This window comes from Bufo bufo, chromosome 6, assembly GCF_905171765.1.
Source record: "Bufo bufo chromosome 6, aBufBuf1.1, whole genome shotgun sequence".
NCBI classification, from domain to species: domain Eukaryota; kingdom Metazoa; phylum Chordata; class Amphibia; order Anura; family Bufonidae; genus Bufo; species Bufo bufo.
In genome coordinates, this window is record NC_053394.1 from 24,082,646 (window position 1) to 24,143,593 (window position 60,948).

Genomic DNA, 60,948 nt, shown 5'->3' on the forward strand with positions numbered 1-60,948 from the left:
CTGTATAACACTATTAGTATGGGCACTGTGTTACACTATTAGTATGGGCACTGTATAACACTATTAGTATGGGCACTGTGTTACACTATTAGTACTGGCACTGTATAACACTATTAGTATGGGCACTGTGTTACACTATTAGTATGGGCACTGTATAACACTATTAGTATGGGCACTGTATAACACTATTAGTACGGGCACTGTGTTACACTATTAGTATGGGCACTGTATAACACTATTAGTACAGGCACTGTGTTACACTATTAGTACAGGCACTTTATAACACTATTAGTACAGGCACTGTATAACACTATTAGTATGGGCACTGTGTTACACTATTAGTATGGGCACTGTATAACACTATTAGTATGGGCACTGTGTTACACTATTAGTACGGGCACTGTATAACACTATTAGTATGGGCACTGTGTTACACTATTAGTATGGGCACTGTATAACACTATTAGTACGGGCACTGTGTTACACTATTAGTATGGGCACTGTGTTACACTATTAGTACGGGCACTGTATAACACTATTAGTATGGGCACTGTATAACACTATTAGTATGGGCACTGTATAACACTATTAGTACAGGCACTGTATAACACTATTAGTATGGGCACTGTATAACACTATTAGTACTGGCACTGTGTTACACTATTAGTACGGGCACTGTATAACACTATTAGTATGGGCACTGTATAACACTATTAGTATGGGCACTGTATAACACTATTAGTACAGGCACTGTATAACACTATTAGTACAGGCACTGTATAACACTATTAGTACTGGCACTGTGTTACACTATTAGTATGGGCACTGTGTTACACTATTAGTACGGGCACTGTATGACACTATTAGTACAGGCACTGTATGACACTATTAGTATGGGCACTGTATAACACTATTAGTATGGGCACTGTATAACACTATTAGTACGAGCACTGTATAACACTATTAGTACGGGCACTGTATAACACTATTAGTATGGGCACTGTATGACACTATTAGTACAGGCACTGTATGACACTATTAGTACGGGCACTGTATAACACTATTAGTACGGGCACTGTGTTACACTATTAGTATGGGCACTGTGTTACACTATTAGTATGGGCACTGTGTTACACTATTAGTATGGGCACTGTATGACACTATTAGTACAGGCACTGTATGAAACTATTAGTACGGGCACTGTATAACACTATTAGTACTGGCACTGTGTTACACTATTAGTATGGGCACTGTGTTACACTATTAGTATGGGCACTGTATGACACTATTAGTACAGGCACTGTATGACACTATTAGTACAGGCACTGTATGACACTATTAGTACTGGCACTGTGTTACCCTATTAGTATGGGCACTGTGTTACACTATTAGTATGGGCACTGTATGACACTATTAGTACAGGCACTGTATGACACTATTAGTACGGGCACTGTGTTACACTATTAGTATGGGCACTGTATGACACTATTAGTACAGGCACTGTATAACACTATTAGTATGGGCACTGTGTTACACTATTAGTACGGGCACTGTATAACACTATTAGTACAGGCACTGTATGACACTATTAGTACGGGCACTGTATAACACTATTAGTACAGGCACTGTGTTACACTATTAGTACAGGCACTTTATAACACTATTAGTACAGGCACTGTATAACACTATTAGTATGGGCACTGTGTTACACTATTAGTATGGGCACTGTATAACACTATTAGTATGGGCACTGTGTTACACTATTAGTATGGGCTCTGTATAACACTATTAGTACGGGCACTGTATAACACTATTAGTATGGGCACTGTGTTACACTATTAGTATGGGCACTGTATAACACTATTAGTACGGGCACTGTGTTACACTATTAGTATGGGCACTGTATAACACTATTAGTACGGGCACTGTGTTACACTATTAGTACAGGCACTGTATAAAACTATTAGTACTGGCACTGTGTTACACTATTAGTATGGGCACTGTATAACACTATTAGTACGGGCACTGTGTTACACTATTAGTATGGGCACTGTGTTACACTATTAGTACGGGCACTGTATAACACTATTAGTATGGGCACTGTATAACACTATTAGTATGGGCACTGTATAACACTATTAGTACAGGCACTGTATAACACTATTAGTACGGGCACTGTATAACACTATTAGTATGGGCACTGTGTTACACTATTAGTATGGGCACTGTATAACACTATTAGTACGGGCACTGTGTTACACTATTAGTATGGGCACTGTATAACACTATTAGTACAGGCACTGTGTTACACTATTAGTATGGGCACTGTGTTACACTATTAGTACAGGCACTGTATAAAACTATTAGTACTGGCACTGTATAACACTATTAGTATGGGCACTGTATAACACTATTAGTACGGGCACTGTGTTACACTATTAGTATGGGCACTGTGTTACACTATTAGTACGGGCACTGTATAACACTATTAGTATGGGCACTGTATAACACTATTAGTACAGGCACTGTATAACACTATTAGTACAGGCACTGTATAACACTATTAGTATGGGCACTGTATAACACTATTAGTATGGGCACTGTGTTACACTATTAGTATGGGCACTGTGTTACACTATTAGTACGGGCACTGTATAACACTATTAGTATGGGCACTGTATAACACTATTAGTATGGGCACTGTATAACACTATTAGTACGGGCACTGTATAACACTATTAGTATGGGCACTGTATAACACTATTAGTACTGGCACTGTGTTACACTATTAGTACGGGCACTGTATAACACTATTAGTACAGGCACTGTGTTACACTATTAGTATGGGCACTGTATAACACTATTAGTATGGGCACTGTATAACACTATTAGTATGGGCACTGTATAACACTATTAGTACAGGCACTGTATAACACTATTAGTACTGGCACTGTGTTACACTATTAGTATGGGCACTGTGTTACACTATTAGTATGGGCACTGTATAACACTATTAGTACGGGCACTGTATGACACTATTAGTACAGGCACTGTATGACACTATTAGTATGGGCACTGTATAACACTATTAGTACGGGCACTGTATGACACTATTAGTACAGGCACTGTATGACACTATTAGTACGGGCACTGTATAACACTATTAGTATGGGCACTGTGTTACACTATTAGTATGGGCACTGTGTTACACTATTAGTATGGGCACTGTATGACACTATTAGTACAGGCACTGTATGAAACTATTAGTACGGGCACTGTATGACACTATTAGTACGAGCACTGTATAACACTATTAGTACAGGCACTGTGTTACACTATTAGTATGGGCACTGTGTTACACTATTAGTACGGGCACTGTATGACACTATTAGTACAGGCACTGTATGACACTATTAGTACAGGCACTGTATGACACTATTAGTACTGGCACTGTGTTACACTATTAGTACAGGCACTGTATGACACTATTAGTACGGGCACTGTATAACACTATTAGTATGGGCACTGTGTTACACTATTAGTATGGGCACTGTATGACACTATTAGTACAGGCACTGTATAACACTATTAGTACAGGCACTGTGTTACACTATTAGTACAGGCACTTTATAACACTATTAGTACGGGCACTGTGTTACACTATTAGTACGGGCACTGTATAACACTATTAGTACAGGCACTGTGTTACACTATTAGTACAGGCACTTTATAACACTATTAGTACAGGCACTGTATAACACTATTAGTATGGGCACTGTGTTACACTATTAGTATGGGCACTGTATAACACTATTAGTACGGGCACTGTATAACACTATTAGTATGGGCACTGTGTTACACTATTAGTATGGGCACTGTATAACACTATTAGTATGGGCACTGTGTTACACTATTAGTATGGGCACTGTGTTACACTATTAGTACGGGCACTGTATAACACTATTAGTATGGGCACTGTATAACACTATTAGTACAGGCACTGTGTTACACTATTAGTACAGGCACTTTATAACACTATTAGTACAGGCACTGTATAACACTATTAGTATGGGCACTGTGTTACACTATTAGTATGGGCACTGTATAACACTATTAGTATGGGCACTGTGTTACACTATTAGTACGGGCACTGTATAACACTATTAGTATGGGCACTGTGTTACACTATTAGTATGGGCACTGTATAACACTATTAGTACGGGCACTGTGTTACACTATTAGTATGGGCACTGTATAACACTATTAGTATGGGCACTGTATAACACTATTAGTACAGGCACTGTATAACACTATTAGTACTGGCACTGTGTTACACTATTAGTACGGGCACTGTATAACACTATTAGTATGGGCACTGTATAACACTATTAGTATGGGCACTGTATAACACTATTAGTACAGGCACTGTATAACACTATTAGTACAGGCACTGTATAACACTATTAGTACTGGCACTGTGTTACACTATTAGTACGGGCACTGTATGACACTATTAGTACAGGCACTGTATGACACTATTAGTATGGGCACTGTATAACACTATTAGTATGGGCACTGTATAACACTATTAGTACTGGCACTGTATGAAACTATTAGTACGGGCACTGTATGACACTATTAGTACGAGCACTGTATAACACTATTAGTACTGGCACTGTGTTACACTATTAGTATGGGCACTGTGTTACACTATTAGTATGGGCACTGTATGACACTATTAGTACAGGCACTGTATGACACTATTAGTACGAGCACTGTATAACACTATTAGTACAGGCACTGTATAACACTATTAGTACTGGCACTGTGTTACACTATTAGTATGGGCACTGTGTTACACTATTAGTATGGGCACTGTATAACACTATTAGTACTGGCACTGTATGACACTATTAGTACAGGCACTGTATGACACTATTAGTACGGGCACTGTATAACACTATTAGTATGGGCACTGTATGACACTATTAGTATGGGCACTGTATAACACTATTAGTACGGGCACTGTGTTACACTATTAGTATGGGCACTGTATAACACTATTAGTATGGGCACTGTGTTACACTATTAGTACGGGCACTGTATAACACTATTAGTATGGGCACTGTGTTACACTATTAGTATGGGCACTGTATGACACTATTAGTACGGGCACTGTATGACACTATTAGTACGGGCACTGTATAACACTATTAGTACAGGCACTGTATAACACTATTAGTATGGGCACTGTGTTACACTATTAGTACGGGCACTGTATGACACTATTAGTACGGGCACTGTATGACACTATTAGTACGGGCACTGTATGACACTATTAGTACGGGCACTGTATGACACTATTAGTATGGGCACTGTATAACACTATTAGTACAGGCACTGTGTTACACTATTAGTATGGGCACTGTATGACACTATTAGTATGGGCACTGTGTTACACTATTAGTACGGGCACTGTATGACACTATTAGTACGGGCACTGTATGACACTATTAGTACGGGCACTGTATGACACTATTAGTACGGGCACTGTGTTACACTATTAGTATGGGCACTGTATGACACTATTAGTATGGGCACTGTGTTACACTATCAGTATGGGCACTGTATGACACTATTAGTACGGGCACTGTATAACACTATTAGTACGGGCACTGTATAACACTATTAGTACAGGCACTGTATAACACTATTAGTATGGGCACTGTGTTACACTATCAGTATGGGCACTGTATAACACTATTAGTACAGGCACTGTATAACACTATTAGTACAGGCACTGTATAACAGTATTAGTACGGGCACTGTGTTACACTATTAGTATGGGCACTGTATGAAACTATTAGTATGGGCACTGTATGACACTATTAGTACGGGCACTGTATAACACTATTAGTATGGGCACTGTATAACACTGTATAACACTATTAGTATGGGCACTGTATAACACTGTATAACACTATTAGTATGGGCACTGTATGACACTACCTTTTGCTGTTACTGTGTGGTTTTCGACATAAATCCCACAGCGCCCCCTGTGTCAGACTGAGGAATTGTCCCTTACTATTTCATTACTGTTGACAGTTGTCTGTTTACAATACAAATTACTAAATCCAGGAAATGTTTACTTTTTGTTTTCTATTTGTAGCAAAACTCTGTGATACCTTTTAGATTGTCTGACCAAATATTTGTTTTTGTCTTTCTTTTTTTTTTTCATGCAGAAAGTCCAGCAGTTACCACTAGATGGTGCACTTGCAACACGAATAGATTCTAAGGTCCCGTTTTCACATGTTTTTTTTTTTTTTTTTGCAGATGGAATTTGGCGTCTAACCCGAAAGATAACGGCTTATAACTGAGACCGCACCGAGAAATGACATCTCCTTCCTTGGCTCGGTGCCCAAACAGACGCTGCTGAAAACCGTCGTGGCTTCCTCTTACGGTTTAGCTCCATTCAACGTCCACTCCATTGTCATTCAACCGTGGCAGTTTATGCCGTGGAATGCATTGTGTGCACTAGACCTAAGGGTTTTAAATCTGCAGGAATGTCAAATTTTGCCACATTTTCTTACGCTCAATTAAAGGGGTTCTCCGGGAATTAAGAAAATGAAAATATTTAAATATTACTTTATTATAAATATAATCCCAAATACCTTTCATTGTCTGGGAAGCAATCATTAGGAGAAATAAAATGGCCGCTGTCCTATTAGTACACAAAATCTGTCTTAGGGCTCATGCACGCGACCGTGTGCTGGCCGGGCCTGTGCTGCAGACCGCAAACTGCGGTCCGCAATGCACGGGCACTGACTGTGGGGCAGCCTCATGCATGCACTACTTTTTTGCGGTACGGAGGCACAGCCAGAAACACAACGGAAGCACTCTGTAGTGTAATACGGCCACGGTGGGGCAAGGGCCGTGTGCATGAGCCCTTAATCACACAGCAGAACAAGTTACTTCATAACACTGAGCTAAATAGCTGCCTCATCCTCCTCTCTGCTCTACTTGTCAGAGATTATGATCCTAAATACAGATGATAAGATCTTCAGCTGAATCTCTGTAGGAATGGAGTCCATGAGGAGACATGAAGTGCAGAGAGGATGGACAGGACAGACTGTGGTAATGATGACTGCATTCAAGAGCTGCTGCCCATTAGTCACATCCCCAGCTCCTCTCTGTACTTCATGTCTCCTCATGAACTCCAGTCATACAGAGATTCAGCTGATGATCTTATCACCTGTATTCATGATCATAATCCCTGACAAGCAGAGCAGAGAGGAGGAAGAGGCAGCTCTTTACCTCAGTGTTCTGAAGTAACTTGTCCTGCTGTGTAATTAGGATAGGTTTTGTGTTTGCAAATAGGACGGTGGCCATTTTATTTCTCCTAATGATTGCTCCCCAGACCAAACAAGCCATTCTAACTAATGAAAGGTATTAGGAATAGAGTTCATGAGGAGACATGAAGGACAGACAGGGCAAAAGTGTGGTAATATGGGGCTGTGGTAATGGAGACTGCATGCAAGAGCTACTGCCCATTATCCCCACCTTCCTCTCTGTACTTAATGTCTTCTCATGGACTCCTTTCCTAAAGAGATTCAGCTGAAGATCTTATCAGCTGTATTCAGGATCATAATCCCTGACAAGCAGAGCAGAGAGGAGGAAGAGGCAGCTCTTTAGCTCATTGTCCTGCTGTGTGATTAGGACAGGTTCTGTGTGTACTAATAGGACAGCGGCCATTTTATTTCTCCTGACGATTGCTCCCTAGATAAAATGAGACATTATAACTAATTAAAGGTAATTGGGAATGTATTTATAATAAAGTAATATATATATTTTTTTTTTGTAATTTTATTTTCTTAATTCCCGGATTAATTTTTTTTTAATTCCCAGATTAATTACCGTCCAGTGTCCGCGTAGCCTTATTGTATATTAGTCTTTGCTTTGTTACTCGCAGCTGTGGCAGGTCAAGTCACAATCTGCAACAAAACCCAGCAGTTGAGGATTTTAGGCCCTGTTCACGCAGTTATTCACACTAAAATCCATGCAGAATCTCGTCTACCATTGTTTTCGATGGGAAATCCGTGCTGTAGTTCATGCGGAGTGCTGTTTTCCTCCCACATGTTTATCCTTAGTGCAGATTCCCCATGGAATTCCCCATTGAAATCAACGTGAGACCTAAAAACCACATCAAAATCTGCACTAAAAACATAAAAACGCAGGAAACTAAACAGAATGGAAAACATGCAATTTAGGCCTCATGGTATATCTTAGTTTCCCTTTAAGGAGGGGCTGCCACCTCTCCTCACATGTCTGTTTTAATAACTGCTTGTATTCCCCATGCAGTAACAATTCTGGAGCACTGCAGTGTCATCCCTCTATTATTCCTGCTAGAACGTATGAATGAATTTTCAGCAGTGTGCAATAAAGGTCCAGATGGGTGTTACCAGTCAGGATTGTTCCTATGCACAGTCTGACACTGGCCACAATGATTGGATAGTATCAGACTGTGAAGGGGCACCCCACCCCCAACGGGTGACACCCATCTGGTCTTCATTGCAAACTGCTAGGAATTCACTCATTACCTCTAGGAGGGATAAGATAGGAATGTATCACAACACAGAGTCATAAGAATAGATGCTCCAGAATTTTTATTACATGGGGAATGCAAGGTGTTGCTAACGCTGATGTGTCAGGAGTCCTCTTTGAGGTTCAGTTCTTTTATTGCGGGGCCTGACTCTGGGCCATATGTTCATGTGTCGACGCTGGTGGTGGGTTAGGATTTCATCTCTCTTCCCGCTCTGCTTTCATTTATTGGAAATCAGCTGTTTTCCGCGAAAGAAAAAAAAATTTGAAAAAAATCCGACTCTTACGAAATCCTGGACTTTCCCCAAATCGATCCACTAAAATTTCCACATCTGAATCCCCCCCCCCCCCCCCCCCCCCCCACGTCTTGTTCTCAGACCCTCGCCAGTATCATAGAGGGTTAAATTCATTTTTGTGCATCTGGGGGAAGGGAAGGGGGGGGGGGACTCCAAAATCCAAGACATAAACAGGACAAGAAGTTCTCCCTCTTTCCCAGTGCAAACGTATTAACGTCTGAAATGCGTTGAGGAGACCTGCTGATCGGTCAGTGTTGATCATCTATATCGGCATGAGGTAAGTCACCACTACTTTCCCTGCCACTCACCTGCAGAGCTAGCAATCTAGTGCACACTTTGCATCCTGCTTTCCCATGATCCTTTGTGCATGTTGCATGTATTCCTGATAATGCATTCTACATAGGTTGGACCACATTACTTCTTTTTTTTGTTGTCCTGTACAGGTGGCTGCTGTTCCTCGCCCTCCTGGGGCGTGCCGGTGCAGGGTCACCCTCTATGTTTGGAGAGATCACATCCCCCAATTACCCTGAGGTTTATCCTAATAATGCAGAGAAAATCTGGCATATTCTGGTGCCGGAGGGGTACGGCGTCCGGCTGTATTTCACACACTTGGACATTGAGCCCTCTGAGAACTGCGAGTATGACTCTCTGCAGGTGAATCAATGCAGTGTATGCTGGGAGTTGTAGCTTTTTAACAGCTGGAGGGCCACAGGTTGGAGAGCCCTGCAATAGAGCGAGGAGATAGGTGGTCAGTAGAAAGGCTTGGTGGCACTGGACCAGACCATGGAGAGGAAGAACCTGCCACTGGTCTAATAAAAACTAGAGTACTTGTGAACGGGGTCAATTGATGGGTCACACAGTCATGTGACAACTAAGCCCCTCCCAGGATTAAATGAAGGTATTCGTGTGACAACTAAGCCTCTCCCAGGATTAAATGAAGTCAGTCATGTGACAACTAAGCCCCTCCCAGGATTAAATGAAGTCAGTCATGTGATAACTAAGCCCCTCCTAGAATTAAACATAGGCAATCATGTGACAGCTAAGTCCCTCCCAGGATTAAATAAAGGTGGACATGTGATAACTATGCCTCTCCCAGTTTTAAATGAAGGCAGTCATGTGATAACTAAGCCCCTCCCAAGATTAAATGAAGGCAGTCATGTGATAACTAAGCCTCTCCCAAGATTAAATGAAGGCAGTCATGTGATAACTAAGCCCCTCCCAAGATTAAATGAGGGCAGTCATGTGATAACTAAGCCTCTCCCAAGATTAAATGAAGGCAGTCATGTGATAACTAAGCCCCTCCCAACATTAAATGAAGACAGTCATGTGATAACTAAGCCCCTCCCAAGATTAAATGAAGGCAGTCATGTGATAACTAAGCCCCTCCCAACATTAAATGAAGACAGTCATGTGATAACTAAGCCCCTCCCAAGATTAAATGAAGGCATTAATGTTGATAACTAAGCCCCTCCCAAGATTAAATGAAGGCAGTCATGTGATAACTAAGCCCCTCCCAGGATTAAGTGAAAGGAGTCATGTGATAATGAAGCCCCTCCCAGGATAAAGTGAAGGCAGTCATGTGATAACTAAGCCCCTCCCAGGATTAAGTTTAGGCTGCTTTCACACGTCAGTTATTTGGTCAGTTATTTCCATCAGTTATTGTGAGCCAAAACCAGTAGTGAAGCCTCCTCAGAGGTAAGGTAAAATGATTTGATTTGCACCTGTACTGTGTTTTTGACCCGCAACTGGTTTTGGCTCACAATAACTGATCAAAATAACTGATCACATAACTGAAGTGTGAACTCAGCCTTAAATGAAAAAAATAAATAAAAAAAACATGAAAGGATTTATATGTTTCCATTTCTTACCCAGCAATGTAGCTATAGAATGACTGGAGTTCCCCTTTAATTCCGGAGAACCTCTTTAAGGATACTATACTAAAATAAGCTAGTAAAAATAGCCAGATTTGCAAGGTAGTACAATATTGACACTCCTGTAATAAAATGTCTATGAGGGCATTTCTGTGATTTTTCAGATTGTCTCTGCTTTTGACTCCCGTTGGTGGTTGGGCTCTCCAGTGATCAGTTCCATGGGTGACCGCTGTCTCTGTCCTGCAGGTTCTCATTGGAGATGAGGTCCAGCAGACGTTCTGTGGCCGCCATGTGCTTGGATCTGCCGGATTCCCAGGAGAGAAGTTCTATCCTACAAGTCACATGAAATTATTGTTCAAGTCTGACTTCTCCAACCAGGAGAGACGTACTGGATTCGCTGCTTATTACATGGCTGCAGGTGCGTAAGGTTCATACGCGCAGTGTCCAAATATCAGTGTAAGTCAATTACTAGCTGAAAAAATGCAATGTTATAATACTGGAGCTTAAAAAACATGGACAAAGCACCTTAGTGGCCGGCAGCAGATTGTTGCAGCAGCAACCTTCCTCCACTGCTCAGTCAGCAATGGAGACCAAGTGAACTAAGCCTCAGCTAATGGTGGAGGGGACCAGGAGCGGGTGGACCCCTATTTTCTCAGTCTCTTCTTCTCTCTCGTACAGATGTGGACGAGTGCGACACAAATGACCCCTGCTCACATTTTTGCAACAATTACATTGGAGGATTTTTCTGCTCCTGTCCTCCAGAATATGAACTGCAAGAAGATCAGAACACGTGTGGGGGTAAGAAGTCCTCTGATCTTATCTAGTAGGTGTAAGTACTGTAGGCCGTGGACAAGTATGTAATCTGAAGCAATTTGAATGTGTAGCCTGGAGGAGTCCCCCTATAACAGCAGTCTGTGAAGTCTGGAGCGCCCCCCATAACAACAGTCTGGTTGTGTAGTCTGGAGCGCCCCCTATAACAGCAGTCTGTATGTGTAGTCTGGAGCGCCCCCTATAACAGCAGTCTGGTTGTATAGTCTGGAGCGCCCCCTATAACAGCAGTCTGGTTGTATAGTCTGGAGCGCCCCCTATAACAGTAGTCTGGATGTGTAGTCTGGAGCGCCCCCTATAACAGCAGTTTGGATGTGTAGTCTGAAGCGCCCCTTATAACAGTAGTCTGGATGTGTAGTCTGGAGCGCCCCCTATAACAGCAATCTGGATGTGTAGTCTGGAGCGCCCCCTATAACAGCAGTCTGGATGTGTACTCCGGAGCCCCCTATAACAGAAGTCTGGATGTATAGTATGGAGTGCCCCTTTTAACAGCAGTCTGGTTGTGTAGTCTGGAGCGCCCCCTATAACAGCAGTCTGGATGTGTAGTCTGGAGCGCCCCCTATAACAGCAGTCTGGATGTGTAGTCTGGAGCGACCCCTATAACAGCAGTCTGGATGTGTAGTCTGGAGCGCCCCCTATAACAGCAGTCTGGATGTGTAGTCTGGAGCGCCTCCTATAATAGCAGTCTGGATGTATACTCTGGAGCCCCCTATAACAGAAGTCTGGTTGTGTAGTCTAGAGCGCCCCCTATAACAGCAGTCTGGATGTGTACTCTGGAGAGCCTCCTATAACAGCAGTCTGGATGTGTAGTCTGGAGCGCCCCCTATAACAGCAGTCTGGTTGTGTAGTCTAGAGCGCCTCCTATAACAGCAGTCTCGATGTGTACTCCGGAGCCCCCTATAACAGAAGTCTGGATGTATAGTATGGAGTGCCCCTTTTAACAGAAGACTGGTTGTGTAGTCTGGAGCGGCTCCTATAACAGCAGTCTGGTTGTGTAGTCTGGAGCGCCCCCTATAACAGCAGTTTGGATGTGTAGTCTGGAGCGCCCCCTATAACAGCAGTCTGGTTGTGTAGTCTGGAGCACCCCCTATAACAGCAGTCTGGATGTGTAGTCTGGAATGGCTCCTATAACAGCAGTCTGGAGGTGTAGTCTGGAGCGCCCCCTATAACAGCAGTCTCGATGTATAGTATGGAGTGCCCCTTTTAACAGAAGACTGGTTGTGTAGTCTGGAGCGGCTCCTATAACAGCAGTCTGGTTCTGTAGTCTGGGGCGGCCCCTATAACAGCAGTCTGGATGTGTAGTCTGGAACGCCCCCTATAACAGTAGTCTGGTTGTGTAGTCTGGAGCGGATCCTATAACAGCAGTCTGGATGTGTAGTCTGGAGCGCCTCCTATAACTGCAGTCTGGAGGTGTAGTCTGGAGCGCCCCCTATAACAGCAGTCTGGTTGTGTAGTCTGGAGCGGATCCTATAACAGCAGACTGGATGTGTACTCTGGAGCCCCCTATAACAGCAGTCTGGATGTGTAGTCTGGAGCGCCCCCTATAACAGCAGTCTGGATGTGCAGTCTGGACCGGCCCCTATAACAGCAGTCTGGATGTGTAATTTGGAGTGCCCCCTATAACAGCAGTCTGGATGTGTAGTCTGGAGTGCCCCCTATAACAGCAGTCTGGATGTGTAGTCTGGAGCGCCCCCTATAACTGCAGTCTGGATGTGTAGTCTGGAGCGCCCCCTATAACAGCAGTCTGGTTGTGTAGTCTGGAGCGGATCCTATAACAGCAGACTGGTTGTGTAGTCTGGAATGGCTCCTATAACAGCAGTCTGGATGTGTAGTCTGGAGCCCCCTATAACAGAAGTCTGGATGTATAGTATGGAGCGCCCCTTTTAACAGAAGACTGGTTGTGTAGTCTGGAGCGGCTCCTATAACAGCAGTCTGGATGTGTAGTCTGGAGCGCCCCCTATAACAGCAGTCTGGATGTGCAGTCTGGAGCGGCTCCTATAACAGCAGTCTGGATGTGCAGTCTGGAGCACCCCCTATAACAGCAGTCTGGAGGTGTAGTCTGGAGCGCCCCCTATAACTGCAGTCTGGATGTGTAGTCTGGAGCGCCCCCTATAACAGCAGTCTGGTTGTGTAGTCTAGAGCGCCCCCCTATAACAGCAGTCTCGATGTGTACTCCGGAGCCCCCTATAACAGAAGTCTGGATGTATAGTATGGAGTGCCCCTTTTAACAGAAGACTGGTTGTGTAGTCTGGAGCGGCTCCCATAACAGCAGTCTGGATGTGTAGTCTGGAGCGCCCCCTATAGCAGCAGTCTGGATGTGTAGTCTGGAGCGCCTCCTATAACTGCAGTCTGGAGGTGTAGTCTGGAGCGCCCCCTATAACAGCAGTCTGGTTGTGTAGTCTGGAGCGGATCCTATAACAGCAGACTGGTTGTGTAGTCTGGAATGGCTCCTATAACAGCAGTCTGGATGTGTAGTCTGGAGCCCCCTATAACAGAAGTCTGGATGTATAGTATGGAGCGCCCCTTTTAACAGAAGACTGGTTGTGTAGTCTGGAGCGGCTCCTATAACAGCAGTCTGGATGTGTAGTCTGGAGCGCCCCCTATAACAGCAGTCTGGATGTGCAGTCTGGAGCGGCCCCTATAACAGCAGTCTGGATGTGTAATTTGGAGTGCCCCCTATAACAGCAGTCTGGATGTGTAGTCTGGAGCGCCCCCTATAACTGCAGTCTGGATGTGTAGTCTGGAGCGCCCCCTATAACAGCAGTCTGGTTGTGTAGTCTAGAGCGCCCCCCTATAACAGCAGTCTCGATGTGTACTCCGGAGCCCCCTATAACAGAAGTCTGGATGTATAGTATGGAGTGCCCCTTTTAACAGAAGACTGGTTGTGTAGTCTGGAGCGGCTCCTATAACAGCAGTCTGGATGTGTAGTCTGGAGCGCCCCCTATAGCTGCAGTCTAGATGTGTAGTCTGGAGCGCCCCCTATAACTGCCGTCTGGATGTGTAGTCTGGAGCGCCCCCTATAACAGCAGTCTGGATGTGTAGTCTGGAGCGACCCCTATAACAGCAGACTGGTTGTGTAGTCTGGAGCGCCCCCTATAACAGCAGTCTAGATGTGTAGTCTGGAGCACCCCCTATAACAGCAGTCTGGATGTGTAGTCTGGAGCGCCCCCTATAACAGCAGTCTGGATGTGTAATCTGGAGCGCCCCCTATAACAGCAGTCTGGATGTGTAGTCTGGAGCGCCCTCTATAACAGCAGTCTGGATGTGTAGTCTGGAGCGCCCCCTATAACAGCAGTCTGGATGTGTAATCTGGAGCCCCCTATAACTGCAGTCTGGATGTGTAGTCTGGAGCGCCCCCTATATCAGCAGTCTGGATGTGTAATCTGGAGCGCCCCCTATAACAGCAGTCTGGTTGTGTAGTCTGGAATAGCTCCTATAACAGCAGTCTGGATGTGTAGTCTGGAGCACCCCCTATAACAGCAGTCTGGATGTGTAATTTGGAGTGCCCCCTATAGCAGGAGTCTGGATGTGTAGTCTGGAGTGTCCCCTATAACAGCAGTCTGGATGTGTAGTCTGGAGCGCCCCCTATAACTGCAGTCTGGATGTGTAGTCTGGAGCGCCCCCTATAACAGCAGTCTGGTTGTGTAGTCTAGAGCGCACCCCTATAACAGCAGTCTCGATGTGTACTCCGGAGCCCCCTATAACAGAAGTCTGGATGTATAGTATGGAGTGCCCCTTTTAACAGAAGACTGGTTGTGTAGTCTGGAGCGGCTCCTATAACAGCAGTCTGGATGTGCAGTCTGGAGCGCCTCCTATAACTGCAGTCTGGATGTGTAGTCTGGAGCGCCCCCTATAACAGCAGTCTGGTTGTGTAGTCTGGAATGGCTCCTATAACAGCAGTCTGGATGTGTAGTCTGGAGCACCCCCTATAACAGCAGTCTGGATGTGTACTCTGGAGTCCCCTATAACAGCAGTCTGGATGTGTACTCTGGAGCCCCCTATAACAGCAGTCTGGATGTATAGTATGGAGCGCCCCTTTTAACAGAAGACTGGTTGTGTAGTCTGGAGCGGCTCCTATAACAGCAGTCTGGATGTGTAGTCTGGAGCGCCCCCTATAACAGCAGTCTGGATGTGCAGTCTGGAGCGGCCCCTATAACAGCAGTCTGGATGTGTAATTTGGAGTGCCCCCTATAACAGCAGTCTGGATGTGTAGTCTGGAGCGCCCCCTATAACTGCAGTCTGGATGTGTAGTCTGGAGCGCCCCCTATAACAGCAGTCTGGTTGTGTAGTCTAGAGCGCCCCCCTATAACAGCAGTCTCGATGTGTACTCCGGAGCCCCCTATAACAGAAGTCTGGATGTATAGTATGGAGTGCCCCTTTTAACAGAAGACTGGTTGTGTAGTCTGGAGCGGCTCCTATAACAGCAGTCTGGATGTGTAGTCTGGAGCGCCCCCTATAGCAGCAGTCTGGATGTGTAGTCTGGAGCGCCCCCTATAACTGCCGTCTGGATGTGTAGTCTGGAGCGCCCCCTATAACAGCAGTCTGGATGTGTAGTCTGGAGCGACCCCTATAACAGCAGACTGGTTGTGTAGTCTGGAGCGCCCCCTATAACAGCAGTCTAGATGTGTAGTCTGGAGCACCCCCTATAACAGCAGTCTGGATGTGTAGTCTGGAGCGCCCTCTATAACAGCAGTCTGGATGTGTAGTCTGGAGCGCCCCCTATAACAGCAGTCTGGATGTGTAATCTGGAGCGCCCCCTATAACAGCAGTCTGGATGTGTAGTCTGGAGCGCCCTCTATAACAGCAGTCTGGATGTGTAGTCTGGAGCGCCCCCTATAACAGCAGTCTGGATGTGTAATCTGGAGCCCCCTATAACTGCAGTCTGGATGTGTAGTCTGGAGCGCCCCCTATATCAGCAGTCTGGATGTGTAATCTGGAGCGCCCCCTATAACAGCAGTCTGGTTGTGTAGTCTGGAATGGCTCCTATAACAGCAGTCTGGATGTGTAGTCTGGAGCACCCCCTATAACAGCAGTCTGGATGTGTAATTTGGAGTGCCCCCTATAGCAGGAGTCTGGATGTGTAGTCTGGAGTGTCCCCTATAACAGCAGTCTGGATGTGTAGTCTGGAGCGCCCCCTATAACTGCAGTCTGGATGTGTAGTCTGGAGCGCCCCCTATAACAGCAGTCTGGTTGTGTAGTCTAGAGCGCACCCCTATAACAGCAGTCTCGATGTGTACTCCGGAGCCCCCTATAACAGAAGTCTGGATGTATAGTATGGAGTGCCCCTTTTAACAGAAGACTGGTTGTGTAGTCTGGAGCGGCTCCTATAACAGCTTTCTGGATGTGTAGTCTGGAGCGCCCCCTATAACAGCAGTCTGGTTGTGTAGTCTGGAATGGCTCCTATAACAGCAGTCTGGATGTGTAGTCTGGAGCACCCCCTATAACAGCAGTCTGGATGTGTACTCTGGAGTCCCCTATAACAGCAGTCTGGATGTGTACTCTGGAGCCCCCTATAACAGCAGTCTGGATGTGCAGTCTGGAGCGGCCCCTATAACAGCAGTCTGGATGTGTAATTTGGAGTGCCCCCTATAACAGCAGTCTGGATGTGTAGTCTGGAGCGCCCCCTATAACTGCAGTCTGGATGTGTAGTCTGGAGCGCCCCCTATAACAGCAGTCTGGTTGTGTAGTCTAGAGCGCCCCCCTATAACAGCAGTCTCGATGTGTACTCCGGAGCCCCCTATAACAGAAGTCTGGATGTATAGTATGGAGTGCCCCTTTTAACAGAAGACTGGTTGTGTAGTCTGGAGCGGCTCCTATAACAGCAGTCTGGATGTGTAGTCTGGAGCGCCCCCTATAGCAGCATTCTGGATGTGTAGTCTGGAGCGCCCCCTATAACTGCAGTCTGGATGTGTAGTCTGGAGCGCCCCCTATAACAGCAGTCTGGATGTGTAGTCTGGAGCGACCCCTATAACAGCAGACTGGTTGTGTAGTCTGGAGCGCCCCCTATAACAGCAGTCTAGATGTGTAGTCTGGAGCACCCCCTATAACAGCAGTCTGGATGTGTAGTCTGGAGCGCCCTCTATAACAGCAGTCTGGATGTGTAGTCTGGAGCGCCCTCTATAACAGCAGTCTGGATGTGTAGTCTGGAGCGCCCCCTACAACAGCAGTCTGGATGTGTAATCTGGAGCGCCCCCTATAACAGCAGTCTGGATGTGTAGTCTGGAGCGCCCTCTATAACAGCAGTCTGGATGTGTAGTCTGGAGCGCCCCCTATAACAGCAGTCTGGATGTGTAATCTAGAGCGCCCCCTATATCAGCAGTCTGGATGTGTAATCTGGAGCGCCCCCTATAACAGCAGTCTGGATGTGTAGTCTGGAATGGCTCCTATAACAGCAGTCTGGATGTGTAGTCTGGAGCACCCCCTATAACAGCAGTCTGGATGTGTAATTTGGAGCGCCCCCTATAACTGCAGTCTGGATGTGTAGTCTGGAGTGCCCCCTATAACAGCAGTCTGGATGTGTAGTCTGGAGCGCCCCCTATAACTGCAGTCTGGATGTGTAGTCTGGAGCGCCCCCTATAACAGCAGTCTGGTTGTGTAGTCTAAAGCACACCCCTATAACAGCAGTCTCGATGTGTACTCCGGAGCCCCCTATAACAGAAGTCTGGATGTATAGTATGGAGTGCCCCTTTTAACAGAAGACTGGTTGTGTAGTCTGGAGCGGCTCCTATAACAGCTTTCTGGATGTGTAGTCTGGAGCGCCTCCTATAACTGCAGTCTGAATGTGTAGTCTGGAGCGCCCCCTATAACAGCAGTCTGGTTGTGTAGTCTGGAATGGCTCCTATAACAGCAGTCTGGATGTGTAGTCTGGAGCACCCCCTATAACAGCAGTCTGGATGTGTACTCTGGAGTCCCCTATAACAGCAGTCTGGATGTGTACTCTGGAGCCCCCTATAACAGCAGTCTGGATGTGCAGTCTGGAGCGGCCCCTATAACAGCAGTCTGGATGTGTAATTTGGAGTGCCCCCTATAACAGCAGTCTGGATGTGTAGTCTGGAGCGCCCCCTATAACTGCAGTCTGGATGTGTAGTCTGGAGCGCCCCCTATAACAGCAGTCTGGTTGTGTAGTCTAGAGCGCCCCCCTATAACAGCAGTCTCGATGTGTACTCCGGAGCCCCCTATAACAGAAGTCTGGATGTATAGTATGGAGTGCCCCTTTTAACAGAAGACTGGTTGTGTAGTCTGGAGCGGCTCCTATAACAGCAGTCTGGATGTGTAGTCTGGAGCGCCCCCTATAGCAGCATTCTGGATGTGTAGTCTGGAGCGCCCCCTATAACTGCAGTCTGGATGTGTAGTCTGGAGCGCCCCCTATAACAGCAGTCTGGATGTGTAGTCTGGAGCGACCCCTATAACAGCAGACTGGTTGTGTAGTCTGGAGCGCCCCCTATAACAGCAGTCTAGATGTGTAGTCTGGAGCACCCCCTATAACAGCAGTCTGGATGTGTAGTCTGGAGCGCCCTCTATAACAGCAGTCTGGATGTGTAGTCTGGAGCGCCCTCTATAACAGCAGTCTGGATGTGTAGTCTGGAGCGCCCCCTACAACAGCAGTCTGGATGTGTAATCTGGAGCGCCCCCTATAACAGCAGTCTGGATGTGTAGTCTGGAGCGCCCTCTATAACAGCAGTCTGGATGTGTAGTCTGGAGCGCCCCCTATAACAGCAGTCTGGATGTGTAATCTAGAGCGCCCCCTATATCAGCAGTCTGGATGTGTAATCTGGAGCGCCCCCTATAACAGCAGTCTGGATGTGTAGTCTGGAATGGCTCCTATAACAGCAGTCTGGATGTGTAGTCTGGAGCACCCCCTATAACAGCAGTCTGGATGTGTAATTTGGAGCGCCCCCTATAACTGCAGTCTGGATGTGTAGTCTGGAGTGCCCCCTATAACAGCAGTCTGGATGTGTAGTCTGGAGCGCCCCCTATAACTGCAGTCTGGATGTGTAGTCTGGAGCGCCCCCTATAACAGCAGTCTGGTTGTGTAGTCTAAAGCACACCCCTATAACAGCAGTCTCGATGTGTACTCCGGAGCCCCCTATAACAGAAGTCTGGATGTATAGTATGGAGTGCCCCTTTTAACAGAAGACTGGTTGTGTAGTCTGGAGCGGCTCCTATAACAGCAGTCTGGATGTGTAGTCTGGAGCGCCCCCTATAGCAGCAGTCTGGATGTGTAGTCTGGAGCGCCCCCTATAACAGCAGTCTGGATGTGTAGTCTGGAGCGCCCCCTATAACAGCAGTATGGATGTGTAGTCTGGAGCGCCCCCTATAGCAGCAGTCTGGATGTGTAGTCTGGAGCGCCCCCTATAACAGCAGTCTGGATGTGTAGTCTGGAACGCCCTTTATAACAGCAGTCTGGATGTGTAGTCTGGAGCGCCCCCTATATCAGCAGTCTGGATGTGTAATCTGGAGCGCCCCCTATAACAGCAGTCTGGTTGTGTAGTCTGGAATGGCTCCTATAACAGCAGTCTGGATGTGTAGTCTGGAGCGCCCCCTATAACAGCAGTCTGGATGTGTACTCTGGAGCCCCCTATAACAGAAGTCTGGATGTATAGTATGGAGCGCCCCTTTTAACAGAAGACTGGTTGTGTAGTCTGGAGCGGCTCCTATAACAGCAGTCTGGTTGTGTAGTCTGGAGCGCCCCCTATAACAGCAGTCTGGATGTGTAGTCTGGAGCGCCCCCTATAACAGCAGTCTGGATGTGTAGTCTGGAGCGCCCCCTATAACAGCAGTCTGGAGGTGTAGTCTGGAGCGCCCCCTATAACTGCAGTCTGGATGTGTAGTCTAGAGCGCCCCCTATAACAGCAGTCTGGTTGTTGTGTAGTCTAGAGTGCCCCCTATAACAGCAGTCTCGATGTGTACTCCGGAGCCCCCTATAACAGAAGTCTGGATGTATAGTATGGAGTGCCCCTTTTAACAGAAGACTGGTTGTGTAGTCTGGAGCGGCTCCTATAACAGCAGTCTGGATGTGTAGTCTGGAGCGGATCCTATAACAGCAGTCTGGATGTGTAGTCTGGAGCGACCCCTATAACAGCAGTCTGGATGTGTAGTCTGGAGCGACCCCTATAACAGCAGACTGGTTGTGTAGTCTGGAATGGCTCCTATAACAGCAGTCTGGATGTGTAGTCTGGAGCACCCCCTATAACAGCAGTCTGGTTGTGTAGTCTGGAATGGCTCCTATAACAGCAGTCTGGATGTGTAGTCTGGAGCGCCCCCTATAACAGCAGTCTGGATGTGTACTCTGGAGCCCCCTATAACAGAAGTCTGGATGTATAGTATGGAGCGCCCCTTTTAACAGAAGACTGGTTGTGTAGTCTGGAGCGGCTCCTATAACAGCAGTCTGGATGTGTAGTCAGGAGCGCCCCCCATAACAGCAGTCTGGATGTGTAGTCTGGAGCGCCCCCTATAACAGCAGTCTGGATGTGCAGTATGGAGCGCCCCTTTTAACAGAAGACTGGTTGTGTAGTCTGGAGCGGCTCCTATAACAGCAGTCTGCATGTGTAGTCTGGAGCGCCCCCTATAACAGCAGTCTGGATGTGTAGTCTGGAGCGCCCCCTATAACAGCAGTCTGGATGTGTAGTCTGGAGTGCCCCCTATAACAGCAGTCTGGAGGTGTAGTCTGGAGCGCCCCCTATAACTGCAGTCTGGATGTGTAGTCTGGAGCGCCCCCTATAACAGCAGTCTGGTTGTTGTGTAGTCTAGAGCGCCCCCTATAACAGCAGTCTCGATGTGTACTCCGGAGCCCCCTATAACAGAAGTCTGGATGTATAGTATGGAGTGCCCCTTTTAACAGAAGACTGGTTGTGTAGTCTGGAGCGGCTCCTATAACAGCAGTCTGGATGTGTAGTCTGGAGCGCCCCCTATAACAGCAGTCTGGTTGTGTAGTCTGGAGCGGATCCTATAACCGCAGTCTGGATGTGTAGTCTGGAGCGACCCCTATAACAGCAGACTGGTTGTGTAGTCTGGAATGGCTCCTATAACAGCAGTCTGGATGTGTAGTCTGGAGCACCCCCTATAACAGCAGTCTGGATGTGTACTCTGGAGCCCCCTATAACAGAAGTCTGAATGTATAGTATGGAGCGCCCCTTTTAACAGAAGACTGGTTGTGTAGTCTGGAGCGGCTCCTATAACAGCAGTCTGGATGTGTAGTCAGGAGCGCCCCCCATAACAGCAGTCTGGATGTGTAGTCTGGAGCGCCCCCTATAACAGCAGTCTGGATGTGTAGTCTGGAGTGCCCCCTATAACAGTAGTCTGGATTTGTAGTCTGGAGCGCCCCCTATAACAGCAGTCTGGATGTGTAGTCTGGAGCACCCCCTATAACAGTAGTCTGGATTTGTAGTCTGGAGCGCCCCCTATAACAGCAGTCTGGATGTGCAGTCTGGAGCGCCCCCTATAACAGCAGTCTGGATGTGTAGTCTGGAGCGCCCCCTATAACAGCAGTCTGGATGTGCAGTCTGGAGCGCCTCCTATAACAGCAGTCTGGATGTGTAGTCAGGAGTGCCCCCTATAACAGCAATCTGGATGTGCAGTCTGGAGCGCCTCCTATAACAGCAGTCTTGATGTGTAGTCTGGAGCGCCTCCTATAACAGCAGTCTGGTTGTGTAGTCTGGAGCGCCCCCTATAACAGCAGTCTGGATGTGCAGTCTGAAGCGCCCCCTATAACAGCAGTCTGGATGTGCAGTCTGGAGCGCCCCCTATAACAGCAGTCAGGATTTGTAGTCTGGAGCGCCCCCTATAACAGCAGTCTAGATGTGTAGTCTGGAGCGCCCCCTATAACAGCAGTCTGGATGTGCAGTCTGGAGCGCCTCCTATAACAGCAGTCTGGATGTGCAGTCTGGAGCGCCCCCTATAACAGCAGTCAGGATTTGTAGTCTGGAGCGCCCCCTATAACAGCAGTCTGGATGTGCAGTCTGGAGCGCCTCCTATAACAGCAGTCTGGATGTGCAGTCTGGAGCGCCCCCTATAACAGCAGTCTGGATGTGCAGTCTGGAGCGCCCCCTATAACAGCAGTCTGGTTGTGTAGTCTGGAATGGCTCCTATAACAGCAGTCTGGATGTGTAGTCTGGAGCGCCCCCTATAACAGCAGTCTGGATGTGTACTCTGGAGCCCCCTATAACAGAAGTCTGGATGTATAGTATGGAGCGCCACTTTTAACAGAAGACTGGTTTTGTAGTCTGGAGCGGCTCCTATAACAGCAGTCTGGATGTGTAGTCAGGAGCGCCCCCCATAACAGCAGTCTGGATGTGTAGTCTGGAGCGCCCCCTATAACAGCAGTCTGGATGTGCAGTATGGAGCGCCCCTATAACAGCAGTCTGGATGTGTAGTCTGGAGCGGCTCCTATAACAGCAGTCTGGATGTGTAGTCTGGAGCGCCCCCTATAACAGCAGTCTGGATGTGTAGTCTGGAGCGCCCCCTATAACAGCAGTCTGGATGTGTAGTCTGGAGTGCCCCCTATAACAGCAGTCTGGAGGTGTAGTCTGGAGCGCCCCCTATAACTGCAGTCTGGATGTGTTGTCTGGAGCGCCCCCTATAACAGCAGTCTGGTTGTTGTGTTGTCTAGAGCGCCCCCTATAACAGCAGTCTCGATGTGTACTCCGGAGCCCCCTATAACAGAAGTCTGGATGTATAGTATGGAGTGCCCCTTTTAACAGAAGACTGGTTGTGTAGTCTGGAGCGGATCCTATAACAGCAGTCTGGATGTGTAGTCTGGAGCGACCCCTATAACAGCAGACTGGTTGTGTAGTCTGGAATGGCTCCTATAACAGCAGTCTGGATGTGTAGTCTGGAGCACCCCTATAACAGTAGTCTGGATTTGTAGTCTGGAGCGCCCCCTATAACAGCAGTCTGGATGTGCAGTCTGGAGCGCCCCCTATAACAGCAGTCTGGATGTGTAGTCTGGAGCGCCCCCTATAACAGCAGTCTGGATGTGCAGTCTGGAGCGCCTCCTATAACAGCAGTCTGGATGTGTACTCTGGAGCCCCCTATAACAGAAGTCTGGATGTGCAGTCTGGAGCGCCCCCTATAACAGCAGTCTGGATGTGCAGTTTAAAGCGCCCCCTATAACAGCAGTCAGGATTTGTAGTCTGGAGCGCCCCCTATAACAGCAGTCTGGATGTGCAGTTTGGGGCGCCCCCTATAACAGCAGTCAGGATTTGTAGTCTGGAGCGCTCCCTATAACAGCAGTCTGGATGTGCAGTCTGGAGAGCCTCCTATAACAGCAGTCTGGATGTGCAGTCTAGAGCGCCTCCTATAACAGCAGTCTGGATGTGCAGTCTGGAGCGCCCCCTATAACAGCAGTCTGGATGTGCAGTCTGGAGCGCCTCCTATAACAGCAGTCTGGATGTGCAGTCTGGAGCGCCCCCTATAACAGCAGTCTGGATGTGCAGTCTGGAGCGCCCCCTATAACAGCAGTCTGGTTGTGTAGTCTGGAATGGCTCCTATAACAGCAGTCTGGATGTGTAGTCTGGAGCGCCCCCTATAACAGCAGTCTGGATGTGTACTCTGGAGCCCCCTATAACAGAAGTCTGGATGTATAGTATGGAGCGCCACTTTTAACAGAAGACTGGTTGTGTAGTCTGGAGCGGCTCCTATAACAGCAGTCTGGATGTGTAGTCTGGAGCGGATCCTATAACAGCAGTCTGGATGTGTAGTCTGGAGCGACCCCTATAACAGCAGACTGGTTGTGTAGTCTGGAATGGCTCCTATAACAGCAGTCTGGATGTGTAGTCTGGAGCACCCCCTATAACAGCAGTCTGGTTGTGTAGTCTGGAATGGCTCCTATAACAGCAGTCTGGATGTGTAGTCTGGAGCACCCCCTATAACAGCAGTCTGGTTGTGTAGTCTGGAATGGCTCCTATAACAGCAGTCTGGATGTGTAGTCTGGAGCGCCCCCTATAACAGCAGTCTGGATGTGTACTCTGGAGCCCCCTATAACAGAAGTCTGGATGTATAGTATGGAGCGCCCCTTTTAACAGAAGACTGGTTGTGTAGTCTGGATCGGCTCCTATAACAGCAGTCTGCATGTGTAGTCTGGAGCGCCCCCTATAACAGCAGTCTGGATGTGTAGTCTGGAGCGCCCCCTATAACAGCAGTCTGGATGTGTAGTCTGGAGTGCCCCCTATAACAGCAGTCTGGAGGTGTAGTCTGGAGCGCCCCCTATAACTGCAGTCTGGATGTGTAGTCTGGAGCGCCCCCTATAACAGCAGTCTGGTTGTTGTGTAGTCTAGAGCGCCCGCTATAACAGCAGTCTCGATGTGTACTCCGGAGCCCCCTATAACAGAAGTCTGGATGTATAGTATGGAGTGCCCCTTTTAACAGAAGACTGGTTGTGTAGTCTGGAGCGGCTCCTATAACAGCAGTCTGGATGTGTAGTCTGGAGCGCCCCCTATAACAGCAGTCTGGTTGTGTAGTCTGGAGCGGATCCTATAACAGCAGTCTGGATGTGTAGTCTGGAGCGACCCCTATAACAGCAGACTGGTTGTGTAGTCTGGAATGGCTCCTATAACAGCAGTCTGGATGTGTAGTCTGGAGCACCCCCTATAACAGCAGTCTGGATGTGTACTCTGGAGCCCCCTATAACAGAAGTCTGAATGTATAGTATGGAGCGCCCCTTTTAACAGAAGACTGGTTGTGTAGTCTGGAGCGGCTCCCATAACAGCAGTCTGGATGTGTAGTCTGGAGCGCCCCCTATAACAGCAGTCTGGATGTGTAGTCTGGAGTGCCCCCTATAACAGTAGTCTGGATGTGTAGTCTGGAGCGCCCCCTTTAACAGCAGTCTGGATGTGTAGTCTGGAGCACCCCCTATAACAGTAGTCTGGATTTGTAGTCTGGAGCGCCCCCTATAACAGCAGTCTGGATGTGCAGTCTGGAGCGCCCCCTATAACAGCAGTCTGGATGTGTAGTCTGGAGCGCCCCCTATAACAGCAGTCTGGATGTGCAGTCTGGAGCGCCTCCTATAACAGCAGTCTGGATGTGTAGTCAGGAGTGCCCCCTATAACAGCAATCTGGATGTGCAGTCTGGAGCGCCTCCTATAACAGCAGTCTTGATGTGTAGTCTGGAGCGCCTCCTATAACAGCAGTCTGGTTGTGTAGTCTGGAGCGCCCCCTATAACAGCAGTCTGGATGTGCAGTCTGGAGCGCCCCCTATAACAGCAGTCTGGATGTGTAATCTGGAGCGCCCCCTATAACAGCAGTCTGGATGTGTAGTCTGGAGCGCCCTCTATAACAGCAGTCTGGATGTGTAGTCTGGAGCGCCCCCTATAACAGCAGTCTGGATGTGTAATCTGGAGCGCCCCCTATAACAGCAGTCTGGATGTGTAGTCTGGAGCGCCCTCTATAACAGCAGTCTGGATGTGTAGTCTGGAGCGCCCCCTATAACAGCAGTCTGGATGTGTAATCTGGAGCGCCCCCTATAACAGCAGTCTGGATGTGTAGTCTGGAATGGCTCCTATAACAGCAGTCTGGATGTGTAGTCTGGAGCACCCCCTATAACAGCAGTCTGGATGTGTAATTTGGAGTGCCCCTTATAACAGCAGTCTGGATGTGTAGTCTGGAGTGCCCCCTATAACAGCAGTCTGGATGTGTAGTCTGGAGCGCCCCCTCTAACTGCAGTCTGGATGTGTAGTCTGGAGCGCCCCCTATAACAGCAGTCTGGTTGTGTAGTCTAGAGCGCACCCCTATAACAGCAGTCTCGATGTGTACTCCGGAGCCCCCTATAACAGCAGTCTGGATGTGTAGTCTGGAGCGCCCCCTATAACAGCAGTCTGGATGTGTAGTCTGGAGCGACCCCTATAACAGCAGACTGGTTGTTTAGTCTGGAGCGTCCCCTATAACAGCAGTCTGGATGTGTAGTCTGGAGCGCCCCCTATAGCAGCAGTCTGGATGTGTAGTCTGGAACGCCCTCTATAACAGCAGTCTGGATGTGTAGTCTGGAGCGCCCCCTATATCAGCAGTCTGGATGTGTAATCTGGAGCGCCCCCTATAACAGCAGTCTGGTTGTGTAGTCTGGAATGGCTCCTATAACAGCAGTCTGGATGTGTAGTCTGGAGCGCCCCCTATAACAGCAGTCTGGATGTGTACTCTGGAGCCCCCTATAACAGAAGTCTGGATGTATAGTATGGAGCGCCCCTTTTAACAGAAGACTGGTTGTGTAGTCTGGAGCGGCTCCTATAACAGCAGTCTGGTTGTGTAGTCTGGAGCGCCCCCTATAACAGCAGTCTGGATGTGTAGTCTGGAGCGCCCCCTATAACAGCAGTCTGGATGTGTAGTCTGGAGCGCCCCCTATAACAGCAGTCTGGAGGTGTAGTCTGGAGCGCCCCCTATAACTGCAGTCTGGATGTGTAGTCTGGAGCGCCCCCTATAACAGCAGTCTGGTTGTTGTGTAGTCTAGAGCGCCCCCTATAACAGCAGTCTCGATGTGTACTCCGGAGCCCCCTATAACAGAAGTCTGGATGTATAGTATGGAGTGCCCCTTTTAACAGAAGACTGGTTGTGTAGTCTGGAGCGGCTCCTATAACAGCAGTCTGGATGTGTAGTCTGGAGCGGATCCTATAACAGCAGTCTGGATGTGTAGTCTGGAGCGACCCCTATAACAGCAGTCTGGATGTGTAGTCTGGAGCGACCCCTATAACAGCAGACTGGTTGTGTAGTCTGGAATGGCTCCTATAACAGCAGTCTGGATGTGTAGTCTGGAGCACCCCCTATAACAGCAGTCTGGTTGTGTAGTCTGGAATGGCTCCTATAACAGCAGTCTGGATGTGTAGTCTGGAGCGCCCCCTATAACAGCAGTCTGGATGTGTACTCTGGAGCCCCCTATAACAGAAGTCTGGATGTATAGTATGGAGCGCCCCTTTTAACAGAAGACTGGTTGTGTAGTCTGGAGCGGCTCCTATAACAGCAGTCTGGATGTGTAGTCAGGAGCGCCCCCCATAACAGCAGTCTGGATGTGTAGTCTGGAGCGCCCCCTATAACAGCAGTCTGGATGTGTAGTCTGGAGTGCCCCCTATAACAGCAGTCTGGATGTGTACTCTGGAGCCCCCTATAACAGAAGTCTGGATGTATAGTATGGAGCGCCCCTTTTAACAGAAGACTGGTTGTGTAGTCTGGAGCGGCTCCTATAACAGCAGTCTGCATGTGTAGTCTGGAGCGCCCCCTATAACAGCAGTCTGGATGTGTAGTCTGGAGCGCCCCCTATAACAGCAGTCTGAATGTGTAGTCTGGAGTGCCCCCTATAACAGCAGTCTGGAGGTGTAGTCTGGAGCGCCCCCTATAACAGCAGTCTGGATGTGTAGTCTGGAGCGCCCCCTATAACAGCAGTCTGGATGTGTAGTCTGGAGCGACCCCTATAACAGCAGACTGGTTGTTTAGTCTGGAGCGTCCCCTATAACAGCAGTCTGGATGTGTAGTCTGGAGCGCCCCCTATAACAGCAGTCTGGATGTGTAGTCTGGAACGCCCTCTATAACAGCAGTCTGGATGTGTAGTCTGGAGCGCCCCCTATATCAGCAGTCTGGATGTGTAATCTGGAGCGCCCCCTATAACAGCAGTCTGGTTGTGTAGTCTGGAATGGCTCCTATAACAGCAGTCTGGATGTGTAGTCTGGAGCGCCCCCTATAACAGCAGTCTGGATGTGTACTCTGGAGCCCCCTATAACAGAAGTCTGGATGTATAGTATGGAGCGCCCCTTTTAACAGAAGACTGGTTGTGTAGTCTGGAGCGGCTCCTATAACAGCAGTCTGGTTGTGTAGTCTGGAGCGCCCCCTATAACAGCAGTCTGGATGTGTAGTCTGGAGCGCCCCCTATAACAGCAGTCTGGATGTGTAGTCTGGAGCGCCCCCTATAACAGCAGTCTGGAGGTGTAGTCTGGAGCGCCCCCTATAACTGCAGTCTGGATGTGTAGTCTGGAGCGCCCCCTATAACAGCAGTCTGGTTGTTGTGTAGTCTAGAGCGCCCCCTATAACAGCAGTCTCGATGTGTACTCCGGAGCCCCCTATAACAGAAGTCTGGATGTATAGTATGGAGTGCCCCTTTTAACAGAAGACTGGTTGTGTAGTCTGGAGCGGCTCCTATAACAGCAGTCTGGATGTGTAGTCTGGAGCGGATCCTATAACAGCAGTCTGGATGTGTAGTCTGGAGCGACCCCTATAACAGCAGTCTGGATGTGTAGTCTGGAGCGACCCCTATAACAGCAGACTGGTTGTGTAGTCTGGAATGGCTCCTATAACAGCAGTCTGGATGTGTAGTCTGGAGCACCCCCTATAACAGCAGTCTGGTTGTGTAGTCTGGAATGGCTCCTATAACAGCAGTCTGGATGTGTAGTCTGGAGCACCCCCTATAACAGCAGTCTGGTTGTGTAGTCTGGAATGGCTCCTATAACAGCAGTCTGGATGTGTAGTCTGGAGCGCCCCCTATAACAGCAGTCTGGATGTGTACTCTGGAGCCCCCTATAACAGAAGTCTGGATGTATAGTATGGAGCGCCCCTTTTAACAGAAGACTGGTTGTGTAGTCTGGAGCGGCTCCTATAACAGCAGTCTGGATGTGTAGTCAGGAGCGCCCCCCATAACAGCAGTCTGGATGTGTAGTCTGGAGCGCCCCCTATAACAGCAGTCTGGATGTGTAGTCTGGAGTGCCCCCTATAACAGCAGTCTGGATGTGTACTCTGGAGCCCCCTATAACAGAAGTCTGGATGTATAGTATGGAGCGCCCCTTTTAACAGAAGACTGGTTGTGTAGTCTGGAGCGGCTCCTATAACAGCAGTCTGCATGTGTAGTCTGGAGCGCCCCCTATAACAGCAGTCTGGATGTGTAGTCTGGAGCGCCCCCTATAACAGCAGTCTGAATGTGTAGTCTGGAGTGCCCCCTATAACAGCAGTCTGGAGGTGTAGTCTGGAGCGCCCCCTATAACTGCAGTCTGGATGTGTAGTCTGGAGCGCCCCCTATAACAGCAGTCTGGTTGTTGTGTAGTCTAGAGCGCCCCCTATAACAGCAGTCTCGATGTGTACTCCGGAGCCCCCTATAACAGAAGTCTGGATGTATAGTATGGAGTGCCCCTTTTAACAGAAGACTGGTTGTGTAGTCTGGAGCGGCTCCTATAACAGCAGTCTGGATGTGTAGTCTGGAGCGCCCCCTATAACAGCAGTCTGGTTGTGTAGTCTGGAGCGGATCCTATAACAGCAGTCTGGATGTGTAGTCTGGAGCGACCCCTATAACAGCAGACTGGTTGTGTAGTCTGGAATGGCTCCTATAACAGCAGTCTGGATGTGTAGTCTGGAGCACCCCCTATAACAGCAGTCTGGATGTGTACTCTGGAGCCCCCTATAACAGAAGTCTGAATGTATAGTATGGAGCGCCCCTTTTAACAGAAGACTGGTTGTGTAGTCTGGAGCGGCTCCTATAACAGCAGTCTGGATGTGTAGTCAGGAGCGCCCCCCATAACAGCAGTCTGGATGTGTAGTCTGGAGCGCCCCCTATAACAGCAGTCTGGATGTGTAGTCTGGAGTGCCCCCTATAACAGTAGTCTGGATGTGTAGTCTGGAGCGCCCCCTATAACAGCAGTCTGGATGTGTAGTCTGGAGCACCCCCTATAACAGTAGTCTGGATTTGTAGTCTGGAGCGCCCCCTATAACAGCAGTCTGGATGTGCAGTCTGGAGCGCCCCCTATAACAGCAGTCTGGATGTGTAGTCTGGAGCGCCCCCTATAACAGCAGTCTGGATGTGCAGTCTGGAGCGCCTCCTATAACAGCAGTCTGGATGTGTAGTCAGGAGTGCCCCCTATAACAGCAATCTGGATGTGCAGTCTGGAGCGCCTCCTATAACAGCAGTCTTGATGTGTAGTCTGGAGCGCCTCCTATAACAGCAGTCTGGTTGTGTAGTCTGGAGCGCCCCCTATAACAGCAGTCTGGATGTGCAGTCTGGAGCGCCCCCTATAACAGCAGTCTGGATGTGCAGTCTGGAGCGCCTCCTATAACAGCAGTCTGGATGTGCAGTCTGGAGCGCCCCCTATAACAGCAGTCAGGATTTGTAGTCTGGAGCGCCCCCTATAACAGCAGTCTGGATGTGCAGTCTGGAGCGCCTCCTATAACAGCAGTCTGGATGTGCAGTCTGGAGCGCCCCCTATAACAGCAGTCTGGATGTGCAGTCTGGAGCGCCCCCTATAACAGCAGTCTGGTTGTGTAGTCTGGAATGGCTCCTATAACAGCAGTCTGGATGTGTAGTCTGGAGCGCCCCCTATAACAGCAGTCTGGATGTGTACTCTGGAGCCCCCTATAACAGAAGTCTGGATGTATAGTATGGAGCGCCACTTTTAACAGAAGACTGGTTTTGTAGTCTGGAGCGGCTCCTATAACAGCAGTCTGGATGTGTAGTCAGGAGCGCCCCCCATAACAGCAGTCTGGATGTGTAGTCTGGAGCGCCCCCTATAACAGCAGTCTGGATGTGCAGTATGGAGCGCCCCTTTTAACAGAAGACTGGTTGTGTAGTCTGGAGCGGCTCCTATAACAGCAGTCTGGATGTGTAGTCTGGAGCGCCCCCTATAACAGCAGTCTGGATGTGTAGTCTGGAGCGCCCCCTATAACAGCAGTCTGGATGTGTAGTCTGGAGTGCCCCCTATAACAGCAGTCTGGAGGTGTAGTCTGGAGCGCCCCCTATAACTGCAGTCTGGATGTGTTGTCTGGAGCGCCCCCTATAACAGCAGTCTGGTTGTTGTGTTGTCTAGAGCGCCCCCTATAACAGCAGTCTCGATGTGTACTCCGGAGCCCCCTATAACAGAAGTCTGGATGTATAGTATGGAGTGCCCCTTTTAACAGAAGACTGGTTGTGTAGTCTGGAGCGGCTCCTATAACAGCAGTCTGGATGTGTAGTCTGGAGCGCCCCCTATAACAGCAGTCTGGTTGTGTAGTCTGGAGCGGATCCTATAACAGCAGTCTGGATGTGTAGTCTGGAGCGACCCCTATAACAGCAGACTGGTTGTGTAGTCTGGAATGGCTCCTATAACAGCAGTCTGGATGTGTAGTCTGGAGCACCCCCTATAACAGCAGTCTGGATGTGTACTCTGGAGCCCCCTATAACAGAAGTCTGGATGTATAGTATGGAGCGCCCCTTTTAACAGAAGACTGGTTGTTTAGTCTGGAGCGGCTCCTATAACAGCAGTCTGGATGTGTAGTCAGGAGCGCCCCCCATAACAGCAGTCTGGATGTGTAGTCTGGAGCGCCCCCTATAACAGCAGTCTGGATGTGTAGTCTGGAGTGCCCCCTATAATAGTAGTCTGGATGTGTAGTCTGGAGCGCCCCCTATAACAGCAGTCTGGATGTGTAGTCTGGAGCACCCCCTATAACAGTAGTCTGGATTTGTAGTCTGGAGCTCCCCCTATAACAGCAGTCTGGATGTGCAGTCTGGAGCGCCCCCTATAACAGCAGTCTGGATGTGCAGTCTGGAGCGCCCCCTATAACAGCAGTCTGGATGTGCAGTTTGAAGCGCCCCCTATAACAGCAGTCAGGATTTGTAGTCTGGAGCGCCCCCTATAACAGCAGTCTGGATGTGCAGTTTGGAGCGCCCCCTATAACAGCAGTCAGGATTTGTAGTCTGGAGCGCCCCCTATAACAGCAGTCTGGATGTGCAGTCTGGAGCGCCTCCTATAACAGCAGTCTGGATGTGCAGTCTAGAGCGCCTCCTATAACAGCAGTCTGGATGTGCAGTCTGGAGCGCCCCCTATAACAGCAGTCTGGATGTGCAGTCTGGAGCGCCTCCTATAACAGCAGTCTGGATGTGCAGTCTGGAGCGCCCCCTATAACAGCAGTCTGGATGTGCAGTCTGGAGCGCCCCCTATAACAGCAGTCTGGTTGTGTAGTCTGGAATGGCTCCTATAACAGCAGTCTGGATGTGTAGTCTGGAGCGCCCCTATAACAGCAGTCTGGATGTGTACTCTGGAGCCCCCTATAACAGAAGTCTGGATGTATAGTATGGAGCGCCACTTTTAACAGAAGACTGGTTTTGTAGTCTGGAGCGCCCCCTATAACAGCAGTCTGGATGTGTAGTCAGGAGCGCCCCCCATAACAGCAGTCTGGATGTGTAGTCTGGAGCGCCCCCTATAACAGCAGTCTGGATGTGCAGTATGGAGCGCCCCTTTTAACCGAAGACTGGTTGTGTAGCCTGGAGCGGCTCCTATAACAGCAGTCTGGATGTGTAGTCTGGAGCGCCCCCTATAACAGCAGTCTGGATGTGTAGTCTGGAGCGCCCCCTATAACAGCAGTCTGGATGTGTAGTCTGGAGTGCCCCCTATAACAGCAGTCTGGAGGTGTAGTCTGGAGCGCCCCCTATAACTGCAGTCTGGATGTGTTGTCTGGAGCGCCCCCTATAACAGCAGTCTGGTTGTTGTGTTGTCTAGAGCGCCCCCTATAACAGCAGTCTCGATGTGTACTCCGGAGCCCCCTATAACAGAAATCTGGATGTATAGTATGGAGTGCCCCTTTTAACAGAAGACTGGTTGTGTAGTCTGGAGCGGCTCCTATAACAGCAGTCTGGATGTGTAGTCTGGAGCGCCCCCTATAACAGCAGTCTGGTTGTGTAGTCTGGAGCGGATCCTATAACAGCAGTCTGGATGTGTAGTCTGGAGCGACCCCTATAACAGCAGACTGGTTGTGTAGTCTGGAATGGCTCCTATAACAGCAGTCTGGATGTGTAGTCTGGAGCACCCCCTATAACAGCAGTCTGGATGTGTACTCTGGAGCCCCCTATAACAGAAGTCTGGATGTATAGTATGGAGCGCCCCTTTTAACAGAAGACTGGTTGTGTAGTCTGGAGCTGCTCCTATAACAGCAGTCTGGATGTGTAGTCAGGAGCGCCCCCCATAACAGCAGTCTGGATGTGTAGTCTGGAGCGCCCCCTATAACAGCAGTCTGGATGTGTAGTCTGGTGTGCCCCCTATAATAGTAGTCTGGATGTGTAGTCTGGAGCGCCCCCTATAACAGCAGTCTGGATGTGTAGTCTGGAGCACCCCCTATAACAGTAGTCTGGATTTGTAGTCTGGAGCTCCCCCTATAACAGCAGTCTGGATGTGCAGTCTGGAGCGCCCCCTATAACAGCAGTCTGGATGTGTAGTCTGGAGCGCCCCCTATAACAGCAGTCTGGATGTGCAGTCTGGAGCGCCTCCTATAACAGCAGTCTGGATGTGTAGTCAGGAGCGCCCCCTAAAACAGCAATCTGGATGTGCAGTCTGGAGCGCCTCCTATAACAGCAGTCTTGATGTGTAGTCTGGAGCGCCTCCTATAACAGCAGTCTGGTTGTGTAGTCTGGAGCGCCCCCTATAACAGCAGTCTGGATGTGTAGTCAGGAGCGCCCCCTATAACAGCAGTCTGGATGTGCAGTCTGGAGCGCCCCCTATAACAGCAGTCAGGATTTGTAGTCTGGAGCGCCCCCTATAACAGCAGTCTAGATGTGTAGTCTGGAGCGCCCCCTATAACAGCAGTCTGGATGTGCAGTCTGGAGCGCCTCCTATAACAGCAGTCTGGATGTGCAGTCTGGAGCGCCCCCTATAACAGCAGTCAGGATTTGTATTCTGGAGCGCCCCCTATAACAGCAGTCTGGATGTGCAGTCTGGAGCGCCTCCTATAACAGCAGTCTGGATGTGCAGTCTGGAGCGCCCCCTATAACAGCAGTCTGGATGTGCAGTCTGGAGCGCCCCCTATAACAGCAGTCTGGATGTGCAGTCTGGAGCGCCCCCTATAACAGCAGTCTGGATGTGTAGTCTGGAGCGCCCCCTATAACAGCAGTCTGGATGTGCAGTCTGGAGCGCCTCCTATAACAGCAGTCTGGATGTGTAGTCTGGAGCACCCCCTATAGCAGCAGTCTGGATGTGCAGTTTGGAGCGCCCCCTATAACAGCAGTCTGGATGTGCAGTCTGGAGCGCCCCCTATAACAGCAGTCTGGATGTGCAGTCTGGAGTGGCCCCTATAACAGCAGTCTGGATGTGCAGTCTGGAGCGCCTCCTATAACAGCAGTCTGGATGTGTAGTCTGGAGCGCCCCCTATAACAGCAATCTGGATGTGTAGTCTGGAGCGCCCCCTATAACTGCAGTCTGGATGTGTAGTCTGGAGCGCCCCCTATAACAGAAATCTGGATGTGTAGTCTGGAGCCCCCTATAACAGCAATCTGGATGTGTAGTCTGGAGCGCCCCCTATAACAGCAATCTGGATGTGTAGTCTGGAGAGCCTCCTATAACAGCAGTCTGGATGTGTAGTCTGGAGCGCCCCCTATAACTGCAGTCAGGATTTGTAGTGTGGAGCGCCCCCTATAACAGCAGTCTGGATGTGCAGTCTGGAGCGCCTCCTATAACTGCAGTCTGGATGTGTAGTCTGGAGCACCCCCTATAACAGCAGTCTGGATGTGCAGTCTGGAGCGCCTCCTATAACAGCAGTCTGGATGTGTAGTCTGGAGCGACCCCTATAACAGCAGTCTGGATGTGTAGTCTGGAGCGCCCCCTATAACTGCAGTCTGGATGTGTAGTCTGGAGCGCCCCCTATAACTGCAGCCTGGATGTGTAGTCTGGAGCACCCCCTATAACAGCAGTCTGGATGTGTAGTCTGGAGCGCCTCCTATAACTGCAGTCTGGAGGTGTAGTCTGGAGCGCCCCCTATAACAGCAGTCTGGATGTGTAGTCTGGAGCGCCCCCTATAACAGCAGTCTGGAGGTGTAGTCTGGAACGCCCCCTATAACAGCAGTCTGGATGTGTAGTCTGGAGCGCACCCTATAACAGCAGTCAGGATGTGTAGTCTGGAGCGCCCCCTATAACAGCAGTCTGGATGTGCAGTCTGGAGTGCCCCCTATAACAGCAGTCTGGATGTGTAGTCTGGAGCGTCCCCTATAACAGCAGTCTGGATGTGTAGTCTGGAGCGCCCCCTATAACTGCAGACTGGTTGTGTAGTCTGGAGCGCCAGCTATACCAGCAGTCTGGATGTGTAGTATGGAGCGCCCCCTATAACAGCAGTCTGGATTTGTAGTCTGTAGCGCCCCCTATAACAGCAGTCTGGATGTGTAGTCTGGAGCACCCCCTATAACAGCAGTCTGGATGTGTAGTCTGGAGCATCCCCTATAACAGCAGTCTGGATGTGTAGTCTGGAGCGCCCCCTATAACAGCAGTCTGGATGTGTAGTCTGGAGCACCCCCTATAACAGCAGTCTGGATGTGTAGTCTGGAGCGCCTCTATAACAGCAGTCTGGATTTGTAGTCTGTAGCGCCCCCTATAACAGCAGTCTGGATGTGTAGTCTGGAGCGCCCCCTATAACAGCAGTCTGGATGTGCAGTCTGGAGCGCCCCCTATAACAGCAGTCTGGATATGTAGTCTGGAGCGCCCCCTATAACTGCAGTCTGGATGTGTAGTCTGGAGCGCCCCCTATAACTGCAGTCTGGATGTGTAGTCTGGAGCCCCCTATAACAGCAGTCTGGATGTTTAGTCTGGAGCACCCCCTATAACAGCAGTCTGGATGTGTAGTCTGGAGCGGATCCTATAACAGCAGTCTGGATGTGTAGTCTGGAGCGCCCCTATAACAGTAGTCTGGATGTGTAGTCTGGAGCGCCCCCTATAACAGCAGTCTGGATGTGTAGTCTGGAGTGCCCCCTATAACAGCAGTCTGGATGTGTAGTCTGGAGCGCCCCCTATAACTGCAGTCTGGATGTGTAGTCTGGAGCGTCCCCTATAACAGCAGTCTGTGAAGTCTGGAGCGCCCCCTATAACAGCAGTCTGGATGTGTAGTCTGGAGCGCCCCCTATAACAGCAGTCTGGATGTGTAGTCTGGAGCGGCCCCTATAACAGCAGTCTGGATGTGTAGTCTGGAGCCCCCTATAACAGCAGTCTGGATGTGTAGTCTGGAGCGCCCCTATAACAGTAGTCTGGATGTGTAGTCTGGAGTGCCCCCTATAACAGCAGTCTGGATGTGTATTCTGGAGCGCCCCCTATAACAGCAGTCTGGATGTGTAGTCTGGAGCCCCCTATAACTGTAGTCTGGATGTGTAGTCTGGAGTGCCCCCTATAACAGCAGTCTGGATGTGTATTCTGGAGCGCCCCCTATAACAGCAGTCTGGATGTGTAGTCTGGAGCCCCCTATAACTGCAGTCTGGATGTGTACTCTGGAGCCCCCTGTAACAGCAGTCTGGATGTGTAGTTAGGAGCGCCCCCTATAAATAGTACTGTATTTTTAAGACTTTGTAATTTTTTTATGAAAAGTTCTGCAACTTTCTAATTTCTCTTGAAAAAAAGGCAGGCACACAAGACTTCTCACAGCTGCATGTTTGTTACAATATATCAGACTGGGAAATCTGTGAACCAAACACCCTTGATTCCCTGCTGATATCTGGATACAGAGAGAGATTTCTGCTCCTGATTTCAGTTCTCAGAGTAATGCCTAGACTGATACATTGTAACAAACCCTCTTTGCAGACATACAGTAAGTTAGGCCTTGGACGTAAATAATAATGTTACTCACATCAAGCAAAGATTTTTAAAATGATGAGGAATTGAAACACGAAGTAGATTAGAAAGCTGCAGAACGAGCGGAGCGTCCCTTTAATGATTTTTATTGTCACGATGTAGCTATTTTCTGGTGCCATCTGTTTGGTTGCAGAATTCCTTTTCTTTGCTCATCCTCCCACGGATTAGGACCTCTGTGATCTGGACGTGTCTTTGTGTTTCGCAGTGAACTGTAGCGGGGGTCTGTACACAGACCTGAGGGGGCAGATCAGCAGCCCGGGATATCCTGCTCCTTACCCTGAGAACTCTCGCTGTGAATACAGAATTCTCCTAGAATCTGGGTACCAGGTTATTCTGACATTCAAGGCCCAAGATTTTGATATTGAGGCCCCTGAAGGCGGAAGCTGCCTGTACGACAGTCTTACAGTGAGTACAAGGGTGCTCATCGCTGCAAAGTGGGTGGAAATATGAATAACGGTGTCTTCCGAATTTATGTAAATAAAGCTTACAGTGGTCGTCCTCCTATAAGTTATAGGTGACAAGTATCTGGGACGGTAAGGGGCCCAGCATCAGACCCCCACTGATCATGAGAATAGGGATTCAAGAGCCCCCCGATTGATGGTCTCAGAAAGAAGCCAAGTACAGTGCTTGATGGTCTCTTTCAGTCTGAGAGTGAATCGACCTCCAATCATATGGGCGCACGGAACCCCAGTCTTTGTGATCAGTCAGATCCTCACCGATCACAACCTTATGTGTAGCAAAATGTCCACATAGGAGAGAAATTTTACCTCTGATGGGGAGAAGATTGTCTAGACCGGACACAATTGTAACAAACCCTCAGCTGTGTGAATGAGGCTAGGTTAAGGCTTTATTCACACTTTGGGAATCTATTAAGCCTGGCCACCAGTATTCTGGCACACATAAACTTGTAATAAAAAAATAATAATTAAACCTCTCACGCCACATTTTGAAAAGAAAATAGTCAGCAGGAAAGGGGCGGTGGGCAGCTTGAGGTGTGCCAAATTTATTAACATGGGCCTCTTACTTCAGAGCACTTTGTATGCCTTATGACATGACGTATTAAACAGCTAAACTGTAAATCTGTCCAACAGGATTTTTGTACTTGTGAAAAAAAAACTTATGAAATTAATAATTTTTACAAGCATTTTTTGGTAGTGTTTTCTTTTTTTTTTTTTTACTAGATCATGATGCGTTTTGACCCTAAAAAGTCAACATAGAATGAAGAAAAATTTCGTAATTTCCAAACAGCATTCTTTTGCTGCAAATAGATGCCCGTGGACAAAGGTGTTTTTGCAAAAATACTGTGGGGCAGATGTACTCCTCCTGTGCTGTTTTTAAACAATGCAAACTCGTCATAAATCTAGCGTATACCCCAGGGGATATCAAGACCAGCGTATCACATGACATTCTTGATAACTCTGTTTTGAGTCAAAACAGTGGACTGTTTTTGGCTATTTTGTCAGTGGAGTAGTAGGGATGACATATTTAAGAAGTGCTTGTGACAGTTTTTTATATGGTTTGTGCCAAGTCTGCCATTTACAGACGGACGCACAGATTATTTTGTAGGCAGAGTTTAATTTTTAGACAGATCTATCACTTGCAACTTTTTGACAAAGTCTCCTGGTAGCATACAAACTGATGGAAACATTGCAATAAATGCAATGCATTCAGACAGTCTTTAGACCCTTTCACTCCTTGTGCTATGTTTTAACGGGAATTTGATGATTTGAGAATAAATAGGCTTAAACAGGTGAAGTGAATATATTTACTAAATGTGATAAAAATATAAAACAGACAAATCACACACAGAGTAGTAAAAGTAAATAGCAATCACTGGCCGGCAACACAATGGGGGGAAACTCCTGTTGCCATGTCATAGCATATGGCCAAGACCCCATGGTGATACAGGAGAGAGATAGTGACCTACAACATCCTACCTGGATGATATTCATGGCGGAGTTCCAGTTATCTGTCTTTGTGCAAAAAGGTTGATACTTTTCAGCCCCTCCTCCTAAGAATGTCCAGTGTGCAGTATATATGTCTCTGAGATAATCACTCGGAAATGAAGCCTCCTCAGCACAATGGGGGTCTTTGTATATGCTATCTAACTATCCCTAACTAATTGCATTACAAGGAATATCATTGCAAAGAATATACTGTAGAAGGTGATAGAATAATTAAAGGGGACAGAACCAATCAGTACTCGAAGGGGTTGTCCAGGTTCAGGGCTGAACCTGGATATAAGCTTTTCTTTATTCTTTTGCTACTTATGGGTGGAGCATCGGAGAATTTCCTTCCTCCAAAGCTTCCCCTTGCCTTGCCCTGCATCGAGCAGCCAAAGGTCCGTAAACTCCCCCCAATGTTGTAGGTGGGTCCAAACTGACAGAAGGTGGACCAACAGAAGTTGGCAGGGTCAGTAATACCGTCCCACAGAATCAAATACCACAGTGCAGCACAAAATACCTCCCCAGAAATTGTCCCTCTGCGGTAGCCATCAATAGCTGTCACGTTCTGTTCTCCTCCTCATCCAATTGTCGCAACCAAGCCAGCACTACCTTCAGAATGCTGCCTGGACATCCTCTAATAATCCACAGGATTTACTTTATGCTGTTAAAGATAAAACAGGGCGCACGATAGGGTAATACCGTTTGTAGACAGGTAAAATAAATGGTTCCAATACAAGGCTCACCTTTGGTGGTTGTGCTACCTGTAGGCACAACTCTAGTGGAAGCTTTTCAAGACATGTACCGGAGTCACGATTTGATGATGGATCTGCAGCCGCATAGGGATGACTTCTTGTCGGAGATACCTGAAGTCTCCAAGAAGTGATAAGATGCAAAAGTATGTAGATAAGATATCCCAGGGCACAAAAATCCAATCCAGATGGTGATAGTGAAGAGATACTTTTATTGCGTTTCGGGGAATAATTCCCCTTCATCAGGTACATAACCTAGGGTATGTACCTGATGAAGGGGAATTATTCCCTGAAACGCGTTGTACTCCTGCAATAAAAGTATCTCTTCACTATCACCATCTGGATTGGATTTTTGCGCCCTGGGATATCTTATCTACATACTTTTGTATCCTCTAATAATGACCCCTACAGTTCCCCTAGTAGCACATGCTCGGCCATTTGCAGTGAAGGTGGCTCAGGTGGTCCTATGGGGCATCGGCCCACTGGGTAAATTCCCTGTAGGGTCTAAGGCCAGTCCGCCCCTGGTCTTTGGTGACTTTGGAATCCTCTTGTCAATGTTCTAGCACTCACAAAACTCAAAGTCATTTCTCCATTTCTTGGTGTTCTGTGCACCATACTGTACAGTATGTCCCTTTTGTGCTGCAACACATATGTGGTTTCCAGGTCTTTACAACTTTGGCTCAGGCTCAGTCTCTTACTCCTCCTTTCTCAGTTTTGAGTGAAGATTACAGGGCCTCTTTTCAGTGTTTGTAGGACAGTCCATATCCTTGTCTGTGGGAGGAACTGTGACACTGGGAGCTCCTTACCTCACTGGTCTGCAGGTCGTTGTATAAGGTCATGGGCCCTGCTGGTTGGTTGGTGTATTGCAGGAAGTCTTGGGCAGACGATAACCTTTGAGGTCCATCCCCAGACACCAGTAGTGTGAGCAGCAAGGTCTTTTTCAACATGGCAGACCAGTGGTTAAAGTTGCTCCTTGTTGGGTGGCATGCAGGCTACCATAAGCTATATCTTAGCACACCTGGTCATTAACGTGGGCAACCCCTGGGCACTGCTGAGGTTGTCAGTCTCGGCTCTGCTAAACAGCTGATACAGCTTGCAAGATGTTACTGGAGACAAAGTTGAACAGTTCCACTTATTCTGGCAGATGTAGTTCAGTTTTGAACTCAGTCCAAGATTACTCAATCCATGGCAGGATAAGCCATTGATGGGGTGAATTTGGTTTTAAAAGCAAAACAAGCTTATACATTCGTCAATTTACACCTCATGGTGATTCATCTTCATTCTTGACACACTAAATAACCAATAGTAATCAATATTTTTCAATAACTTTCTTTGTCGTTTAGCACTGGATACAATTGTACTATATATCGCAATTCTCTTTTAGTTTTGTTTTATTTGCATATTTATTCATAGTACATTGTAATGTGAAACCAAAAAACATACATTTGTTAAAATATGTCATATTCATTGGTATCTTCTTAAATTTCAAGTTTTTGGCATATTTTCCATTTTAATCATTTTTTTTCTGTAACAGATCAAGGGTTAACAGCCAAACAAAACTCAATATCTATTACCCTGATTCTGCAGTTTACAGAAACTCCCCACATGTGGTGGTAAACTGATGTAAGGGCACACGGCAGGGCGCAGAAGAATAGGAGCGCCGAATAGTTTTTGGAGGGCAGATTTTGCTGGACTGATTTTTAGACACCATGTCCCATTTGAAGCCCCTCTGATGCACCCTTACGGTAGAAACTCCCAAAAAGTGACTCCATTTTGGAAACTACGGGATAAGGTGACAGTCTTATTGATACCACTTTGGGGTACATGTGATTTTTTGATCGCTTGGTATTACACTTTTTTTACGGTGTTCAACTGAGGGGTTAGGTCATGTGACACTTTTTTAGAGTATAAGTTCGTTATGGACGTGGCAATACCTAATATGTATACTTTTTCATTTATTTAAGTTCTACACAATAAAAGCGTTTTTTAAACAAAACAATTATGTTTTAGTGTCTCCATATTTTGAGAGCCATAGTATTTTTTAATTTTTTGGACGATTGTCTTATGTAAGGTCTCATTTTTGAGGTGACAGTTTGATTGGTACTATTGTGGGGGGTATACACCTTTTTGATCGCTTGGTGTTGCACTTTTTGTGATGTAAGGTGACAAAAAATGGCTTTTTTTTACAGTGTTTATCTGACGGGGTAGATTATGTGATATATTTATAGACCCGGTTTTACACATGTGGCTATGCCTAATATGTTTTTTTTTATATATATATATATAAAATCAGGGGAAAGAGGCGTTTTTTTTTTACTTGAAACTTTATTTTTTTATTAAACTTTTTTTGTTTTTACTTTTTTACCTTCTTTTTTTTTTACTTTTTTTCTGACCAACTCTGGGACTTCTGATCCTCTCTGCAATGCATTACAATACATCTGTACTGTAATGCATTGCCTGTTAGTGTATTACACTGAGTCATACACTAACAGGTTGCCTAGGAGACGCAGCCAGGGACTGGATCTCGTAGGCTTCCGTAGAAGGCAGGTCCTGATGCCTCTGCACGGCATCGGGCTGCCTTCTCACCTATCGGGTCCCTGCAGTGCGGGGACCCGATGGAAACGCTCACCCGCCGCAAACACCTTCTATGCTGCGGCTTTTACAGCAGTGCTGGTGGATACAGCAGGGGGAAGTCACCTGCCACTATGACGTACTATTGCGTCATATGTTAGGAAGGGCTTAATTCCAGTACCATTTACATTAATTTAGACCCAGTGTTGTATTTTGGTTTACCCTGCACTTCACACCCTTTGGTATTTTTGGTATTTTTGGTATTTTTGGTTTGAAGACATACCCAGCTTTCCTTGATGTTAAAATGAATAGTCTATTTCCATGAAGATATACACCAGAACACATAAAGACTTCACTTTTTTCTCAATAAATTTACAGGACTTCTTTTCTTTCATTGTGTGTCTTGTAATTAAAGTGTAACTGTCATTCTTTTTTTATTTGTGTAATGTTTAGGGGCAGTGATACTGACCATTTTTGTAATATACTTTAATTACTGAAATCGCACATTTCTATTAGAGAAATAGCTCTAAAGTGGCCCATTTTGAGCCTTAGCAACGCTCCTCTGTCTTCTGTTAAAATACAGTCAGGTCCATAAATATTGGGACATCGACACAATTCTAAAATTTTTGGCTCTATACACCACCACAATGGATTTGAAATGAAACAAACAAGATGTGCTTTAACTGCAGACTGTCAGCTTTAATTTGAGGGTATTTACATCCAAATCAGGTGAACGGTGTAGGAATGACAACAGTTTGCATATGTGCCTCCTACTTGTTAAGGGACCAAAAGTAATGGGGCAGAATAATAATCATAAATCAAACTTTCACTTCTTAATACTTGGTTGCAAATCCCTTAAAAAAACTCTTTGGTTGCTTTTGCAGTATGCTTTGGGTCATTGTCCATCTGCACTGTGAAGCGCCGTCCAATGAGTTCTGAAGCATTTGGCTGAATATGAGCAGATAATATTGCCCGAAACACTTCAGAATTCATCCCGCTGCTCTTGTCAGCAGTCACATCATCAATAAATATAAGAGAAGCAGTTCCATTGGCAGCCATACATGTCCACGCCATGACACTACCACCACCATGCTTCACTGATGAGGTGGTATGCTTAGGATCATGAGCAGTTCCTTTCCTTCTCCATACTCTTCTCTTCCCATCACTCTGGTACAAGTTGATCTTGGTCTCATCTCTCCATAGGATGTTGTTCCAGAACTGTGAAGGCTTTTTTAGATGTCGTTTGGCAAACTCTAATCTGACCTTCCTGTTTTTGAGGCTCACCAATGTTTTACACCTTGTGGTGAACCCTCTGTATTCACTCTGGTGAAGTCTTCTCTTGATTGTTGACTTTGACACACATACACCTACCTCCTGGAGAGTGTTCTTGATCTAGCCAACTGTTGTGAAGGGTGTTTTCTTCACCAGGGAAAGAATTCTTCGGTCATCCACCACAGTTTTTTCCGTGATCTTCCGGGTCTTTTGGTGTTGCTGAGCTCACCGGTGTGTTCCTTCTTTTTTTAAATGTTCCAAACAGTTGTTTTGGCCAGGCCTAATGTTTTTGCTATCTCTCTGATGGTTTTGTTTTGTTTTTTCAGCCTAATGATGGCTTGCTTCACTGATAGTGACAGCTTTTTGGATCTCATCTTGAGAGTTGACAGCAACAGATTCCAAATGCAAATAGCAGACTGGAAATGAACTCTGGACCTTTTATCTGCTCATTGTAATTGGGATAATGAGGGAGTAACACACACCTGGCCATGGAACAGCTGAGAAGCAGATTGTCCCATTACTTTTGGTCCCTTAACAAGTGGGAGACACATATGCAAACTGTTGTAATTCCTACACCGTTCACCTGATTTGGATGTAAATACCCTCAAATTAAAGCTGACAGTCTGCAGTTACAGCACATCTTGTTTGTTTCATTTCAAATCCATTGCAGTGGTGTATAGAGCCAAAAATGTTAGAATTGTGTCAATGTGCCAATATTTATGGACCTGACTGTAGCGCAGTCAGTGTTGATGAGGTCCACAAGCGCTCATCTCCACTCCTGCTGCCTCCGGACAGCTTTGCGGGCCAGATAAAAAGGTCCGCCGGGCCGTAGTTTGCCCATCACTGGTCTAGTCAGTCTACCCTTAACCAGTTATGAAGACAGATCTCTGGTGTTAGTAGAGCATTCAACATGTAGCAGTCAACATATAACAATACGAACACAGAAACAAACCAATCTGACAGTATATTTCCATCACATCACTGTCACGTTCGGGTGTGGGAGGGAAAAACCACACCGAACATAGGAGGGAAAGGGGTGAGGGAATAAGGCCTGGAAACTAGGGAAAGGAGATGGACACCTTTTAGTAAAACCCTAATCAAAGTCCTGACTAACTACCAGTATGAACAGACGCCAGAGGTACAGTACAGACCAAAAGTTTGGACACACCTTCTCATTCAAAGAGTTTTCTTTATTTTCATGACTATGAAAATTGTAGATTCACACTGAAGGCATCAAAACTATCAATTAACACATGTGGAATTATATACATAACAAACAAGTGTGAAACAACTGAAAATATGTCATATTCTAGGTTCTTCAAAGTAGCCACCTTTTGCTTTGATTACTGCTTTGCACACTCTTGGCATTCTCTTGATGAGCTTCAAGAGGTAGTCCCCTGAAATGGTTTTCACTTCACAGGTGTCAGGTTTAATAAGTGGGATTTCTTGCCTTATAAATGGGGTTGGGACCATCAGTTGCGTTGAGGAGAAGTCAGGTGGATACACAGCTGATAGTCCTACTGAATTAGAATTTGTATTATGGCAAGAAAAAAGCAGCTAAGTAAAGAAAAACGAGTGGCCATCATTACTTTAAGAAATGAAGGTCAGTCAGTCAGCCGAAAAATTGGGAAAACTTTGAAAGTAAGGGCTATTTGACCATGAAAGAGAGTGATGGGGTGCTGCGCCAGATGACCTGGCCTCCACAGTCACCGGACCTGAACCCAATCGAGATGGTTTGGGGTGAGCTGGACCGCAGAGTGAAGGCAAAAGGGCCAACAAGTGCTAAGCATCTCTGGGAACTCCTTCAAGACTGTTGGAAGACCATTTCAGGGGACTACCTCTTGAAGCTCATCAAGAGAATGCCAAGAGTGTGCAAAGCAGTAATCAAAGCAAAAGGTGGCTACTTTGAAGAACCTAGAATATGACATATTTTCAGTTGTTTCACACTTGTTTGTTATGTATATAATTCCACATGTGTTAATTCATAGTTTTGATGCCTTCATAGTCATGAAAATAAAGAAAACTCTTTGAATGAGAAGGTGTGTCCAAACTTTTGGTCTGTACTGTAGGTGAGTACATACACCAGAATACCTAGTGTCCTAACTTACCCTATAGGACCCTGGTTCTAATGTCAGGAGTGAGACAACCTGTTCCTCCAAAAGGAAGGATGAACAGGAGTCTCCCTCAGGCCTAAATACAAATGACAGGGTAATGCAACATGCAAAATAACCCAAATAAAATACAAAAGGGAAAGAAAACACTTAACTTCAAATGGCTATGTCCGCACCAGGAACTCAGCCGAGATCCACACACCAGCTATTCACAACTCCAACAGAAGCTATAAACCGCATAGTATAGCGGGAGAAACAACAATAAATAGAGAATGTTAAATAACCACAATAAAAGAAGGTGCGGCGAGCACCAGAAACAACACTGACATAATTTGATCCAAACGGAAAACATGTCAGATCAAACCACGTGTCTCACCGATCTCCTGCCATCTGTCGCGGGAACGTCCGTGACAATCACTTTCTTTGAACTCAATTAAAAAAAATGCGGCAATGAAATAAAAACAAAAAACAACTCCCCAAAAATTATTTAAATCACCAATGCGCATTCCAAAAAAAGCAAAAGTTTTACTCCACCTTTTTATTCTCAAGCACATTCCCATTTTCATTCCTTGATGCAGCATCATATATTCACACACAGCTCATAGCCACGCCTTATTCTTTGAGCACAAACTTCACACACAAGTTTGCTGAACATCCATCCAATTCTTCTCGACTACAACTTCGCGCATTCACAAACAGCTACTCACAGCTGCACCTCATTCCTATGCTCTGCCAATGAATGATTTATGGCGGCAACACTGCTCTCAGCTACAAAAAAAAATGTGCACAATGATATCACAAATCCCTTAATCACTTTAAATGCCATGTGGTCTTAATCAATTATGTAAGTGTGATGCTAGTGGATTCTCTTATACACATCACACATTATTATCATCCTTAGATAATTCAATAATTCTGGGAGAGAGAAGAATTATTAGATATCACTTCTGTTGTCTTTCATGTAATCGAGCGAAAACAAAATTTATTTATTTCAAGTCCCTTCCACAAACTTTCCAACAATTTTGTATTAATGAATAGCTACCAGTATATTATTGATGTTACATATTCTTTGTCCCCTCTGGCTGTTACCCTTCCCCCTCCCTTCTTCATAGCCTTTACATTAAAACTTTCAGATATTCTTAAAGCTGCTAGGCTTCCCACAAGCAGAAGTCAGACCCATGTTGTGCTTCTCATCTCTCAAACATTCATCCACCTAGCTTTCCTGAGACACATGCACACTTTAGCAAAGGAAGGAACAAAGCGATATACAGAAGCTGAGACTAGAGGGGAATCGGGCCATAAAATAACCTTATCTATGTGTGTCTAAAGGACCCTTGGGGGGGGTACTATGCTTGGGGAGAGAGAGCCTTAATTGATGTGAGGAGACTTATAGGCCATATGTGCTCCTCTGGAATTCTGGGAAGAAAAGGATGCAAATGAGTTTTTATCAAGCTCTGCCTCTAATGCCACCAGGTGTAAGGTAGCTACCCTATAATTCAATGTTCAACCCTTTAAAAAGACCTTGAGACATGACTCGGATAATAAATAAGCCAGCACCTCATCTGCAGACAGCTGTTTTGGGTGATTTCCCCTCATCAGTGCAGAGCAGAAAGTACTGGCTTAACTGGGTGAGAGGCCTAAGTCAGGACTGGGGGGGTACCATCTTTCCTCGGGGAGAGAGTGCCTGAACACGGGCCGAGAATCACACAGATTTATCACACAGTTCATAGTAACACTCGTTAGCAATGATCAGGAGGTGTAAATATACCGCCAATTATCCAATTAATCCATGCAAAAATGCATCATTTACCGGCAGCAGATCATGCCGTGCAAACACGATCTCCTGCTGGCAAACAACGAGTTCTTATGGGGAAGAGTGTTGGCACAAGCGATCACTCCTCCCCATTCTCCTAACGCATCCTTCCTGACAATATCGTCCTGTGTAAAGGGACCTTATGACCTTATGTCACTTAAACATAGAACAGTCTAGACACATCAACCCTTGTTTAAAAGGAAAAGGGTATTCTTCAAGGCAACCATCCTATACACATTTCTCTTTTTACCTTCATACATACACCTCATAATACTTGCTCTAATCTTTCTCAACAATCGATCTTCTCACAGATAGACAGCTTCAACAGTCTCTAATAGTTCTTGAAACCATAAGTGTTTTAACAAAGGTATATATTTCCAAAATCTTCATATTCTTAGCGCTAACCAAGTATCTATTGGCACACTCTAGGTACAATGCTTATTCATTATTAATTGACAGTCCCTGATGTATCACACTTATTGTAATTTTCTACTTACATTTTAACTTCTAGTTATCACTTCAAACCACTCTCTAATGCCATAAATCTTTCCTGCTCGAAACACACAGCATGAGAGTAACAAATACTTAAAAAGTTCATTTCTGAAACTTTAACACAAGTTCGGTTATGATCTTTATTTATTACTTATTTATTAATTTTACGCATTTATATAGCGCTACTATATTCCGCAGCGCATTAGCATCACGCTGTCCCCAAGGAGGCTCATAATCTAAGTTCCCTATCAACATGTCTTTGGAGTGTGGGAGGAAACCGGAGTACCCGGAGGAAATCCCTGCAAGCACAGTAGGAATATCCAAACTCCAGGCAGATTTTGTCCTTGGTTGGGGACACATGGGCGAATCTCTCTGCTAGTGCCATAAATGTCTTACTTTCTTGACACTGCAATGTTATGAACTCGTCAGAGCCCCCTCAGCATCACAGGAGCTCTGATATCTACAACCTGCAAGCTCTCACTACTCAAATTCTTACACATTGTCACTAGAATCCTGCTCAATTCTACAACTTAAAAGAACCTTTCTAAGATCTACATACCTTCTACTACAGCCCCAGTAACAGCTTCTAGCAGATTTGTACAACCAATGCAACAATAATCTGTCTGCAGATTATTACACTCCCACTTACTACCCTCTCTGTGTATCATCCTATGAACAATAAGCGTATTCGTTTGCTCAGATCCCACTTCTGCCACCAAGTGTGATAATCACTCAGGAATGGAGCCTTCTCGGCACAGTGTGGGTCTTTTTTTTATATGTTATCTAACTATACCTAACTCACTACATTACATGGAATATCATTACAAAGAATATAAAAGTTGATATAATAATTAAAGAGGACAGAACCAATCACTACCTAATTATATTTAATATCCTCACAACTCATGCTAAAATAAGAAAAAAGTTCAAGATTCCCCCATCATTCTGCACTGAATGCCACATAAGTAGAAAGTGAAAACATGATTTTAGAAATTTTTGCTAATTTAATAAATAGAAAAAAATAAACTTTTGCATGGACATAAGAATTCAGACCCTTTGCCTTGACATTTAGGTCTGGGGGGGCTCCCATTTTTCTGCATAATCTTTGAGATGTTTCTCCACTTTGATTGGAGTAACCTGTGTTAAATTCAGGTGACTGGAGATGATTTGGGAAGACACGGCCCTATCTATGTAAGATCTCACAATGCATATATGAGCAAAAAACAGGCTATGAGGAGGAAAGAACTGCCTGTAGAGCCCAGAGACAGGATTTTGTGGAGGCACAGATCTAGAAAAGAGGACAAAAACATTTCTGCACTGAAAGTCCCCAAGAGCACAGTGGCCTCCATAATTCTTAAATGAAAGATGTTTGGAACAGTGTAATGTAATAGTGGCAGCCAATAGTAGTGACCGCAGTAGCAGCACAGAATGGAACAGACATGGCAGAAAGTAGATGTGTGTGCAGCTGTGTTGGGGTAGTAATAGTAGTATTAGTAGTGACGGCACTGTAGCAGTAATGGTAGTGACAATAGGAGGATTAGCAGCAGGGAGCAACAGGTGCAGTGGCGGCAGCAGCGGCACGGAACATGGTGGTAGGCAGGCAGTAGCAGTGGCATGATAAGGCACTGTCAGCTAGGGCAGATCTACTCATTGGCCTCATTCATTTTGACAAAAGTGATGTTTTCTACACTGGCAGAGGGCAACTTTGTTAGTTTGGGTGTGACTATGCCACCTGCCATTCTGAAAACCCTCTCTGAGATGACAACGGAGGCTGGGCAAGATGGTACAGAGAGAGCATACTGGGCCAGTTCTGCCCGCTGTTCCAGTCTGCATGTCCATGAGGTCAGGGAACACGGTATACGCTGGAGGAAGCCCAGAGATTAGGTATGTCTACCTTTGCTGATTTGCATCAGCCTGGTGCAGCATGTGGAAAATTTCACCATCATGTTGATGATACTGAACTGGCTGCTGCTGCCACTTCTGCTGCTTGTGGTAGAAGAGAGAGCAGGAGGTGGGGAGGTGGGTGATTCTGGGGGGGGGGGGCAGAGTGGGGCCTTCTGGGCAGACACATGGGCGGCATGTGTCTGCTCGCCAAAAGTTGTGGCAAGCTGGATACAAAGTATGTCCTGGTAATAAAGCAATTTGGCCTCCCTTTCTGCAAACAGAAAAACATTCCCCCATTTTGCTTTGATAACGAAGGTCTAAAATCATGGCTATCCAGCATATAGTTTGTCATTCGGGCCAGCGTGCCTGAGGATCCAGTTCTTTCCAGGTCTGACTCCCCCCCACCCCCACTGAGATAATTGGTTTTCATGGACAGTGTCATCATCATCATCAACATCATCAGGCTAGTTCTCCTGCACAACCAACTCCTCCTCCTGCTGCTCATCCGTCTCCCCCAGTTGTAGCTCCTCATACTTCATTTCCTCCTCCATGGGACTTTCTCCATATGGATCCCCAATAGCCACAGGGCGGCCAGCAAGATGCGTATGTGTTCTTCTGCTGTCCATTGTTGCATCCGCGTGAGCTTTTGCTCAAAGCGGCCTACATACTGTCAGTGGTAATACAATGTGCTTTAGACACTTTCATCAATTATTTTGACAGAAACCAAAGCGAACCCATTTCATTAACTAGATTTTTCTGCTATCTATGAGAAGGGTTCTTTTCAGTAAGAGCATTAAGAGTGTAAATGAGTTACGATGGACACTTTCCCATTGTATTTTCCCCAGATAAAAGCCAAAGGACAGAAGTTCGGCCCTTACTGTGGGAAGACGCCCCCTCCTCGCATTGAATCGGGCAGCAATGAAGTGGATATTGAATTTATAACTGACAGCGGAGGGGATAACAAGGGCTGGAAGATCTATTATTCAGAGGATGGTGAGGAAGAGACTGGCTGGTAAAGCCACTGTGACCAACTTTTTGGAATTCTGCTTAGTTGTGACTGGTGTTAGAGTTACTTCCCCAAAGAAGATTAGATTTTAGGAGGACATGCCTTTTAAAGCTCTTTTCACACTGGCACTGGACTCTGTTCTGTTGGGCTGTCTGCAGTGCCCTGTGAACACAACAGAACCTTGACAGGAATCTGTTGACCCCATTATGAGTCAATACTAGTCATTGGGATGTTTTCGAAACATGGAAGCTATGACAGTAATAGTGTGAACAGAGTCTAATGTCTTAAGAAGCACACATACTGCTGCCCATGTTTCCTCTTCGACCAATCCATTACCTCAACAAATACACATCACACAGCTTCTTGGCAAAAAGTTGTTCCTTGCAGCCACCTTTATTAACATGGATATAAAACCGCAACAACACACTCACATCATAACCAATCAAGAGACACCACACTCCCACAACAACCAGTTGAGAACCACCACACTTGCACCACTACCACTTGAGAGACACCACACTTGCAGCACAACTAATTGAGAAACAGCACACGCACACAACAACCAGTTGAGAGACAGCACACCACAACCAATTTAGCAACCCCACACTCCCACCCCAACTAATTAAGAGACACCACACTCACTCCACAACTAGTCGAGGACCACCACACCCACACAACCAACTGAGTGACATCACAAAAAACAGTCAAGACACACTACATTCACACCACAACAATCAAAAGACACCATTTGCATAACAACTAGTCGGCAAGCATCACACCCTCACTGCAACCAGTCTAGAGACACCACATTCACACCACAACCAATTGTGAAATACATGCACCCCACCCAATTGAGGGACACTACACTTGCACCACAACCTGTCGAGAGAGACACCACACTCTCATCACCCTCAGTTGAGAGGAAGCACACACACACACAACAACGAGTTGAGAGACACTCGTACCCCAACTAGTTGAGAAACACCACACTCTAACCATAACCAATTGAGAGACGCCACATTCGCAATACAAGCAATGGAGAACACCACAACCAACCAACTCATGACACTAGCCACCACAAACGTTTACGACATTGTGACTTCTGCCCGGTCCAACTACCAAACTAGCCAACTTTTGTGGCTACCAATAGCCAAACCTTACCAAGAAACCTGCTGTTTAGCTTCTGTTCCCCTACATGCAAGCTCGCTCTGCCATTAGGCTTGCTCTCCATGGTCAACCAAAACCATTCTGCCCTTATCTGAGTGTAGTGCTTTGATCTGACCTTTCAGTCCTTTAACCATTCTAAATTTGGTTGGGGTAACTGAGCTCCTCCTTCTTTTCTGGTAACAGTTAACCAATATCAACCGGATACTTCCTAAATAACCCACCAGTGTCCCTCCGCTTTCCTAAACATCCAATCCAGCATTTTTTGTGGATCCACCCACTCCCTCTAGGCCCACTATCTTGCCCTTACTCAGCTACCTGAGCCTCCTATTCATGCATGGTGCCCCTTGTGGCACTTCATGTAAACTTGCCCTAATTTTACTGCTCTTAAAACTAATAAAGCTTGTGAGTCTTGTAACGTACCTCCATCTTTCTCCTCCCTTCCAGCCATTCCCTGCCCGACAGACGTGTTCCATCATGCCATTCTAAATCCACGAAAAGACAAGTATGTTTTCAAAGACATGATCACCGTGATGTGCGAGGAAGGATTTGAAATAGTATCAAAACAGGTAAGTGAAGGCAGTATTATTATATGTCTGGAATATTATAATTTAAGGATATCTCTACCAAAATCATGAAAACTAGGCCTGTCTATTTATATAGGTAACAGTCCCAACCTAATACCTTTCATCTCACTCACTCCAAAATAAATTCATACTTCAGACAAGGTACCAAATTAAATTCAAGCTCTGGATTCGGAACCCCCCCAAAAAAATAAGACCCTATACTAGACCCCAGAATAAATACAGAGCCCAAACTAGACTTTAGATTAAAGAGAGACATCAGACTAGACCATAGAATAAATAGACATCAGACCAGACCGTAGAAAAGATTCCAGAATAAATACAGATGCCTGAGAAGAAATTTAAATCTCTATACTCCTCAAATTCCGTACATAAAGACCCTAGAACAAATACAGACCCCTAACTGGACCCCAAAATAAATAGACCCAAAGACAAGAACTCTTAAACCAACATAGACTCCAGATCAGACCCACTAATACTGAACCCAAATCCTTTAAGGAAATACAGACCAGACTCCAAAATAATTTCAGACTTTAGACCAGACCCCTATGTAAATACAGACCCCAGAATAATAATGTCAGGGGAAGAGGAAGGAAACATATGTTGGTCCAAGCGTAAGAAAACGTGTGCATGGCACTTGGGAGACACATGCCTTTTCTTGATGCTTCCCCTGCCTGACAGTGGAGACCATAATATTGAGAAAAATACATTGATAGATTTTCGTGCGGTCATAAGGATAATAAGGGGAAGACTAGTTTGCTACATGATAAGGCTTCTGAATCATAGTTAGACATTATTATGGTGCTCCAAAGGTGCCAAAGACAAGGTCATCCCATGTCAGCTCCATGAAGATCATCTATGTACAGTACCTTCTTTGCATGATAGGCTGTATTACCTCCTCAGTCTCCTTCTTATCACTTTTCAGAAGAGGCTGCCATCATTCCGAGCGAAATGCCAAGGAGATGGGACCTGGTCAAGCGCACACCTAAAATGTGAACGTAAGCAAAAATTCCATAAAACACCCTAAAACTGTGTTCCCCAATCCCCATACACTGCGTGCAGAATTATTAGGCAAATGAGTATTTTGACCACATCATCCTCTTTATGCATGTTGTCTTACTCCAAGCTGTATAGGCTCGAAAGCCTACTACCAATTAAGCATATTAGGTGATGTGCATCTCTGTAATGAGAAGGGGTGTGGTCTAATGACATCAACACCCTATATTAGGTGTGCATAATTATTAGGCAACTTCCTTTCCTTTGGCAAAATGGGTCAAAAGAAGGACTTGACAGGCTCAGAAAAGTCAAAAATAGTGAGATATCTTGCAGAGGGATGCAGCACTCTTAAAATGGCAAAGCTTCTGAAGCGTGATCATCGAACAATCAAGCGTTTCATTCAAAATAGTCAACAGGGTCGCAAGAAGCGTGTGGAAAAACCAAGGCGCAAAATAACTGCCCATGAACTGAGAAAAGTCAAGCGTGCAGCTGCCAAGATGCCACTTGCCACCAGTTTGGCCATATTTCAGAGCTGCAACATCACTGGAGTGCCCAAAAGCACAAGGTGTGCAATACTCAGAGACATGGCCAAGGTAAGAAAGGCTGAAAGACGACCACCACTGAACAAGACACACAAGCTGAAACGTCAAGACTGATTTTTCTAAGGTTTTATGGACTGATGAAATGAGAGTGAGTCTTGATGGGCCAGATGGATGGGCCCGTGGCTGGATTGATAAAGGGCAGAGAGCTCCAGTCCGACTCAGACGCCAGCAAGGTGGAGGTGGAGTACTGGTTTGGGCTGGTATCATCAAAGATGAGCTTGTGGGGCCTTTTTGGGTTGAGGATGGAGTCAAGCTCAACTCCCAGTCCTACTGCCAGTTTCTGGAAGACACCTTATTCAAGCAGTGGTACAGGAAGAAGTCTGCATCCTTCAAGAAAAACATGATTTTCATGCAGGACAATGCTCCATCACACGCGTCCAAGTACTCCACAGCGTGGCTGGCAAGAAAGGGTTTAAAAGAAGAAAATCTAATGACATGGCCTCCTTGTTCACCTGATCTGAACCCCATTGAGAACCTGTGGTCCATCATCAAATGTGAGATTTACAAGGAGGGAAAACAGTACACCTCTCTGAACAGTGTCTGGGAGGCTGTGGTTGCTGCTGCACGCAATGTTGATGGTGAACAGATCAAAACACTGACAGAATCCATGGATGGCAGGCTTTTGAGTGTCCTTGCAAAGAAAGGTGGCTATATTGGTCACTGATTTATTTTTGTTTTGTTTTTAAATGTCAGAAATGTATATTTGTGAATGTTGAAATGTTATATTGGTTTCACTGGTAAAAATAAATAATTGAAATGGGTATATATTTGTTTTTTGTTAAGTTGCCTAATAATTATGCACAGTAATAGTCACCTGCACACACAGATATCCCCCTAAAATAGCTAAAACTAAAAACAAACTAAAAACTATTTCCAAAAATATTCAGCTTTGATATTAATGAGTTTTTTGGGTTCATTGAGAACATGGTTGTTGTTCAATAATAAAATTAATCTTCAAAAATACAACTTGCCTAATAATTCTGCACTCCCTGTAATGCAATATGCTATTTGCAGGTGCTAAGACAGTAGCACATTAACCTCATCCTTCTATTCTCTTCAGCTGTGAATTGTGGAGATCCTGAGCAAATTGTTAATGGTGATGTCATCTTCACGGACACCACGTACGGAGCCAAAGCCGTATACAACTGCATAACAGAATACTATACCTTGAAAGGAGATGGTTAGTATTTGTGAACTATACTGCGGGTAAGAGGAGGTGGAGTAGTACATAGACGCCATTAAGTACATATGTCAATGGTTAGAAATGAAGAACATGTGAGGATCCCATGTATGAATAGTAACTGGAGAAAATGAGTTAACACATGCATTACTGTTAGTTGAGCACATATATGCCTACCGAAAATGACTAGTATGGACATGTGTGGTTCTAAGAAGATAATTTATATGTGTAGTTGGAATTGAATGACTGGTAGGAGGTGAATAGTGTGGGGCACATGCATGACTGGTAGAAGCTGAAGAGTGTAGAGCACATGTGTGGATGGTCGAAGGTGAAGACAGTGGAGCATATGTATGAATGGTAGTAGGTGAAAAGTGTCAAACACATGTATGACTGATAGTTGGTGAGGAGTATGGAGGACATGTATGACTGATAGTGGTGAAGAGTGTAGAACACATGTATGACTATTATGAGATTAAGAGTGTGGAGCACATGTATGACTGGAAACAGGTGAAGAGTGTGGCGCACATGTTTGACTGGTAGGAGGTGAAAAATGTGGAGTACATGTATGACTGACAGGTGAAGAGTGTGGAACACTTGCATAAAGTTGTCAGACACATGCGTGAAGATGTCAAACATGAAGATTGTAGAGCACATTTATGACTGGTAGAAGGTGAAGAGTGTGGAGCACATGTATGACTCGTAGGAGGTGAAAAATGTGGAGTAAATGTAATACTGGGAGTTGGTGAAGAGTGAAGCACATGTATGCCAGGTAATAAGTGAAGAGTTTGAAGCATATGTATTACTGGTAGGAGTTTCAGAGTGTGGAGCACATGTATGACTGGTAGGAGGTGAAGAATGTGGAGCACATGTACTGTATGACTGGTTGGAGTTGAAGCATGTGGTGCACATGTATAAATGGTAGGAGGTGAAACTTGAAGGTTGTATATGTCACTGTATTCTCTTTTTTACTTATTTACAGACACATATTACTGTTCTGTGGATGGACTCTGGATAAACAACAACAATAAAAGTGACCTTCCCAAATGTGCTCCAGGTAAATGAGAGGAACCACCTCCAGAACCTTCACTCACTTCCAGGCCACACGTCCTTACGCACTTTATTAGTATCACCCCTTGCTTGCTCAGTGTCCACCTTAGTTGATTTAGTACAAAAAAAACTGGACCTCAACATCCATGCCAAAAGAAGGACATGTAGCTGTGGCATGACTACCATGTTTCAGGGAATTCCCTAGGTCCTACGGTGCTCTCACAATGGTGCCATTCACATTGTTTGGTACAAGATCACCACCTGCATACCTTTCTGTATGAAGCAATCTTTGGTTGCATAGACATGTCCCAAGTCATGTCTTGGGACAGTGTAACAATCTGGTTTAATCTACAACAAATGGGAGGCATGTTTCCCCTTATCACTTTGAGAATTACTATATAATAATGTGTAAGGAAATACTATGGTCACCATCCGAAGCCACGGCCAGCAAACTTCTACCAGTTTTCCTTAACCACTCTGGTTAGTAGAAATCTAAGGCTATACCTAAGGTCTTCACCAGAGCATTCTGAAAAGACGGATGGATTTGGCTGCTATGGACCCAGGTTACATCTGGGGTGTAAGGTTGCAGAAAAGTGGTGCAAGCTCAGTAGAAGTTGACCTAGCAGAATGACCAGGATGCAAAGAGTAGCAGACAAGTTCAATTCAGCATAGAGAGAGTTAATCCAGAAGGCAAGCCATAGTCAGAATACCAGGAGAATCAGTTGAAGTCAAATAAAGAAATAAGGGGTTAATCCAGAATACAAACTAGACATTTAACCAGTAAGGCCTTACGTTCAGGTACCAACCGCAGTAGTACAAGCAGAGCCACTTATCGCAATCACAGGTATCTGGCGACGACACAGTAGCAGACTTCAATCTCCTACCTAGCTTCCAGCCTCACTGATAGATTGACCGGTTGGGGCTTGACAGTATTTTAGTCGGTGTGGGGATTCGCTCTAGTAGGCAGGTTAGCGGACGCAGTATAGAGGCAACCACAAAGTCTTCAACTTAAACAGGTCAGTGTTTATTCACACAAAAGGCAAAACAAAATGACAGTTCGCAGTCTTGGTGTTCGTTCACGCCATGGAAAGTCCACAGAACAAAACATTCACCTGGTTAGCAGTTTTTCATCAGCGGTCCCCAGGAGGCTTTAGGGGCCTGTTTTCCAGCATGCGGCTCTCAGCCCTTTAGCACAGCACACATCTTCAGATCCCCAACCACAGAGACTCCACAGCTTCACTGTGAGATGGAGGATAATCCACCACACCTGACAGTGTTGACTGCTTTTATAAGCCTCCCAAGATCCGGCCTGGAACGTTGGGAGTAGCCACCCACCCAGCACTTTGGCTACTCCCAGTAAGAGCCGTCCTAGATCAGCTTTACAGCCATACTAACCAGCTGAAGTGTCAGATGCAATAATGACATTTCAGGGGGAAAAAAACTGATCTTACCTCACCGAGGCCAGGAACCTCTGTGACACATTCCGCCCATCAATGATGACCCCTTGTTCCTTCCTACAACGGGTACCCCAAACAATTGTCTTACTGGCAGGGGCATAACTACCGCAGTAGCAGCCATAGTGTAGCCCTCATTATTTAAATAGAGGGCCCGCCGCCGCCAGCAGCAGTTGCAGTTTTATATTGATATATAGCAGTGCAATGTTCATGTGGGTTATCATGGGACGAAACAGCGATCTTGGGCCTGACAGGTGTCATGTGACCAAGGTTTCCAGTGTGACTCACAGGTTGCCGCAACCATGACCCTAGAATCACAAAAATCCAGTCCTACTGGTTATTTTATCTTCATATTTGTTAAATGACAGGGAGAGGGGGAGTGTATGGCGAGTGTGGGCGATCTTGACTGGCTGCAGTAGTCGGGGTTTCACGGGAGGAGAGGGTTGCAGGGAACCAGCTGCTGGTGGGGGGTGCTCCACTTAAACATTTCCTATGGGGTCCAGTGATTTCTAGTTACACCCCTGCTTACTGAATAAGGTTTGCTCTGGTTCTTCCTCTTGAAACATCTCCCCTGAATCCAAATTTTCATGTCTTTTCAGTTTGTGGAAAATCTTCATTTTCCAAAGGAACCCGAATTTTTGGAGGGGAAAAAGCTGATGATGGATTCTTTCCATGGCTCGTACGAATTTTCTTTCCTACACAACTTGGTGGTGGATCACTGATATCGGATCGCTGGGTCCTGACGGCTGCCCACGTTTTGTCGGGTAAAGAGATGCCTACATTGCAGGTCGGAGCTGTGGATCATACGAAAGCAACTAAAATTCTGGCCAAGAAGGTATTCATCCACCCTGACTGGGTAAATGATGATGGCGAAAGGACAAATTACGACAACGATATCGCCCTCATCCAGCTGCCAAGGCGAATGGAACTGGATGAATGTATTTACCCAATATGCCTGCCGGAAAAAGGTCAGACAGAGGGCCCCGCCATTAGAGAGGTTGGATACATCGCTGGTTGGGGACAAACCAACAGAAAAAACAGACTAGGAAAAACAATAGATAAACCAAGGATCTTAGAATATACTGGAGTTTCGCTCCGTGATCTTGAAGACTGTAAGAAGGCTGTGCCGAAAAAGTATGATGTCACCTCAAACATGTTGTGTGCAGGGGAGGGGGGTCATGACACTTGCAGTGGTGACAGCGGGGGTCCCCTCATGTTTGAAGATCTAAAAGTCAGAAGAAACAAAAGATTTTATATCGCTGGCATTGTCTCTTGGGGAATCGAATGTGGTGACTTTGGAATGTACACCAAAGTTCAGAACTACGTGGACTGGATAGAGAAGACAATAGAAGAGGTGGAAGATAAAGAGAAAATTGAAGAGCAACAGGAACCACAGAAGATCTGTAAGAAGACATAGGAAGGAGCATAGCCCGCCAAACAATCTGCTTATGAGACATCAGTATAAACGCACCATGTTTTTTGCAATAAACTCTGTATACACAGTAAAGGCAAAGTCCATCTTGTAATTTCTAAAATAATAAAAAAGAAGCAATTTTATAAATGCTGTTCTGTGCATGCGCTGAACCTAGAACCAATTGTCACTGGTGCAAGATTTTTAGACCTGTTTGCAAATGCAATGATGAAGGGGAAGCCTGGCACTGTCAATGTACCATGAGGGGAAGACACTGGGAGGCAATTTGCGGGAGTGACGTGCAGAGTGGCGCACTCCCGCTTGCATTAAAATAAAGTATTATCATCAGGAGCCATCACAATCAGGGGTACGGGTGGCTAAAGATGCTCTTTTTGACAGGCCAATAATAATCCCTAAAAGAGAAGGCCTACTTTGTGGGCTTGTGTCATCAGAAAATAACCTATTGTTATTTTTTTTGAACTTTAGAATTTTTGTTCAGAAGTCTTAACATATTTTAGGCCTAGTGGCCAGAGTGAAAATGGACGCATTTTGGGATTCTTTTTAAAAATATAGATAGTGACATGGAGAATAAAATAAAATCATGAAAATAAGGGATGTCCCGATACCGATACCAGTATCGGTATCGGGACCAATACCGGACATTTGCACGAGTACTTGTACTCGTGCAAATGTCGCCGATACCACTGCCGATACCTGATGGCCGTGCAGCGGCGGGTCCCGTGCCCCAGATGATCATCCCAGATGATATTTTGCCGTCATTCCGGCTCCCTCACTCACCGCCTTCATTTTGCAGACTACGCATGCACCGTTCAGTTCCATCGCGCTCGGCCTTCGCCTCTCGTCTTTAGCGTGAGCGTGATCACTGGCTTCAGGCGCTGGATGCCCCCTTGACTTCAAGCCTGACTTGGAGAAGGCGCCAACGGACATTAACAAATATGAGGAGACAGAATGAGGAAAGAAAATCTTGATTAGCAACACACTGGGGGATACTTTAAGGTACTGTGTTTTCCATGTGACAGGTTCCCTTTAAAGCCACTTCCTCCCAGTACTCTGGTGCATCCGCATGGGAAGGATTACAACAGGCCAGGTGGGTGTGGTGCATGAAATGGAGGAGAAATTCAGTTAATTTCTCTCCATTTCATGTTCAAACAGTGAATATAAAATAAGGTGGGGGGGGGGGGGCATATAATAGTGATTCCCAACCAGTGTGCCTCCAGCTGTTGCTGGGAGTTGTAGTTTTGCAACAGCTGGAGGCACGCTGGTTGGAAAACACTGTTATATGCCCATTCTCTCCCTTCATATGCCCATTCCCCTCCCAGTGTTTCCCAACCAGTATGCCTCCAGCTGTTGCAAAACAAAATTAATGTGAAAACTTTTAAACAATAGTTGGTTTTCTGACGACACATTCCGTTGATCGAAGCACCAATTCCATAGGCTTTTTCATGATCATATTCTGAAAGCCATCACATTTTTCTTTGTACATCTTTGTATGATGAGTTTTTTTTTTTTCAATGGCACCATTCTGAATG

General features: G+C 46.4%; 1 protein-coding gene across 1 annotated transcript; it reads left to right on the plus strand.

Moving 5' to 3' along the window:
• The first annotated feature begins 8,994 nt into the window (after window positions 1–8,994).
• Window positions 8,995–59,494, plus strand: C1S (complement C1s). Its single transcript, XM_040435659.1, has 11 exons — window positions 8,995–9,171; window positions 9,338–9,548; window positions 11,012–11,183; window positions 11,444–11,563; window positions 37,322–37,521; window positions 50,800–50,947; window positions 52,572–52,693; window positions 53,634–53,706; window positions 55,367–55,486; window positions 56,466–56,540; window positions 58,587–59,494. The coding sequence occupies exons 1-11, from the start codon at window positions 9,167–9,169 to the stop codon at window positions 59,402–59,404; spliced, it is 2,064 nt and encodes a 687-aa protein (XP_040291593.1). The 5' UTR covers window positions 8,995–9,166; the 3' UTR covers window positions 59,405–59,494.
• Window positions 59,495–60,948: the final 1,454 nt, after the last annotated feature.

What these genes read in the sequence shown, in the direction of transcription:
- C1S (XM_040435659.1), top strand. An exon ending in GCGAGTATGACTCTCTGCAG is followed by an intron (nt 9,549 to 11,011) that starts GTGAATCAATGC and finishes TCTGTCCTGCAG; the next exon opens with GTTCTCATTGGAGATGAGGT. An exon ending in GATCTATTATTCAGAGGATG is followed by an intron (nt 50,948 to 52,571) that starts GTGAGGAAGAGA and finishes CCTCCCTTCCAG; the next exon opens with CCATTCCCTGCCCGACAGAC.